General features: G+C 44.4%; 1 long non-coding RNA gene across 1 annotated transcript; it reads right to left on the bottom strand.

Annotated features, from left to right (window-relative positions):
* Positions 1-27,993: 27,993 nt before the first annotated feature.
* LOC146074773 (uncharacterized) lies at positions 27,994-66,448 on the bottom strand. The gene is made up of 4 exons (XR_014473454.1): positions 66,239-66,448; positions 64,823-64,914; positions 37,457-37,593; positions 27,994-31,429 (listed from the first exon to the last, which is right to left on the bottom strand). It is a non-coding gene; the product is annotated as an uncharacterized LOC146074773 (long non-coding RNA).
* Positions 66,449-72,089: the final 5,641 nt, after the last annotated feature.

Here is a 72,089-nt window from a genome sequence, read left to right as displayed (position 1 = left end):
CCTCCCAGTTATTGCACTGCTCAACCCAAACAGGGTCTAACCCCTTCCTGCTGGACTGATTCGCCTTCTCCCCCACTGGTAAGTAGCCACACATGTCCTTTTTCCGCTATGTGTGGTGCACTGTAGGACCAGCTGGTAGTTCCTGCATCCATTGTTGCTGAGCCTTGGGATGGCAAGTGACCTGAGGTTGTAGCATAGCATATGAAAGAGGGGGTGCAGAGTATGGAAGGTTGACCTGTATATAGGTGTATGGGAGATGTAGTATATGGTGGGTGGGGCTGTGTATATAGCGTTAGCCATATACATGTGTATATATATATATATATATATATATGTATATATATATATATATATATATATATATATATATACAGTATGATATAAATGTATAAGACATACATGGGAGTGTCTCAGCATCAGGTCTAGACATGCTTATGTGTAGTGTCTAATACAAGAGTAGTGAATTGAGCTGCAGTGAATCAAAAGTAGCTGACACTTTCTATCTGCATAGCTCAAGGCTGTTGAGAGCGAAAGATAGCAAAGGAGGAGCCCTGTGAATCAATGAAATATAATGGTATGCCATGAACAATGCTTTGTCATGTCTGCTAGTGATGTAAGTAGGGTAGAATTTGCCATTCCACCAGGGACAATGCAAATCTCTATTGTTCCATAGAAGGATGAACCAGTGTAGCACATTAATGAACACATTAAAGGCGTCTATGTTGTGCATTACTTTTAAGGTTTTCACTATATAAGTTTGTGCTCATTTACCAACCTCTGGAAATGCTCAAAATGATGTGCAAAGTACTTTTCTGTTAGAAACCAGATACCCGTAGGCAAAATACATTGTGGTGCTCTTTCCTTCATGTATAAATTGGCACCCACTGAGAGAAGGAACGAAGCGTGTTCCTGTGATGTCCTCAGTGACCTGCATGCATGGGCAGTCTGACCGTACATCCAGGGAGGATTCTGGGAGAACCCTCTGCTTGGCCATATGTTACAATAGGATACCATCATTTTTAGATGGCTGTAGCTGCTGAGACCAATATTCGGAATGTGAAATCTGCCAACATTTCATCCCCCACAGAACCTAAGGGGATGCGGCTGGTGGCAGAAATGGAGGGATCACAGCAATATCAGAACAGGGATACCGCTGTTGTCCTTCCCTCATACATGCGAAGGGTACTAAATATTTGTAGCTAACCCCAGAAAATGGGTGTTTTCGTGAATATAGCCACAAGTATACATTGATAAACAGTCCCCTACTGTATGTACTAAGCCTGGGACGCCAAGGCTTCAACATGAAGGCTAACACCAGCTTTTGCTGGCATTACACAATGGGAGCCCATGGGCTTCTTCATGCAGTCCTAGCTAAGAGGGATCCCTCCCAGTAACATACAAAAACCTAGAATTTGACGGCTGATAAGAACCATTCGGACCATTTTGCCTGATCCCTTTTTTAACCATATTGTTACCCTTAAACCCTATTTGATCTTTATTTATTTGTAAGTATATTCTTAGGTCTAACCCATGCATGTTTAAATTGTTCTACTGTCTTAGCCTTTACCACCTCTGATCAGAGGATATTCCACTTGTCCACTACCCTTTCTAAGAAGTAATTTTTCCTCAGATTTCCCCTGAACTTAACTCGCTCCATTTTCAGTGCATGTCCTTGTGTTCTACTAATTTCCTTCATTTGAAGGTTTCCCTTCTGGACCTTGTTAATACCCTTGATATATTTGAAAGTTTCTATTATGTGCCCCTGCTCTAAACTATACATGTTGAGATCTTTTATTATTTCTGGGTGAGTTTTGTGATGTAGGCCATGCACCATTTTAGTTGCCCTTCTTTGTACAGTCTCTAATGTATTTACAGTACTCTAGATGAGGTCGTACCAATGACCTATACAGTGGCATTATTACTTCTTTCTTTCTACTGCTGATACCTCTCCCTATCCAACCAAGCATCTGACTTGCCTTCCTCATTGATTACATGCCTATAAGTCACCTGAAAAAATGACTCCTACAGTAGATCCTTTTCCATCTTAGTAGTTTCCAATATAGTGCCATTAATACTATACACTATTTAGCCTTTGGATTTTTTTTAAAGCCTAACTGAATGATTTTGCATTTGTTGGCATTACACTGTATTTGTCATGCTCTTGACCATTCCTCTAATCTACAGAGATCATTCACCATTTGTTTGACCCCACCTGGTGTGTCTACCCTGTTGCATACCTTTGTGTCATCTTCAAAAATGCATATTTTCTTTCAATACCATTTTCAATGTCACCAATAAAGATATAAAAAAATGTTTGGTCCAAGTACAGTTCCCGATGGCACTCCACTCGTAAAATGTTGCTACTGTGAATGCACTCCATTTACTACAACTTCATTATCCTCCATGGATGCTGTGTCCTTATGTGTATGTGCAGCGGGGATCCTGGGTCATAAACCAGAAAGTCGAGGGCTGCTGGAGGGATTGGAGGGATACTTAATATTTACAGCTATGCCCCAAAAACAGGTGTTTGCTCTCTCTATATATGGAGGCGTGGCTTCAGGTGAAAGGAGCATGGCCACAGAATAGTACCAATTCACATTACACAGTACAGTAGTGTTGTTCATTCGCATTACAACACACAGTAGTGTATGTTATTCACATTACACCACACCACACAGTAGTGCTTCTTAGACACGGTACCCACAGTAAAGTCCCTTATGCAAATTATGCCATGGTAGAAGCAGTGATATAAGTTTCCTACCAAACTAATGTGAGAACATTTAGTAAAATGTTCCCACAAACTTGTTCTAGTGCAGTTTAGAATTTTTTTGCTATAATACCCACACATTATGCCACACTGCAGTATCTACATATGATGTCACATTGCAGTTCCTACACAAATAATGAATATTGAATCATTCAAATATAACTTTGCTAGTAAAATGAGACATTCAACACCTTTTTTATATAAACATTGTCATTATTTAGAAGAAATTAACCTTCTTATATACACAACAATAATCAATATTTTCACTTAATTAGCTGAAATTCCAGTCAACAGTATTCCCTTTTGGGGTTAATTTCCTCTCTGTGGATATACTTGTATCAGGGGAACTGTAACCATGCTTTTGAAATCGTTGGTATAATATTATGTAACACAGCAGCAGATCCAGTATAGGCAGTTCCATTATTAAGAAAGGAAATCTCTCTCTGCTTGGATGTTATATTTTAGTGGAAACAATAGCAGTCTCTCAGCAGTGTGGAGAGACTGAGGGCGAGATTCTCTATCACAGAAATGCGGTAAAAACCCCGTTATCTGGGTTTTTACCGCATTTCTGTATTCTCTAACCTCCCTCAGCAGTGTCACCGCTGGGGAGGGAATCGCCAGCAAAAGCTGGCGGTTCCCTGCAGAAGCCTATGGGCTTCTTACCGCAGCGGTGTGTGAGGGATCCGTCACGGATCCCTCCCAGCATGCCCTGCGGCCGGCGCGTCAGTCTGCGCATGCGCAGATGGACTCCCGGGTCATAGACCCGGAAGTCCAGCAACGGCGCCGCATCGCAAGGGACAGCTCTTATTGCAAGAGCTGTCCCTTGCGTTAATGACCGCATATTTTAGAGAATATGCGGTCATTAGAAATGCGATGCCGGGCGAAGAGGGCTGCGGATTTTAGAGAATCCCGCCCTTGGGGCGAGATTCTCTATCACAGAAATGCGGTAAAAACCCCGTTATCAGGGTTTTTACCGCATTTCTGTATTCTCTAACCTCCCTCCGCAGTGTCACCGCTGCGGAGGGAATCGCCAGCAAAAGCTGGCGGTTCCCTGCAGAAGCCTATGGGCTTCTTACCGCAGCGTTGTGTGAGTGATCCGTCACAGATCCCTCCCAGCATGCCCTGGGCCGGCGCGTCAGTCTGCGCATGCGCAGACGGACTCCCGGGTCATAGACCCGGAAGTCCAGCAATGGCACCGCATTGCAAGGGACAGCTCTTATCGCAAGAGCTGTCCCTTGCGTTAATGACCGCATATTTTAGAGAATATGCGGTCATTAGAAATGCGATGCCGGGCGAAGAGGGCTGCGGATTTTAGAGAATCCCGCCCTGTGTGTGCACAGCCTCACACACCTGTGGGAGCCAGACAGCTGCTCATAATAAATGCATATAGCACTAGATAAAGTCCCAAAATATACCTTTTTGGAAATAACCTCCAGGGGCAAACGCAGGATTTTCAGAAGGGGGTTTCCAGAGAGGGGCGGAGCAAAGCGCGAAGATGGACACTTAGGTGACCCAGTATATGCCGGGTTAAAGTATTACAGATAGACCAAATGTATATAAATAATAATAATAATATACACATATATATATATATATATATACACACACACACACACACACACTCACACACACACACACACACACACACACACACACACACACACACACCAGCAGTGTAGATCCCTGGGCATAACAATGTATTGGAGCCCTTACCTATCCTCCAGCGGTAAGGGTGGGGGGTGCTATGAGCGGAAGCTTTGATGTCCCGCGGGTGGTAGGGGGTATTATATCAACCGCTCAGTATGTAGGGCCTGGATCAGTAATTTCCACTAATTACCCCTTTACTGCACAGATGGTGGGAGATGAGGTGTGAGAAGGGGCATTGGGCTGATTGAAGGGGTCCTGATACATAACTTCCAGGGTGGTAGAGGATGTTTAATACGCAGAGGAGGAGTGCAGAGGGAGGACAGCTTGCTTGACTGCAGATATCTCCAGTTTCCGGAACTAGATTTCTTAGCTTTTAATGGAATTAAAAACTAGAGAATCCCACCTACCAAATAGCACTGGGGAGTTCAGGAGGCAGAGCAATCTGCCAATGAGCATATAAAACTACAAACCAGGTGTGTGGAGCTGGCGCAGTAACCAGCTGCTGGAAGGCTGATATCTCTGGTTCTGGGCACAGAGAAGACAAGCTTCTAGTGTCCCCCAAAGGGGGAGAGTCCCAGCTTTTGGAATATACCCTCAAAAAAACTCTAAGTTAGACAGAACCTGAAATATCTGACTGGGAAGAGCAATTAACAGGCTTGGATGGGGACCACTGCTTTGAAGTCAGATATCTCCGGTTCCCAAGGGCCGATTTTTAAAATTCTTGTACCCATGGAAATAGGGGACCCTAAGCTTTCAGCCTAGGGTCCTTAGACTCCTGGGGGGGGGTTTCTGGGTACTCAGAACCCCCCCCCCCCCCTGTGTGCGCTACTGGCCTCCGGACAGTCAATAGTCCCAGCTGACAGCCAACCGGCTGTAGCATGTCTCTCATGCAATAGCGGCTTTCTTGGAATCTCCGTTCTGCAGGCGCATGCGGTGCCGTTATACATGCTGTTTGTCTGTAAGGCTGTCGTCCCGGGCAGACTCTGATTTCAAGTGGTGAGCCAGGCAGACCGGAAGGTAGCACCTGCAGCTGCAAACAGCGGCTGGATCTCACATGGTTTCCCAACAGCTGGGGGTTGTAGCAGATCGGTGAGTGTTAAAATGTCTCACTGAATTAAAGAGTATCAGTCCACAAAATAACTTTTCTCTATATTGCACATAGCACTTTGCACCTTCAAATTCGTTCTGATGAAAAGGCTGTAAGGCCTTGAAACGGTACCTACCATGGATTTGTACACCTTGATTGTCTGAAACACAACTTCTTTGTATAAGACTGTTCAGAGTGCCACCTGATCTTTCCTGTGTCCGGTGGGGAGGGAAGCTCTCTCTCTCTCTCTCTCTCTCTCTCTCTCTCTCTCTCTCTCTCTCTCTATGGGGTTTATTCTAGTTCATTCTTTCTGACAAAATCCTTCTTAGATGGACAAAACCATTTGCACTGCAGGGGGGCAGATGTAACATGTGCAGAGAGAATTAGATTTGGGTGAGTTATTTTGTTTCTGTGCAGGGAGAATATTGACTGCATGATTTTACACTTCAATATCGATCTCACTTTGAAGAAAAACCCCACCCAAATCTAATTCTCTCTGCACAAGTTACATCTGCCCCACCTGCAGTGCACATGGTTTTGTCCATCTAAGAAGGATTTTGTCAAAAAGAATGGACTAGAATAACCCCCTATGTCTCTCTCTTTCTATTTTTTTTTCTAAAAAACTGTTGAAAATATGATGGCAAGTTTTGGACCAAGAGTACATTATAATTCCCCAAATAGAGGGTCATCAATCTATTTATTGCTTATTTTGCAGATATTTGTTCTATATTACCCAGACAAACTCTGGTAATCAGACCACAGTTCATTGTGGCTCAAACACACTGAGCACCACGATCATTGCACACAGAGCCGCAAGATCAATTTGTAGCTAACCCGAGAGATCTGAGTGCGGCTCTGTGTGCCCATGCTTATCTCCATGGGCAGAGAAGCATGTGAAAGGCGATTCCAATCAGAGCTCAGCACATTCTTCTCTGACCCTTTAGCACAGCCTCATGAGAGTAATTACCCAGTAGTGTATGTTAGGTCTATTTCCTAGTGGGAAAATTGCCCTTTTACGTGACAAGGCAGAACGGGATGGGGGGGGGGGGGCAAGGTCCTAAGAAGGGAGCCCTAATGGACCCTCAAGACTCACTGCGCTCAACACACTTCGGGCACGGTGGCTCTCTTTGGTTGCCAACTGGTTATTAAAGGCAACAGGTGGTGGTGTGGATAATGAAAAGTGTACAGGAAGGGTTACATCTGTACTAAGAATATATCAGGCATGTGGCAATTAAAATATATCATACATTTATTATAATTGAAGTAACATACATGTACACCAGTACTAGGGAGGTCTATATTGTTTCCTTGGACTAGGTGGAGTCCAGTGGGTAAAATATGGAGGGTCCTCTTGCACTTTGCTGTATAGTTGACCGGGTCTTTGAGGAGGTGGCGTGCCTCCAAGTTGGCACTTTGCCACAGTGAAGTGGATGGGACTTGTACCTTTAGGTGGATGGCAGTCCACCAATCTGAGTGGCGATTTGTAATCCTCTTCTGGGTGTTTTTTAAGTTATTTTGCTATGGCGGAAAAGGGTGTGCAATCCGAGTGAGTGTCTGTGCACCTGTAGGAACACCTACGCGTTTCAACGCTAAATGCAGCTTTTTCAAGAGTGACTTAATCTGAGCAAAGACAGGGTTTAAATAACCTCTAAATGAGCATGATGCCACACACCGATTAACATCTAATTATCATAGATATATATCAAAACATTGAAATAACAAATCAATTAAACAGATGGGAGACAGACTTGAAACATGTTTAGGTTTTATTATATTTTCGTTGGTTAACCTTTAAAATACTCATTTACAGTATGAGACGGTATATCAATCTCTGTTTCCAGAAGTGGATAATGACACTGCGAGGCCACTGGACATGCTCCTCCCCCTGGGTTTGAAAGATCCTTCAAGATGCCCATACACGTTACAATTATTGTATACAATATGGTATACAATATCGCATCTCATCGCAACTTGGTTTTGCGATGAGATGAGATCAAGTACAAAAAGTATGTGCTGCACATACTTTTTGTACTAGATCTCAACTCATCGCAAAACAGAGATGCGATGAGATGCGATATTGTATACAATAATTGTAACGTGTATGGGCACCTTAAGTCCAATAGGATTTACCAACTACCAGTGCATTGCCCCAGCCAGACCCCAATTCCTGCCTGCAGCTGCTGAAACTTGGGGTCCGGGATGGCTGTATCCTCACGTTCACAATTAAATAATTTAATTTGAATAAAAAGTGAGGTTACTGAGTTACTATAGAGAAAAAATATATACAGTAGTATTCACGCTAGGCTGATTTAGCCGGGTGTTGAGAAACCACTCTAATATCTCCACAGTTGCTAAGATTTCTGCATGCATCCGGTCTGGTCCGGCGTTCTGGGATCCTGACGTTCCTGGTTTTATCTACAGTACTCCCTCTTTTCAGAGCTTCAAGGGTCACTTTTTTCATAGCATGGGCCAGATACACTAAGCTTCAAAAGTGATTAAATGGAGAGTGATAAACACAGGGCCGTTTTAAGAATATAATGGGCCCCTGGGCAAAATAATTTGAGGGCCCCCCTCCCCTCACAACCCCCCTCCTTTCACAACCACCCTCCCCTCACAAACCCCCTCCCCTCACCTATGTGCAGCAGGTGTCGGGGATCCGGGCAGCGGTGGGTGGAAAGGTCCGTCCAGGAAGCGGCAACTCAGACCTTGATGTAGTGCTTTTTGCCGCCGTGCGGGAAGCGCTGCAGATTTTGGAAAGAATGGCTGGGCGCTGATTGGCTGAGCGTCCGGCCAATCAGCATATGGCCAGTCTTTTTAAAATCAGCACAGCAGCGCTTCCTGCCCGGCGGCAGACAGCACTACATCAAGGTCTCCGCTTCCTGGACGGACCCTGCCACACGCTGCTGCCCGGGTCCCCTGCACATGCTGCCCGCTGCTCGGGTCCCCTGCACACGCCGCCCGCTGCCCGGGTCCCCTGCACACTTCGCCCGCTGCCCGGGTCCCCTGCACACGCCGCCCGCTGCCCGGGTCCCCTGCACACGCCGCCCGCTGCCCAGGTCCCCTGCACACTTCGCCCGCTGCCTGGGTCCCCTCCACCCGCTGCTGCCAGGATCCCCGCTACACACCGCCTGCCGCCTTTCCCTAGGACAGTGCCATCTTCTCCATTGTGGTGGGCCCCTACTATCCTTGGGCCCCTGGGCAACTGCCCATTAAGCCCAATGGGAAAGACGGCCCTGGATAAACAGCCAGCCAATCAGCTCCTACCTGACATTTTTCAAACACAGTCCGTGACGTGGCATATAGGATCTGATTGGCTGGCTGTTTATCACTCTCCATTTTATCACTTTTGAAGCTTAGTGCATCTGGCCCCATATCTTAAAAAACTCCATCTGCTCCATATGTGCAGTATAATAAAAACAAGTAGTAAATCAGTGTTGCGCATTTTTATCTTGTATCACTCTAGTCTAACCTGATTGCAATCTCCCTGATACACAATTTCAGTGTTTGTGTTCCTGTGAGCTCTTCAATAGGATCGCATGGAAGAATTATGACGTGTCCAGTTAATAATCTATGAAACACATCCTTTATGTCTGTAACATTTTGTATGTGTATCTGTAAAGGTCACCAATATTTCTTACACTTAAAATTCCATTTCTAGAACTGTTTACAAAGCGGCAATAGAAGTCCTCATAATAGTTAATGAGCATTCACTGAAAATGTATGGAGTGACCAGAATTATACTTAATTATTGTGAGAATTCCAGATAAAAGAAGGCTTAACAGTACGTGTAGTTTTTAAACAGCTTCATTCAAAATACTTCCGCATTTGTTGTGAAGAAAGTGACCTCTTGTGGTGTACTTTAGGTTTGCATGTAGGAATTATTTTATAGGATGTCATTTTATAGTGCTACAGAGCCCCTGTGGAGAATGAAGATGTTACAGCTGAATGACTATATCAGTCTTAGGGCCTGATTCAGGTTGACTCGCAAAGATTTTGCTGCTTTGTGAGCCAAGTAACAATGCCGCCGGGCGTGCGAATGCCCGCCCCCCGCTGTACGCCGAATGTCATTGCAGGATGTTTTCTATAAACATCCATTTGCAGGCTTGCATGCGGGCCTGCAATCATTCGATGTTCGTAAATCATTGAATGATTTCTGAAGCACTCGCTAATCTAAGTCTCTCTTTGGTGCCTTAGATTAGCGGCGCCCTGTTCTGAGAACAGAGCGGGCAGCTGACATCCGGTGACATCAGCTGCCCACCCCCAGAAGACAGGTGGCCACCCCGGCTCGGATGGGGATGCCCAGTGCATTCCTTGGCCCAAGAAACACAGGGTTGAAATCAAAAATCATTCGATGGTAGGTGACCATCGAATGAATTCTCCAGCACTCGCAGAGCAGAGACACCTTTATGGTATCACTGATCTGCAAGCACACTGGAAAGCACCGGAAAGCAGGCGGGCAGCTGACACCCACTGATGTCAGCTGCCCGCCCCAACCGGGTGATTTGCATGGGAATGCCCAGCATTTCATGACAACGCCCATGAAACGCTGGGTGTTCCCATGGGCTATGCCCCCCCGCCACCGGACCCCGCACCCGCCTGCACTGCAAGCGGGATGGTGAACATGTAGTTTGCCATGCCCACTCGCACCCTGCATTTGCACATGCACAGAAATGCATCTACGCAAAACATTGGTCCCCCAATCTAATGCACGGGGGGGGGGGGGGAGACCAAAGACAATAGAATAACCCTCATTGGCTGTATTACCAGTTTACTATTTTTGTAATTACATTAGTTTTTTAGCTAATTAATGTGTTGATTGATACTGAGATGTACACCCAAACATCAACTAGATTCTTATCTGAGTAACTGAACAGTTGTTACATAAAATGTTATAAATGGCTTTTGAAGTTGTTAGAACCACAGCAGCTTTTATAAAAAAAAAAAATCAAAAGCAGCCATACAGAAACTGTTTTAATATATCTACAGTAATTCCCACAGTATGTTCCAAGCTTAAATAGGATAGTGGATCTAGTATTTTATTCAGTATTCTTTTATTAAAACTATTCTTTATCACTTCATATGTAGTGTTTTTATTTAGTATTTTGGTAATTACACAAAAAATCCATTAAATATCTTACACCAGGTCTAAAAAAACAGCAGGAGTGACTATCCAGCTATGCCTTGTGCAAGTCACTGTGGGTGAGATTTAACAGGATGAGAGATTCAAAAAGTGAGAGATTTGGTAAGAAATCTCCAGGTTTTTTTTAAATGGCAATCATTTGCACTGCAAAACCACACTGGTTTAGCAGTGTAAATGATTGCCATTTAAAAAAAACCTGGAGATTTCTTGCCAAATGTCTCACTTTCTGAATCTCTCATCCTATTAAATCTCACCCAATGAGTTTATCAAAATTTGGGAAATATTTTTTCCTAGTAACCATCTGTTAAAAAAAGGGCCTACTTCTGAGTTGGAAGTAAAGCAAATTATGCACGTGGGCAGAACCATGTTGCACTGCAGGTGGGACATATGTGATGTGTAGAGAGATTTAGATTTGGGTAGGGTGTGTCCAAATTGAAATCTAATTTCAGTGTCAAAAAAAGCAGTCTAACATTTGAGGGCTACATGCAAAAGCAGACAGTATTTACTCTGCACAGAAACAATATAAATGCATTTGCTCTCCTTGCATTGCAACATGTTTTTCCCCAGATACAAAGTTACTGTTTTATTTGCTTTGCCGCCATATCAGGCCCATAGTATACTGTGTTGAGGGTTTTTACAATCTGATTTCCAGTCTGGTACTGCACGAGGGATGAACTTTCTTTTCACATCCACGCATTTCTGCAACATACAAATCTTCAAACCTAACTGCAATACAGTTTATATAGTAGGATTGCGTTAAATCAGTTGCATTACTAGTGGGGTGCTGGCTGCACCTGGGTATCACCCACCGAGGGGTGACATTAAAGTGCTGCACTGTAATATTATGTGCAGCACCCTGCTCCTGTCATAGGGTAGAAGCTGACGCTGCATGCTGACTGGTCGCCAGTGGCAGCCCCAGGACCCTCAGAGTGATAATAATGGGGGACTGAGCTATCATGCCATGCCTCTACATATGAGGTCACACCCCCTGCATGCCTCACAGCGCTGAGGTCATGGGTTCGATACCCACCATGGCCACATTATTGTGTGGGTTTACTCTGGTTTTTCCCCACAATCCCCCCAAAAATATACTGGTAGGTTAATTGGCTCCCAACAAAATTAACTCTAGAATGTGTGTGTGTGTGTGTGTGCATGTGTTAGGGAATATAGATTGTGAATATAGATTGTAAGCTCCACTGGGGCAGGGACTGATGTGAATGTTCAATTATACTCTGTAAAGCGCTGCAGAATGTCACGACCACCATAGCAGCTACCCTCGCTCCCTGTGCTGTCTCCAACCTGCAGTGCCCTGGCGCTATGTCCTCTACCCTGGCGCTCACCTCAGCTTCTGGTGCTGGCACCGACCTGCTGTACTCTGTCGCTCTGTCGCCCAACATGGTCCATGTCCCTTCGCCGGGTGTCAGTTCTGGTGTGCAGTGTCTTGGCATTCTGGCTCCGGGCAGCGTGAGGTAGGATCCGCCATGATGGTGTCCGCGTCCTTCTAGGCCTCAGGTTAGGAAGCGCCGGCTGCAGCGCCTCCGCGTAGTATTCCTCGCCGGCTGGTTTGTGTCGCCACATGGGTGGCGGCCATCTTGTTGGTTCCCAGAGCCTATACTTCGCAGCTCCAGCCGTGATGTCAATCCTGCGGCCAATCACATTTTAGCTCAGCACTTAAATACTGACTAGCCGGGCCAGACCGGCAGTCAGTACAATGTTGTCCAATACATAGCATCTCACTGTCCATCATCAGCAATTCCTGCAGCTTCTCACAGATACAGCCTGACTCCCAGTCCTCCGGGTGAAGCCTTCCCATCCTCCCGCTCCTGCTGTTTGTCCACTGCTATTTACCAAGTACTACCACGGATTCTCCATTGCCGCCTATTGGGATTTTATGGACATTAGGGCTAACATCCTAAAAGGTGTGATCCTTTCTCCTTTCATCCCGACGGTTATCATCTGTGGCCCAGGACCCCTGGTCCTCCTGCAGCCACGACCTCATTCAGCAAATACTTTTCTTATTGGCTTCATCAACTTCAAGTTCTTCATTAATATCTTCAGTCATATTATTGTCTTCAAGTTCTTCATTAATAATATTATTGTCTTCAAGTTCTTCATCAATATCTTCAGTTATATTATCGTCTTCAAGTTCTTCATCAATATCTTCAGTTATATTATTGTCTTCAATTCCTTCATCAAATATCTACAGTCGTATCTTCATTGTCTTCATCATTATCGTTGCTCATATTGTCATTGTCATCAGTTCTTTCATTATTATCATCAGTAATAATTACTGTATCATCATCATTACTGCTGTATATCAAAATCCTTCATTAAAAGGTTAAATTTTACCCATTGGCCTCCTTCTGCTCAGTTATCCATGCAACAGCCCTACATCAAAGCACCCAGCCTTTGCTACACTCCGGCTGGTGCTTCACCAGGTTCACGAAACGTGACACAGAATATGTACACGCTATTTAAGAAACTGTTAATAAATACACCCTTTTACGCCAGCACATGCACCATTGGCACAAATATAGCAAGTCTCCTCCCACACTAATGATGCTTTCAGACCGCAAAACTGGCTTTGACCCTGTATTTGAAAACGTTTCCAAAAACGGGTATGCCAGGTAAAACCCCTTTCACACCTCTTCTCTTAAACGGTATATTACCGTTTAAGTGCGTTTTTTTGGACACTGGCAGACCCGTTTTTGGAAACTTTCCAAATACAGGGTCAAAGCCAGTCTTCAGCGTGCCCCCCCCGTGGGTTAACACACACAACCCCCCCGTTAACCCCTCCCCCCGCGTGTTAACACCCCCCAGGACTAACAACCCCCAATGTGTTAACCCCCCCTTTCCTCCCCCCGCGGGTTAACTCCGCCCCCTGTGCAGCCGGTACCTCCTGAGGATCCCTACAGTATGGACGGCTGGCTGCACTTATGAAAAAAAAGGGACTTTCGGAAAATGGCAGCCCATAGGAAAACTAGTTTAAAAAAACTGTCTTTCGTATGGGGGCAGCCATTTTCCGAAAGTCACTTTTCTTATAAGAAAAGTGACTTTCGGAAAATGGCTGCCCCCATACGAAAGACAGTTTTTTCAAACTAGTTTTCCTATGGGGCAGCCATTTTCCGAAAGTCCCTTTTTTTCATAAGCGCATCCGTCCATACAGTGCTGTGGCTGCCGGTATCTGCAAACTCAGGAAGTACCAGCTTCACGGAGAGGGGGGGGGGGTCCCTAGTGCAATGAATATTTAACGAGCTCATTAAATATTCACTGCGCTGAATTGGCTGGGTCCTAAATACCGTTTCAGACCCAATTTTGATGCCAAAAATACCGGTTCTGAAATGGGTAGGACCCTCCATTTTAACCGTTTTACAAAAACGACTTTGTAAAACGGTAAAGTGGTCCTGCACCTTTCAGACCGCACAGATTACCGTTTTAAAAACGGTAAAAAATCAGCAAAATTCTGGTTTTTAAGTGCGGTCTGAAAGGGGCATAAGTGACTTCTGAGATAGGGGTGCCACCTTATTCCTTTTAAATAGCCATAAATAGAGAAATATAAAAAATAATTTATATAAAAAATAAATTTTAAAAAATAGTGACTAAACCTAAAAAAAATCCATAAATAATGCCATCAAATGATTGTTGTCTCAGGATGCAACCAATTTAATGATCTTAACTGATAGATCCAATAGCTACATCTTACACTCGCTGTAAGCATTTCAGTGCTAACATATCTTTATATACTGTATGCCTCTAATTTCTAAGGTTGAGTCCTACTAAAAAATATTACTGATTGTTCCTAAAATGCCTGGATGGTAAGTTCTTTTTTAATTGGTTCAGGTGGAGAAAAGTTATCAAATGGTGACATCCTCATGTTCAGCCACTATACTACAGAATTATATGAAAGTCTACGATAGGTGATTTTACTGAGAGTACTCTAACCCCCTACACTGGCACCTGAAGACTGAGAATAGACATCTTCTTTTGCCAATTCCTTGGACTTATTGTGTGGTGATCATTAGAAAATAAAGTCTTACAGTATACAGCAGAAAGCATATACTGTTTAATATCCAGTTGTGGAGGACTTTTTCCCATTTTGTACAATTCTTCCCATTTTGCAATCATTGAAAAAATGAGTTGTTCCATTACTAGTAAAGCTGTGAGATATTTAATCAATAAGGTTTATTTATTAATACTCAGCAAAACCCCATATTCTCAACTGGGGAAAATAACTGACCAACTGGGTTCTACCATGCAGAACACTACTGTGTTTTCAAACTGGTAGCCAACCTGGCTTACCTAAACAAGCAATGCACCCTAAATCTATACACTAAATGTTTTTCTATTGTTTTTTTTTTTAATGCAATAATTTTTATTGTCAATTTTGTAAATTGAGATAAAGACAACAAAAAAACAAACATAACAATAAAGTAAAATAAAAAAAATAAAAAAAAAATAAAATAAAAATTATGATATATCAAACAGATGCTCAGACGCATTCAATTACAAATCATATTAATCTTGGAATGACATCGCAGTCAATTGTGGATGATGACTGTTAACGTGTATATATTCAGATTGCTGAATAAAGGGTATTGAAAGGGTGTAGCAAAAAGAGTGGTAGATCACATCAAATTATTAGTTACAAAGATGCGTAATAGAATAGGGCAGTGCTAGTAGTGGTCGGCGATGGGCCTCAGGGGGTGACCGGGCCACGGAGGCTTAGACCTCACAGATTGCGTATTGTGAGTCCAGCCACCTAGACCAAACAGTTTGAAACTTATGTCCGGCTTTCCTGGCTAGGTATGTAAATTTCTCGTGGGGAATGGTTTCATTAACTAGCCTAAGCCAAGTTTGTGTAGTAGGGAAATTCTTAGCGAGCCAGGTTCTGGCAATGCACACCTTGGCCAGGGTACATAGATTTATCACGTAGCGCCTGGTCGGGTAGTCCAAGGACTCCTCTTCCAGAGTGCCCAGTATACATACTGCTGGTGTGAGGACATCTCTCGGGATGCCTGTGATGCGGATAGCCTCGATAACTCCTGACCAGAAGGCCGCTACATGGGGACATGACCAGATCAGATGCCAAAAGGAGCCATCCAGTGCACCACACTTAGGGCACACCGGAGCCGGGATACTACCAAGATGGCACAGTCTGTCCGGGGTATAGTATATCCTGTGCAAGATAAAAAACTGGATCTGTTGGAACCTAACCGTTAAAGTTGAGATACAAGGACTAGAGAGTGCCAATTCCCAGGTCTCATCGTCTAAGGGACCCAAATCAGTTTCCCAGGTAGCTCGGAGCCGTGGCATGGTGTCTGAATGTATATGCAGCTGAAGTCCTGCATAAAAGTGAGAAACTAAGTGAGCATTGGTGGTGGTCATAACCATGGCCTTTACAGGGGAATCTAATAGGGTCAGGGGGGAGCTCTGAAATTGAGCAGAGAGGGCATGGCGTAGTTGAAGATACCTAAAAAAGTAAGAGTTTGGTACAGAGAATTCAGAGTGAAGGGTTTGGAAGGTCTTAAGTACATTGTCCACGTATAGATCACCTAATGTAGAGATACCCCATTTGGCCCAGACGGTGTGGACTTGTAGATGTGCTATTTCGCGGAGACGTAGGGGATTGTGTAATGAAGTTTGGGGGTCCCATCCCTGCCCACCCAGGAGGAGATGGACCTGCTTCCAAATTAAGATTGCCTGTCTAATTAAAGGGACCGTAGTGAAGTTGGTGTTGGTACTAAGTAGAAGCTGTAAAGGGGAGAGAGGGGGGTGAATCTGCGAGAGAAGTTGGGAGTGGAGGGCAGAGGGATCACAGTCATTCAGCCACTGCCAAATAAACAACAGTTGGGAAGCAAAGTAATACAGCCTAAATGCCGGGAGTCCCAAACCACCCCGTTCCCTAGGCCGCGTCAGGACAGTAAGTTTTATACGCGGACGTTTATGAGCCCAGACTAGCGAGGACAGTAGGCCGTTAATTGCATGGAAGAATTTCTGAGGAATATATACAGGGGATTGTTGGAGTACATATAGTAGTTTTGGCTGGTAAACCATTTTAATTAAATTTACCCTGCCAGTCAGGGTAAGAGGTAATTTAGTCCATGAGCTAACCTTAGAGCGGAGTAGCGTAATCAGTGGGTCTAGATTCAATGGTATAAATAAACGGTGATCGTTAGAGATGAAGATACCTAGGTATTTGAAGGAGTCAGACCACTGCAAGGGTAATGAAACCTCCGGGACGGACGGACACTTCCCAGTCAGTGGCATTATGCAGGATTTATCCCAGTTGATCAACAGTCCAGAATATTTCCCAAACTGGTTAATAAGTTCGAGGAGCGTAGGCATAGATTCTGCATAATTCTGTAGGAACAGCAGGACGTCATCTGCATACAAAGCAATTTTATCCTCTCTATTTCCTACAGACAGGCCACGTATAACAGGGGATTGTCTGATTAGACAAGCTAGGGGCTCTATTGCAATCGCGAATAGTGTAGGGGAGAGGGGACATCCCTGTCTAGTACCACGAGACAGGGGAAAAGAGGAGGAAACAAAACCATTGACAGAGATCCGTGCCACAGGACCCGAGTACATAAGTTTAACATATCTTATAAAGATTGGACCAATACCCATGGATCTCATCACCTCCCAGAGGAGATCCCACTCCACGGAGTCAAATGCCTTGGCAGCATCAAGAGAGACTATGACCGAGGAGTGGGAATCCCCACGAGGAGACTGGAGGTGGATGTAGAGCCGTCGTAAGTTGATAGAAGTGGATTTATGAGGCATGAACCCAGTCTGGTCCGGGTGTATAATATGTTCAATGACCCGGTTCAATCTTATGGCAAGGATCTTAGCAAGGATCTTAATATCCGTGGGGAGGAGGGAGATAGGGCGGTAGGATTCAGGTAAAGTGGGATCTTTACCCGGTTTAGGTATAAGAACAATCAGGGCCTCCGACATAGAGGGTGGAAGAGCATCCTCCTCTAACAGCTGGCGGAAAAGGGTAAGTAGCCGTGGAGCAAAGAAATCTAAGTGTTTTTTATAGAAATCCACTGGGATTCCATCGGTACCCGGAGCTTTTTTAGGAGGGAAGGATTTTACAGCAGTTACTACCTCTTCGAGGGTAAGAGGGGAGTCTAAGAGTCTAGAGGCTTCAACAGTAAGAGAAGGGAGAGGGATACTGCCAACATAAGATTTTAGTTCATCAGAACCACAAACCAGCCTGGTCTCATATAGCCTACTGTAGAAGGCGACAAAGGCATCTGCTATGTCAGGAGTATGTATAGCTCTGGATCCGTCAGGGTGTCGTATTTCCACCACGGTGCTATTCGCACGATCTCCTTTAGCTAAGTGGGCCAAGAAGCTACCTGGCCTGTCCGCAGTAGCGTAGGCCGAGTGGGACGAGAATAGAAGTTTATATTTGGCCTTATCCTCCAGATACGATATCCATTCCCTTTGGTTCTGTAACCACACTAATTTTAAGGCATCTGAGCGGTCTGCTAGATATGCGAGTTCCGCAGTAGTGCAAGCTAATTCTAAGTCCCCCTCCTGTTGTCTATATGAGGCCTTTAAATTAGAAATAGTACGAATGAGGGTGCCCCTAGCAAATGCCTTGAAAGTATCCCACAGGGTCATAGGGGAGACACCGGAAGAATTGTACAGAAAGAACTCTTCCCATGCAGCCTCAAGCTCCGTCACAGGACCCATGCGTTCAAGCCAGAAGGGATTAAGCTTCCAGATCCTCTGTCCAGCCTGGCAGCTGAAATCAAGGGATAATGTAATGGGGGAGTGGTCAGATACACCTCTACTTTCGTATTTAACATGACTAGTGCGTGGCAAGAGATCTCTTGTGAGAAGGGCAAGGTCGATCCTCGAAAAGGAGGAATGGGAGAGGGAGAAGCAGGAGTATTGCTTCAAATTTGGGTGCTTTTCACGCCAGGCATCAACCAAACCCATCTCAAGGAGTAACTTTGCGAACGACGTGGAGTGTATGTGAGATGAGGGGACAGAGGATGTTAGCCTATCAAGTTGTGGATTAAGGACATTATTAAAGTCACCGAGACATATTATTGGGGTGGAGGGGTATAGAGCCATAAAACTAGCTAATTTTTTGAGAAGGTCATGGGAATATGGCGGGGGAATATACATTGCTGCTAGAATAACTGAAACGGAGTTGAGTGTACATTTTAGGAACACATAGCGCCCATTCGGGTCTGTTTGCACCTTTTCCATGGAAAATGGCACAGTCCGATGAATCACAATGGACACCCCTCTGGAGGCGGAGGTATATGTGGAATGGTAAGCCCATCCCACCCAAGGTTTTTTGAGGGCTAAGACTTTTGTACCCGTTAAGTGTGTTTCACTCAGACAGACTATGTCAGGAGAATATTTCTTAATTTGGCCAAGCACTAGGGAGCGCTTAAGCTTGTCGTTCAATCCACGAACGTTCCAACTGAGAAAACTAAGTCTAGCCATAATCCGTGGGGAGTGGGGAATTTGTGAACACAAGGCCCAGCACCGACCAACTCACCCAAACACAATACCAGGGAGGGATTAGCGATGAAACAAATACATCAAGAGCATCATATAGCATTAAAGAAAACAAAAAAATTACAAAACCCGTAACCACCCAAACCCACCCCGCATACCCCACCCAACCCGAGGTACGCCTAATTCCCGAACGAAAGCTAAACATCCCAGAATTGGGAACAAAGATCAGCCAGTATAGGACTAGCTGCTAGTTACTATCTATAGAAAAAGAGAAGAAAAAAAAAAAAAAAAAACACCACAAAAACCCCATATGGGGGCCAGAAATGTAATGACAACTCAGCAATTGGAGCCCCTCCAAGGTGGTTTAGATTATATCGATCTCCACCCGGGGGGAGGGAACCAGCCCAATGTAGAGCCCCTGCATATTAGTATATATAATCAGCAAATAACAGATATATGTATTTAGGGGCAACGCGGAGGTGTTGCCTGAAGCCCGACAAAAGATCGTAAGGATCAATACCATCTATCCCACAAATCACATGCTGGATGACATACAGTAAGCATAATCCACATTAGCTAGAAACAGCATAACATTTGGTGAGTCAATAAGAGTATAAGAAACATGGCGAGGAGGATAGAGGTATACTCAACCTCAGAGGGCCGATGGGGATCAGTCATTGTCCAAAGCATGCCTAGCAGGTCTATGGCGGTCCAGCCAGACAGCCGCCTCCTTGGGGGTCTGAAAAAACTTTGTCACACCATCCGCCACAACTCTCAGTTTTGAAGGGAATAACATAGCATATGGGATTTGTAGCTCCCGCAGGCGCCGTTTGATTGGAAGAAACTGGGCCCTGTCTTTCTGGACTCCCATTGCAAAATCGGGAAATACAGAGATGTTGGAGCCTTTCCATGTAAGTGGCCCCTTTGTGCGTGCCAGGCGTAGAACTGCATCTCTATCTTGGTAATGGAGAAACCGTGCTATGAAGGTGCGAGGTGGAGCGCCAGGAGGTAGTGGGCGCATGGGGACACGGTGAGCACACTCCAAAGCAAAGTGAGAGGAGAACTCCTCTAGGCCAAATGACTCCACAAGCCATTTTTCGAGAAACCTTTCAGGGGAGGAGCCCTCCTCCCTCTCGGGGAGGCCGACAAGGCGGACATTATTGCGTCGCAGACGCCCCTCCATGTCTGTGAGTTTCTTTTGGACATCATCCATCTGCGATTCCAGAGTAGTCGTGCGGCGTTCAATAGGAGTAAGATTGTCCTCAATTGTGGAGACGCGGGTCTCAACCTCTCCAACCCTCTCGCGCACCCGCTGTAGGTCATGACGGAATGTGGAAAGGTCAAATTGAACTTGAGCAATCTTGTCGGTGAGTCTGGTTTCACTGGCTAATAGAGCATCTAGCACCTTTTGCATAGGATCCAATGGCGGGTCAGCTGTATCAGAAGTCGTGGGGGGCGGGAGAGAGGGGTCAGGGTCCGGTGCAGCCGACTCGGCGAGCGAGGGGTAGGAGGGTTCCTGGTATATTTCTCCAGTTTGGCAGCGGCATTGGATTTCCCCATGTTCATTCGATTAGTAAAAAGGAGCGTGAGGGAAGTGGGGGCACAGGTAGCTCAGCCTGGTGCAGGTGAACGTAGGGTGTAAGCTGCAGCACCAGTAATCAGATATGTCTGTTTTATAAGGTTATAGAAGGTCCTCTCCGCCGCAGCGTGGAGTGGTGGCAGAGAGATAAGCCAGCAGACCTGGATATGCAGCTCAGGGCAGAATGGACACAGCCCTGTATGATGGGGTATAAGCCTTAATAGTCCTGCTATAATGCTGGTGAGGAGGTGAAGCCCACCCCACACCTTTTACAGCGATCGTGGGCTGAGAGAAAGTATCTCTTATGAGGTCTGTGCAGTGGGAGGCTGGCAGCTCAGAGCGGGAAGATGGCGGCTTCAGGAGCAATGAAGGAGGGGGGTGTCCCCCGTCCCGCGCACCAGGATCTCAACAGGAGGGGAGAGAGCAGGCTCAGGGTACCTGGTGTGTGCGTCAGTTCAGAGTGCCCGTCCAGCACTGTCACGGGGAGCAGAGGCAAGCGCCGGCAGCGTCTCCGTCTCCCGTCGTCTCAGGCAGGCAGAACAGCGTGTTGCGCTGTGAGGTCACGGGGTCACAGCACGCGTTGGGAGATAGCGGCGCCCGGAGAGAATGAAGGCAGCCGGTACCGGAGGAGACAGCCCAGCAGCTCCAGTGGGTGATCCCCAGACAGCAAGGGTAGGTCCCAACCCCCGGGGGGAGAGCAGGAGGGGTAAATACAGGATTTCTTTGGAGGAGCACAGCGTCTAGCGTGTTACTCCATTGCCGCCGTGGCCACGCCCCCGTTTTTCTATTGTTACTAAATAACCCAACTACTGTATACAACTGGCCTCCTCTGGATATGTTATACAATTCCCTCTGTTTTAATCCAGAAGGAGAACTCTTTCCCTTTATCATGGTAGTCCCCCGAGTTGGGTCAGGTGTTGAGCATGCACGTGGGTCAAGTTCTTTGTGTTGAGACAGTCCATGTGCTCTTGCAATGAGAAATAACTCTCTCTGCACACTAAATCTGCCCCACCTGCAGTGCAGCACGGTTTGGCCATTTGCATTAAAAAGTGTTCCCAGCAATCAGGTCTGAATTAGGCCCTAAATGCTCCCATAGGGGAAACTGGGCTAAGATAATTTTCAGAGGCGTTAGCTTTCACGGTCATGTTTTGAAAACTGAAATGTCCCCATACACTGTATGGGGAGGAGACAGTGGTATGCTGCTATTTTGTGTAAGACGCTGGAGATTTCTGAGACATCTCCTGAATAAGAAACTTTTTAAATAGCCACTTTACTTAAACATACTCTACCTTAATCATCACTGTAGCAGTGGTCTTATTTATTGGGAGTGCCTGACCATAACAAATGTGGACGAGCATTTAGAAAGTCTTGCACATGTAAATACATTGTTACATTGTATTTGAGACACTTTTCATCATTGGTTCTACTTTTTCTGTCATTCAAGATTTTTCCAAAAATACCCTGTCCAGTGTACAAGATGTACTACAGGCAGAGGAGGATTTTTCACAAGGCCACGTGCCTACAGCCCAGCAGGTGCCAAGGGGCCCTATAAAGATATCCTGGCCATCCAAAACATTCACAGAGGAGCATTGTGCAATTTCCACATAATGGGCCTTATTTTGGTTCATTCTTTCTGACAAAATCCTTCATAGATGGACAAAACCATGTGCACTGCAGGTGGGGCAGATGTAACATGTGCAGAGAGAATTAGATTTGGGTGGGGTTTTACTTCAAAGTGAGATCTATATTGCAGTGTAAAAATAAAGCAGTCAGTATTTTCCCTGCACAGTAACAAAATTACTCACCCAAATCTAATTCTCTCTGCACATGTTACATCTGCCCCACCCGCAGTGCACGTGGTTTTGTCCATCTAAGAAGGATTTTGTCAGAAAGAATGAACCAAAATAAGGCCCAATGTCACACTGACCCACCTTCACTCCCAAAGTCCCTTTGATTTTCTTTGATAGGATAAAAATGTTTATACATACTCAATGGTCTCATCCCCTGCATGCAGGCAGTCAGTTTGCTTTAAATGTGACACAGGTATTAAGCCTACTTGCAAAAGACCTAGGGAGTGATTTAGATTTATATGCAATGCTGATGTTCACGCAGCTAAGTATCTATCTGTAGACTGTGCATGTGCCAAGGTACTCTGTTGATGCTGCCTGCAAACAGCTGCAGAAATATAGTACTATGTATTGTTTGAGGAGGGCCCAAAATCTTGCCTAGGGCCCCATTACATCTAAATTCACCTCTGAATACAGCCCATTTAACAGTCACAATATATCTCTACCCCAATTAAATTACCTGGTGCTGAGAGAGAACCGGGGAGACTGTATGCCAGTTGTCTTATGATAATGCTAAAGATTACAGGCTTGGGTAGGTACATACCCAGTGCCTGATTAACCAATAGGCTGATAAGGCTGCAGTGTAAGGTGCCAGGACTGGTGCCTTGCAGGTGACAGCTGAGGAAAAAATTAAGGCCTAATTTAATCCATGCTTTTTAGCTATCACCATCCCGATATACTGTGGGAGGTAAAGTTCTTAAGGTGACTGCCAGATGGCTGTGCTAATGTAACTTACTGATGGAACCATTACTTTATGTATGATGTGCTACAGTGCCAGCTGGGCAGCCTAAAGCCTCCTTCACAGGCCACAAGAATTACACCCTACATGCCAGTTGTATAACCTTTGTTACATGCACATGGGCAGTGTGACTGGTGAGTCCCTGAGTGCCCACACACACATGTGTTTAACAGCATTACAAGGGAGCTACATGTGTATTAGCCTAGGGCACCTGGAACCTTTATACAGGCCCTGTACATACCAGTGTTCAAACTATAGATCATCGTCTATCAGTGCCGAGAGGATTTCATATGATTTGACCATTAATTCCCTTGTATGTATAGCACTAAATAGTTTTCTAATATAGTTTTTCCACTTATGTGATTTGATTTTGGGCAGGATGCACTGACATCCGCTTACCGCCCCTCTTCGCCATCCACCACATTGATACTAATTGTATATGTTCCAACATATGCAATTAGTACCGCAAAGGGCAGCTCTTGCGATAACAGCTGTCCTTTGCGAAGCAGCCGACGAGGGGTGAGTGGGTCCCCACAGCTCTCTCCCTCTTTGTGTGCCAGCCAGACCCCTGCTCAGAGGGCTGCAGGGACTACCAGGCTCCGCCTCCTCCATGCATCCGGAAGGTACTAGGGAGGAGGAAGTCACTGGTCTGCGCAGCACAGCACAGCAGTAGGCTGCCCAGACATCAGATGAGGGTGGGAGGCATGGGACAGGTCATGCACGGCAGCGTGGGATGCAGTAAGAAGCCCATAGGCTTTTGCTTGTGCGTGCGTGTGGGTTTTCCGACATACTAAAATGAAGTAAAACCCCCGATAACAGGGTTTTTAGCACATTTTTCCTTTAGTGCATCCCACCCTTTGACTCTCTGTCAATTGTTGTCTGTCACCTCTGACTTTGGATAGCTTGGCAGAGAGGGCATTGAAATATGAAATACACAGCGAAATAATCACTCCCCTTCTTCTGATGGTTCTGTTACTTAGAGATGGTGTCCATGTTCTTTATCCTAGCAGAACTTGTGCCTGAAGTGCCAATAATCTCTAAGCATCCTGCCTTGTTTCTCTCTCAAACTGACATATATAAATAAATTATCTATATTGTCGGATTTCCAACAGAGCTATTAATTTAATGTGTCACAATATTGAAGGCTATGAGCCATTTGCAAAATATGCCATATTGAATGCAGAACTTGGACCAGGAAATCGGTAATACTCATGTATTGTTTCAATAGATGTAATGGCTTTTGTTCGCAATTGTAGACTGCTATGCACCTATTGTGTTTACTCTGATTATCCCTTCCTCAGCCAGGCCATGGGGAAATGCAATGGCTGCTGTCTTATATAGTTTATCTAAATGTCCTTGTCTGTCTGGGTCAATCTTTGTAGGAATTTCCACTCATATCAGCAATCTAATATTTTCTGCACTGCATTATTAGCAAGGGCAGTATGGACCAGCTGGTGAATGTCTCCTTCGGTTGGGTTATACCAATGTATTATCATAAAAGGCTGTGTTGTTCCTGTCTTACAATTGTGAAGCCCTTTTTACTGTACTTAAAATGATGTGGCTAACCTGAGGCTGGTCAGTCTCTATTATACTTCTGAGAAGAAAGTAATTTATGATTTGCGACTGGGTTATCCATTTGTTGGTTTTGCTATTTAATCAATAGTTGTTTGAACATCCTGTATTGGGCAAATCATCCTGTAATTCTGGTCATCCGGTCCTGTGGGGGCTTTGTCATTTTCAGTGTAATGCATTTTGAAGTCCTTAATAACTTTATTTTCCATTGATGCATAATGCCCCTTCTAAACACACTTTCCAGGCTTGTTTATGATGCTTGTCAGTGGAGAAAAAAGTTGGATAAGGTGAAACACAACTAGTAGAAGCACAAACTGAGCTGTCAGAAACAGGAGTACTGTATGTACAAAAGGTAAAATGGGGATGAGGTAAAAAGTACTTCTGCATCTAAGGTAGTAATTGCATCAACAGAAGGATTGCAGTTAAGAATTTGAAATATGATGTCTGTATTGGGTCTGACTGCCCTGATACAGTCAGCACCTATTGCCATTGGTGCTAAGTTTTTATTGTTTCGATTGTTCTTCCTTGATAGTCTTTCATGTCAACCATTTTAGATAATAAGGTATTTCTCTAGGTGTTGTGTTTGTCTGGATTGTAATAAACAATCACATTTATACTGTAGACTCTGCCTCTAGTCTTTGGATTGGGTACTTATGTAATATCTGGGCTCCCGGTTTTCTTATGAGACCGCGTGCGCTCGCCACGCTTTGGGCACAGTGGCTCGCTGCGTTCGCCACACTATATAAAATCAACTCCATGCGTAGTTGGATAGTAGGGGTATGAAAAAATGGGGTGCATTTAACATGGGAGCCCAGATAATACATAAGAACCTTGGATTGTTATTGGTATAATACTGCAATTTATCAACAAACAGGTGCAACTCATCCTATTGTTATAATACCAGACCATGGCAACCTTAGTTTAGTATACATTTTTGACCAATGATGGAAGTGAACACATAGAAACGTGTGAGTAATAAGGTTTGTACCCCATGCTGATAATACAGTTGTGTAGCTCTTGATTCATGTCAAAGATAAATAAAGTTTTATTTTTCAAAATAGAAGAATGGAAATCTAAAGCTGTGTACACAGGGTGTGATTCTGGCTGTCAGTTTTGACTATATATAGTCAAAATCAAATAAAAAGTTAGTCAGAATCACACAGTGTTCAGCCACATTCGATGCAGATGCGAAGCCGAAAGGTCACCCCCATTTAGTCTGTATCAAATAGAAAAATAGACTGCGCAGGCAAGACTATATTGATTATCTTGCCTGTGGAATGTATTTGGCCTAGGGCCAAATAGCAAGATAGTTTTAAGCCGCCCATACATGTGCGGCGCATGCTCCAGTGCATTGCAAATTGCATGGTACAAAATGTATGTGCTGCAGGTACTTTTTGAACTAGACTGTATCGCATCTAGTTCAAAACGCACAGTACGGATACCGGATAGCTAAAATCGGATAGTCAAAATTGGATAGTCAAAATCGGCCATGAGCCACAATCGCACAGTGTGTACAGATTAATATCGGACAATACAGACAGATTTACTCAAAATATTTTCCCATCTGCTTCATTTAATATAAACAGTATGATTTTCACAAATGGTACCAATTTGGGTTTCTTATCTCTTATGTGAAAATAGCCTTTTATATTGCAGTTTCTAGAACACAGGATCTCATAGTCGGTCCTCAGAACCCTACACAGTGCATGTTTTGCAGGTCCCCTCACCGAGTCAAGTAAAATAATTAGCTCCACCTTTTAAAATGTGCCAGTCAGTATGAGTACACCTGTCAGGTGACCTGGAAAACATGAACTGTGTGGGGTCCTGAGGACCTAGTTTGTGAACCAACCACTGATCTAAAATAAATATGGAAGTTCTAAATACATGAACAGTACCATCTTATCCTCCTGTGGTGAACAATTGGATTGTTATATATTTGGACTGTGCCAGATAAATCAGGAGTTTGATACTGTCAGCTGTCCTATTGATATGGTCCAGTAAAAACAGGACCAAGCAAGAAATAATTGCATGCATAGAAATGTCTTCTAGTGATCTGAGTCATTTTATTATTGTATTAGTAGTAGTAGTAGTAGTATTGTATCATTGTAATAAAATAATTGTAACAGTCAACCCGTTGTATGATATTTATTTGAACATCAATTGACTCTATAGAAAACCGGCTTTGTGACCAGATTCAAGCACATTGTATAAATAAGTAAATAAATGTTTTTTTTGTTGCAATACACACAGTCATCTTATCCATTTATATATGTGTACACATGTCATTTTACTCCTATATATATGGCAGGTATTAGTTATTACAATACTTAAAGCCAGATGTATCAAGCTTCAAAAAGTGATAAAATGGAGAGTGATAAACACCAGCCAATCAGCTCATACCTGTCATGTTACAGGCGGGGTTTGAAAAATAACAGGTATGAGCTGATTGGCTGGTTATCACTCTCCATTTTATCACTTTTGAAGTGTGATACATCTGGTCCTAAGTGTAGGTCTGCCCACCCTTTTGCATTCATATGTCTATGCATTGAGGGTGGCCCCCTCTCTGGAGACCAGCATCTTATAGACACACCAGTATCCCTGCAAAGTGAGCGCCACCCTGTCTTACGATAGAATTGTTATTTCACTATCTTTTTATGAACACTGTATAGTAATAAAAAGTAAGCAAAAGGTGTACACCTAAAAAGGCTTTTATATTCTGCGTGCTCTTCTGGGGAGACATCTTCCACACTTCAAAACAGCACTTCTTGAAATTGTAAAGAAATTGTAAAAGAAGCCTGCACTCACAAGGAACAAAGGTGGTTCTTGTGTGTGGGATTTAGTACTGGATGCATTTACGTTAAATGTATTGCCTCGGGCAGGGCCACCAACAGGGGGGTGCTGTGGGTAGAGCTGGCCCAGGCCCGACCTTTGGAAGGGTCCGGGCAGCTCATTTTGCCCACAGCAACCCTCCACTGAATGCTGCCTGCGCTGCGCTTGGTCCTCACTCAGCAGGTCCCAAAGCACAGGCTTCTTCAATGCAGGATGCTGGCAGGCAATTAACATGATGCACCAGCTTTTGAGCTAATTAGAGCTTGTGTACCTTTAGCCAATCAGAGCAGCTGCTGGTACACAAGCTCTGATTGGCTCACCAGCCGATGCTGCATTTTAAATGACCGCCAGCACCCTGCATTGAAGAAGCATGTGCTTCGGGACCTGCTGAGTCTGGCAGTAACTCAAGGGAGGGAGGTGGGGAGATGAGGGGAGTGGGAGCGCACTGACAGCAGCCAGGGGGGGGCGGACTGGAAATCAGCCACGAGCCCCAAAATTCCTAGTGGCAGCCCTGGCATCAGGTATGCACTCCATTTAGTATAGTAGTAGTAGTAGTAGCAGCAGTAATAGTAGTAGCATACCTCCCAACATGACCCTCTCCAGGAGGGACACATTGCTCTGTTTCTGGGCTTTCCTCTTAATTTAAATATTAGACAGCTCTATTTTTACACTACATTTTAAATGTCAATTTAAACACACCCCACCTAAATCTAACTATATCTGCACATTACACCTACAGTACAACATAGTTTTGCTGAGTTTTGCTGAGTTGCTTGCTTTTTTTACTTTGCTTTCAAACATGAATCAGACCCTAGTTTATATTGGTTACAACAGCTCTATGTGTTCCAGTCTGTCCAATGGCTGGCAGCTGAATATCAAGCACGGGGGAGCTTCTGTGATTGTGCCTTTAGACTCCAAGGACAAATATTGAGTGTGGATCAAGCAGCCAGAGAAAGCAGTGGAGTGCAGGTACACCATTGACATTAGAAGAATGCACAACAGCCTCTGTCTTATCTGACCACCAGCACACCATTGGACTTGGCTCCTGGTCTGTATTATGCAGTGCTCAGTGTTGAGGATTTATATGGAGGAGGCCTTGAAGGGCTTGATTAGGCAACTGAAGAGGGTAATTACCTTTTAGAGAACCTAAGACCATGGTTGTTGTGGTTCTGCCACCCAGTAGTGCCCTGTTACCAAACATATGCTCCAGTATGACATACTGTAGAGAGTACACCCAGAGTAATGACAATATAGCCACAGTTCCCATAGTCCTGATCAGTACTATTTTTCTGGAAAAATAGGTGCAGGAACTCCAGGTCTGGGGTTGGATCAATTAAATAAAAAATAATATATATAATAAAGAGAGGGAGGGAGAGATAGATGTGTATATTGCATTTAGAAACAAAGGCACTTACATGTGACTTTAAAATAAAACTTATCTTATGGAAAGTACATTTGTAGTTCCTGATGATGTCATATGTAATTAGAGGTTCAGGAACTGAGTTCCTGCTGGTTCCTGCTGAAAAATAGCACTGGTCCTGATGCTGCTGCGTGTTTCTTGTGAGATATTTATCACTACCAGGGAGGGCATAGGGGCAATGATCTGTAGCTGCATGTCCCCAACCTTAATAATGATACAGGGTGAAGAATTTTGTTACTATATACAAGCACCTACATGTTGGTGAAAAATAAATATCTCGCTGGCGGCCTGATGGTACCTCCCCACCCCCCAGTAACCCAAGTAAGTCCAGAAACAGGCCAAGCTAAAACCAGAGTGGTCAAGTCTTGGCCTAAGCTCTGGGCATCAGAAGAAAGAAGAATATTCAGGAAATAAGCCATCACACTCAGCTGGCTCTGTAAACATATATCTTAGAACAAAAAGAGAGGTTATTTAGCACAGGACAGTATACAATGTTATTATTAAGGAACAACAATCAAAAGAGATGTAAGCAATACTCAATTATTAAAACATATTGTTCTTGCACCATGGTGCTGAATAGCAGTACTCAAACGGTGATTCACAAGTGGTGGATTAAAATAGAACTCCTTGGTGGTGCACTATTATTATAAATGCAGATTATTATAAATGCAGATTATATTAAATGCAGATTAATGCAGACCTCTGCGTTAGGCTGCCCGCCGCCCCGCTGTACACTTGCCTCCCCCGCCTGAATCTGTTCACTAGCATGCAAGTGGATTTGTACGCTTACACATCTATTTGCATGCGGTTGCATGGAGGAAAAAAATCATCCGATGGTCGCGTTACTTTTATCCTGGAAAGGGGGGCGGGCGCTGACGTCAGCTGCACACCCCAAGCAGGCATCAACAGACTTGCCTCTGCAGGGGTACACTCAGTAGTTTTATAGGCACCACCATAAAACTCTGGACGTTCCCCTGATTCCTCCCTATGCCGACCCATTTCCCACCCACCCATTGAGCAAATGGCCCGGCGTGTGACTACTCTCAGTGCACTCATAGATATAATCAATTTCCTATGCACTAAAGGTACCCATACAGTTATACAATTTGGGCTGTTTTCACCCGATTATGGTGGATCGGGAATAAAAACGGATGAAAAGTGCTTATTTTAAATCTGTTCAATTTAGAATGTATGCAGCTTACTTTGTTTATAGTAATATTGTACATTGCTTTTGCATCTACTGTAACCCCATTTTCAAGTTGGAGGAAAATACGATGGGTAAAATGTAATAGGATGAGAGAATCAGAAAGTGAGATTTGGTAAGAAATCTCCAGTATTTTTAAAGTGGCAATCATTTGCACTGCAATACCAGTTTGTTTCTGCAGTGTAAAGGATTGTCGCTTTAAAAAAATGGAGATTTCTTACCAAATCTCTCACCCTATTACATTTCACCCATATACCTCATCTGTAACATTCGAATAGAGCATCACACTGTATTTTTTTTATCAGAACACTCAATTAACATCGTTAAGCAATTATAATAAAAAAAAAAGATGTCTTCTCAAAAAAATGGGGAACTCCATAAAAAAGATAAGGGTCAGGGACCAGATTTGGCAATAATTTTCAAGGTAAAACCATCGTTGTGGTGGATTGCCCCTTTAAAACAAACCTCAGAGTTCAGAGGATATTTCATCTGGTCCCAGGTCTTAATGAGCGCATGAGTGCATTTTCTTTATCTTCAATTTGTTGTAGATACAAGTTAAGGATGGCCACAGGTTGAGTAACCATCGATTGTCACAATCAATGATACCTTTGATGGTTAACATCGATGGTGTGAAACCATCTGCAAAGCAACCATTAATGGTTTCACCTACAGATAGTCACCGCTGCTTTACTGTGCACTGGGCTGTGGGTCAACCAGAGCCGGTTAGTGTGGCTTATCTGGTGCATCAGGGTGTCCTGGCACCTTGAAGAAAGTTAAAATTACGTTTTTGTGTCATTGATGGCAGGGAACCATCTGGTTCATTCCCATCGATGGTAAAAGTATTCAACAATGGGCATAGACCATGGATGATTTTGAATCATCAGTGGTTGATGACCATCCCTAGTTAGAACCAGATGAAACAACACTGTAATACTGTACCTGCCAATGTTGTCTGAATTGTAGAGAATTCTCCCTCGCAAATTCTTTTTGGGATAAGGGCTTCCTGGCTACTGTGATTAAGAACAGCAAGCCCAGACCGCAAAAAGCTTTGAAAGAGACAGAGACAAGCTGCCAGGTGCAAAGATGGCTGAGATTCCGATCCACACACCTGTAAAGAAAGTATTTCCACATGTGAGGATCTGGAGGAAATATTGTGTAGAGTTGTGTAGTTAAATAACTCACAAATTAATATGCTTCATAGTATATATATTAGAGATGTGCGGGTTCGGATTTACTCGGATTTACCCGGAACTCAAAACGGGATCTTATTGGCTATCGGCTGTCACATGATTTGGATTCAAAACGTGTGACAGCTGATAGCCAATACGATCCCGTTTTGAGTTCCGGGTAAATCCGAGTAAATCCGAACCTGCACATCTCTATATATGTATATATATATATATATATATATATATATATATATATATATATATATATATATATATATATAGAGAACAGACTCTTGTTTCGCGCCACTTATTTGTTTGATATTATACTCTGGCTGCCGTACTCACAAGAACCCCTGTTGGATGGGGGAAAGAAGAATATGGATAGCAGTTGTGAGTTGGCGCCCTTTTTTATGCCTTTAAGTACTGGGTCTCTATTAGCCTTTGATGAATAATAACGTGGATAAGAGTAAAGTCCAAAACTTTGAAAATATTTATTAAAAGGTCTTTAAAACCACTTAGTAGTGGTGAATATTCCAGATCATAAAAAGTTTTTCACATTAGCAAACAGATGTTCCCAACGCGTTTCGTCCCTGCAAGGGACTTCATCAGGGGTTTGCGAACTTATTAGAAACAATTTCCCCGAATCTCGTATGTGGGATAAAACACCAACCAGGAATGGATAGATACACTCTTATTGGAAAGCTCTCATCCAGTGGTCAATATTGGATCAAGAACTCGTAGTTTCTTGTAAAGGTTATATCGGTGAATTTGCAGCCTGGTAGCTTTAAGGGTTTGGGTGGTTGGAGAGTTCCTCCTATATGATTATCTCCAGTATGGAATTGGTTGAACAATAAAATCAATTATAACCCGCATACAAATTGCAGTTTTTTGTTCCGCAAATGGTTCTCACTGTCCTTTTGGAGGTGTGTACCGGTGAAAGGCCTTTCACCGGTACACACCTCCAAAAGGACAGTGAGAACCATTTGCGGAACAAAAAACTGCAATTTGTATGCGGGTTATAATTGATTTTATTGTTCAACCAATTCCATACTGGAGATAATCATATAGGAGGAACTCTCCAACCACCCAAACCCTTAAAGCTACCAGGCTGCAAATTCACCGATATAACCTTTACAAGAAACTACGAGTTCTTGATCCAATATTGACCACTGGATGAGAGCTTTCCAATAAGAGTGTATCTATCCATTCCTGGTTGGTGTTTTATCCCACATACGAGATTCGGGGAAATTGTTTCTAATAAGTTCGCAAACCCCTGATGAAGTCCCTTGCAGGGACGAAACGCGTTGGGAACATCTGTTTGCTAATGTGAAAAACTTTTTATGATCTGGAATATTCACCACTACTAAGTGGTTTTAAAGACCTTTTAATAAATATTTTCAAAGTTTTGGACTTTACTCTTATCCACGTTATTATTCATCAAAGGCTAATAGAGACCCAGTACTTAAAGGCATAAAAAAGGGCGCCAACTCACAACTGCTATCCATATATATATATATATAAATAAAAACACAACACTGTAATGTCATTGTTGCCCTACAGTTAATAAATCTAGAAGCTTGTCTTATATGTGTAATGTAATGTTTACTCTGTGTATTCTAGAATGTGAGTCACTTGTCAATGGGAATGTTAACATTCATATTCTCAGAATACCACCAGGGTGGATGAAACATTAGAAACATTAGAAACTGAAGATGTGCCTTTATAGTATACCTGGACTGTACCTACAATAGAGTTTAAAGCTGGGTCCCATTCAGCATATGTGAGCTGGCAGTGCCAGGTAACACATGCACACTGCACCTGTAAGTGTTGGGATTCCAGGGGAAGATTTGAAGAATAAAACATAATAAAACCAAAATGTTTGAACCTAAGGAAAATAAATAGAAAAAAAAAAATCTATTTTATTTGAAAAGTAAACCATTTTTATCTTGGTACCCTATCTCTTATCATGATTCTGAGATGGTAATAGCATAGGATGGTACTTCTACTACCACTGTCCTTGATAGATATGCCCTAACTAGTTTACCATGATTTGAGAGGGACAGCTATGGCATGAGAGCTCCGGGGATGGCCATTCGCTGGTGACAATGTACTATTCAGAAAATGATAAATACTGAGAACCTTTAAAAACAGAGAAAATTTGTAAAAAAATTGGTGTATTTGTATCCAGAAATACACTTATTTTTGACATTTACTATCCCGAAAATACGGCAATTCGAATTCGTATTGATGTGCTATCAATACGAATACGAATTGCCGTATTTTCGGGATAGTAAATGTCAAAAATAAGTGTATTTCTGGATACAAATACACCTATTTTGTACAAATTTCCTTTAGTAAATTTCCCCCATACTGTCCTTTAACTTAACAGCCACATGATTCAGTACATCTTTTTGATAGTATTATACACAGTGGTGGATATGCCATTAGGGATGTGTTTAGGGGCAATACACCTGGATGCTTGTGTTGGTTCTGTCAGCTGAAAATGTACCCAGTGACAAGATATTGGGCCTTATTCAGATCTGAGCTCAGTACAAATTTGTTCGGAAAATGGGCAAAACCATGTGCACTGCAGGTGGGGCAGATGTAACATGTATAGAGAGAGTTAGATTTGTGTGAGTTATTTTGTTTCTGTGCAGGGTAAATACTGGTTACATTATTTTTGCACTGCAACTTAGATTTCAGTTTCAGCACACCCCACCCAAATTTAACTCTCTATGCACAGGTTACATCTGCCCCACCTGCAGTGCACATGGTTTTGCCCATTTTCCAAACAAATTTGTACTGAGCTCAGATCTGAATAAGGCCCATTGTACTGTACCATATGCAATCTTGAAAGGAGACATGCACATACTGCCCCTGTTTAGTAAATATTTATACATATGGTAAAATAATAAAAATTTCTTAGTGCCTTTTTTATTATTGTATTAAATTGGCTATCATCAAATGAGGGCTTATGACAAATCAATGCACATGAAATAAAATTAGGCAATGGGGAGGAGGGGTGTGGCCATTACTGATGTGCCTAGGAGTGCCCTCACCCTTAAATCCACCCCGATTATACCAGAGTAATATCTGAAGAAGAGAATAGCCATGAAGATTCAAATATAATAAATTTGCATGGTTCTGGTTGATAGATCTAGGGGGAAATTTACTGAGGCAAATACGCCTAAAAAAATTGTATTTGTATAGTAAAATACAATTTTTTTAGGCGTATTCGTATTTTTGGCATTTACTATGCCAAAAATACACATATTCGTATTCGTATTTATGGCACATTCGGATTTGTATTTACAAATACTAATGTATACGCCATTGGAAAATACGAATAGGAATCACAGTGAAAAGAATGGTGATTCCTAATTTACTAAGCGGTCGCTAATTAGCAGTAAACGCCTGTACTTGCCGGCCAAATACGACAGGAAAATACACTTCATTTGACTGGGATATTTGGCAGAAGCCTGCACGGTCAGAAAAAAAAAATGGTGCCCCCCCCCACGGCTATAACAAGTACCAGGCTCAAAGAGCTGGGGCTGGTTTTAAAAAAATCAGGGGAAAATTGGCGTATTGTGTCTTAAAACAAGCCCCAGGCCCCAGAGCCGGGTCTGGTTCCCAAAATATGGGGGACAATATGAATAGGGGTCCCCCGTATTTTAAGAACCAGCCCCAGGCCCAACCAGCCAGCAGGGTAATGTCACAGCCAGGGGACACTTATTATATAAGGTCCCGCGGCCAAAACAATAATACCGACCAGTCAGCCTGGGCAGGGGTCCTGGGGGAGTGGGGACCCCCCCAACTAAGGGGATCCCCCCCCTCCAGAACTTACCTGCCCAGGCTGAAGCCTGGTGCTGTCCCCAGTACTCCTGGGCTGTGGGTACCAGGTTGATTAAAGTGTAAAAAATAGATAAACCCATTGGGTTTTGCTGTGGAACTATGAGTCCTAGCAAACCTGGAATGCATACTGGGACTTGGAGAACCACAAGTCCCAGCATGCGGCCCATTAATGGGCTTGCTGGGACTCTTAGCTCCACATGAAAACCAATAGTTAAATTAAAGCACACTGACACATAAGAAAAATAAAACTTTAATACACACAGAGCCCATACACACTGATACCTATCTTGAGCCCATAAGTAGGTCCCCGTTCATCGGTCCCCAGGTCCAATGTCTTGGGGTCTGGTGTCCTGGGGTCCGGATGCGTGTCCGAAGAAATCCATAGGGGACCTGTGGAAGGAAATTAATATCACGGGGCTCCTCCAGCGTAGATCATGTCCTCTTCTTTCCTGCAGTAGTCCACCGTACTTGGCAACTCAGTGGCTAGGAGGCTAATAGTGGCATTCGGAGTGAGAAGCGCTGAATGTAAACATTAATCGCTTGTCACTGTTCGCGATGGTGCTGGGAGTTCGTTTTTATTTTGCCAAGTACGATGGACTACTGCAGGCAAGAAGAAGACGTGATCTATGCCAGAGGAGCCCCGTGATTATAATTTTCTTCCACAGGTCCCCTATGCATTTCTTCGGACACTGGACCCAGCCCCACGACACCAGACCCAGGAACCGATGGACAGGGACCTACCTACGGGCTCAAGATAGGTAAGTATCATTATGTATAGGCTTTGTGTGTATTAAAGTTTTATTTTTCTTATGTGTCAGTGTGCTTTCATTTAACTATTGGTTTTGCTGTGGAACTAAGAGTCCCAGCAAGCCCATTAATGGGCTGCATGCTGGGACTTGTGGTTCTCCAAGTCCCAGTATGCCTTCCAGGCTTTCTGGGACTCATAGTTCCACAGCAAAACCCAATGGGTTTGTCTATTTTTTACACTTTAATCAGCCCGGTACCCACAGCCCAGGGGTACCGGGTACAGCACCAGGCTTCAGTCTGGGCAGGTTAGTTCGGAGGGGGGGGGGGGGGGGGGGGTGTTTGGAATCCTTTGTTGGGGGGGGGTCCTCACTCCCCCAGTACCCCTGCTCAGGCTGACTGGTTGATAGGGTTAATGTTTTGGCTGTGGGACCTTATATAATAAGTGTCCCCCGGCTGTGACATTACCGTGCTGGCTGGTTGGGCATGGGGCTGGATCTTAAAATACGGGGGACACCTATTAATTTTGTTCCCCATATTTTGGGAACCAGACCCAGCCCTAGGGACCCTGCACTGTTTTATTTATTTATTTTTCTTTTTTTTTTACACACTGCAGTCTGCACGGATCTGACTAATCCGTGCAGACTGCCTATACGAATTTGTATTAGCGGTCGTATATACGGCCACTAATACGAATGAATACGAATGAATACACCATCGGGGATTACAAAGCAGTTGTATTTGACTGCTTTGTAAATTCCCCTCAGGAATACGAATTTGCATACGACTAAAATAGCCGTATGCATTCCTATTCATTCTTTTTAAGAATGCGAATTTGAAAAATTGTATTCGTATTCTTAGTAAATTTCCCCCGTAGTGTCTAGATAGACAGTCAATAGGTCAATACCAAAAGGTCGACATACAAAAGGTTCACATGAAAAGGTCGACATGCAATACCTTGACATGGTCCAAATGTCGATATGGAAAAGGTAGAAACATGAATAGGTCAACATGAGAATTAAAAAAAAAAAATTCACTTTTTAATACTTTACCATTCACATGGAATACAACTGAGAGCGGTAAATTGTGCCGCGCAAAGCAAACCACCAGGCCCGAAGTATGCGGGGCACACATTACACTAATTGGGGGCTCATGTTGACAGATGTCGACATCAACATATTTTTTTAAAGTACATGTCTACATTTTAATGTGTTGGCCTTTTTCATGACAACCTTTTGACCCAGTCAACTTTTTGACTGTTGACCTATTGAATGTCGACCTTTGGTGTTGACCTATCTAGACACTGTCTATCTAATAATCCACACTCACATCTGCAGTACACATTTAAAATGATAGAAAGTAGAATTTACCTTATATAATATTTGTGAAGCAAAATGTCTGGGAAACCTCTGCTGCTCTGGCTGGTTCCATAACCACAGCAGACCACGGAACTGTCAGACTATGCTTGGTAGATACTGACAGGTTATGTTTTTCAGGAGGAAATTGGCTGTTTGATGGAGAGACAAAGCAGAAAGGATGACTAATGAAGGTAAGAAATGTACAGGTAAAAGGAAATCTTGAGAGTTACTAAATCTATACAGTGTGTGTGTGTGTGTGTATATATATATATATATATATATATATATATATATATATATATATATATATATATATATATACAGATGTGGCCAAGTACATCGTGGCTGCATTGCGCATAACGTGCGCTATGCAAATCGTGCATGAATCACGCCTGCTCCTTGCGCTATAGTCCCGTTATAGATCGCATTATAAATGTAACGTAATCTTGTAAATGTAACCTGCAATTACACTCATTGACCACCAGATGTCACTTTTCCCAAACAGTACAGCGCATGCGTAAAAAATCTCTTCTACAAAACAGTCAGGCTGCCACGACTTTACACTACAGATTTTGTCCTTACTTTACAGACAGAGTTCTTGTGTTTTATTCGCAGCAGCAGTTACGTACAGTTATTTATGTAATTGGTACAGAAGCCATGCTAACCTTTGCTATTGCTGGATGACTACTTAAAACATTATTTGAGGACTTACAGTATCATACGACTTTACACTACAGATTTTGTCCTTACTTTACGGACAGAGTTCTTGTATTTTATTCGCAGCCGCAGTTACGTATGGTTATTTATGTAATTGGTACAGAAGCCATGCTAACCTTTGCTATTGCTGGATGACTACTTAAAATATTATTTGAGGACCTACAGTATCATATGGAGCATGTCATACAGTACGTACTGTACTTTGCGGGTCATGTCTTGTATTGGACATTGCTGTATATCACACACCAATGGAGCGAAGAAAATCAAAGGTAACAGTGACCTAGCGGGTAGAGGAACAGCTACACTATGACAGTAACAGTGGTTCGATCCTCAGTTGGGTACAATATATTTTTATTTTTTAAACGTACTTTTTTTTTTAAATCAATAGTTACAGTATTTGGTGCTTTGCAAATTCCTTCTGACTTTTCCACAAACAAAAATTCACAATGGCAGGCTGCCATGTACACGATAGTTATTGCCCATACATACTGCGCTACAGAGAATGTTTTTTTTCGCAACAATAGATTTCGCTCTTCAGGTAAAAGTCCTTGCTTTGAGGACCGTGTTTCGGGATTAAATTTGCTTCTCCAGCTTTTCAAGGCTACACATGTCCCTGGTTCAGAGTGCTACTGTGAGAACCAGGGACATGTGTAGCAAGGACTTTTACCTGAAGAGCAAAATCTATTGTTGCGAAAAAAAACGTTCTCTGTAGCGCAGTATGTATGGGCAATAACTATCGTGTACATGACAGCCAGGTCCTCAAATAATGTTTTAAGTAGTCATCCAGCAATAGCAAAGTTTAGCATGGCTTCTGTACCAATTACATAAATAACCGTACGTAACTGCTGCTGCGAATAAAATACAAAAACTCTGTCCGTAAAGTAAGGACAAAATATATAGTGTAAAGTCGTGGCAGCTTGACTGTTTAGCAAAGGACAAAATCTGTGGTGTGAAGTTGCGTGACTGCGTTTTGTAGAAGATACTGTACAGTACTGTAAAAAAAAAATATTTTATAAAGGGAAGAATGTTGATTGGCCAGTTTCTCATACTCTCAATGTCAACTCCAATATCACTGTATTCGGCACCGTAGTCTTAACGTGGAACATTAGTCACCCAGTGGTTAAACTATGTATTACATGGCGTGGTACATAACGCAGGACATAACGCAATCTACAACTCGCGAGTCAGAGCCCTCAAAAGCGCGTTGTAAACCACGATGTACCTGGCCACATCTGTATATATATATATATATATATATATATATGGCATAGATGTAATCGCACAACACTTTTTCATGTATCTCTAGTGACTGTGCCAGGTCCAAATTCAAATATCAACACATCTCTGCAAGCACACAGGGAAGACCAGCACCAGTCCATATACATTTTCAAATATGCAATTTATTGTCCAAACAGGACATCTCAATGCTTCAGTAACCAATTCAGTATATGAAAGTGACACCCAACAGGCTATACTCATCACTACTTGCGTCTCCTCGACGGACGTTTTGGTGCACAGCACCTTTTTCAAGAGCAAGTTGACCCCTCTTGAAAAAGGTGCAGTGCACCGAAACGGCCGTCGAGGAGACGCAAGTAGTGATGAGTATAGCCTGTTGAGTGTCACTTTAATATGCTGAATTGGTTACTAAAGCATTGAGATGTCCTGTTTGGACAATAAATTGCATATTTGAAAATGTATATAGACTGGTGCTGGTCTTCCCTGTGTGCTTGCAGGGATGTGTTGATATATATATATATATATATATATATATATATATATATATATATATATATATATATATATAAATTTATAAAGAAGATGACCGGCACTCATGATAACCTATATTGCAGTGTTGCCCCAGTACACACACAAAGAAATATGGTAAGCGCAGATCACACAGTGTCCATGAATAAAGTAATTGTATCGGTTGATACCTGATGTGATACAACATGAACATTGCCTGATACATACTTGAAAAACCAGAGGTTCTGGCTTAGTAGAAGGCTGTGCTCTAATGCTGATATAGTAGTGTGCAGTGGATCACTGCTTAGGCATGTTAATAACTAGGAAGACATATCAAATGGGGGGAGGGGTTGCAGTACATACTTAGCCATCGAGATACAGTGCAGTCTTTAAAGGAAGGATAAGGGCAAAGTTCCAAAGAATGTACAGTTAGAAAACATTTTGCCCTAAACAATAAAATGGCACCAACCCTATTCCCATTACTATTCAATGACTATATGTTACCACCTATAAAGTGCACTAGTGATTTCCTACATAAAAATGTTTACAACCTCTAACCAATCCTGTTATGTTTGGGCAGTACGGATGGTGTAACGGTTAGCATTACTGCCTCATAGTGCTGAGGTCATGGGTTCAGTTCCCACCATGTCTCTAACTGTGCAGAGTTTGTATATTCTCCCCATACTTGCGTGGGTTTCCTCTGGGTACTCCGGTTTCCTCCCACAATCCAAAAATATACTGGTAGGCTAATTGGCTACCAACAAAAGTAACCCTAAAAAATGAATGTGTGTGCATGTACATGTGGTAGGGAATATAGATTGTAAGCTCTACTGGGGCAGGGACTGATGTGAATGTTCAAACATTCTCTGTAAAGCGCTGCGGAATATGTATGCGCTATATAAGAAACTGTTAATAAATTAATAATAAATTATGTTAAGGTACATCAACAATCAAAGTTTATTGTTTAACAGATTCTATGATTTTTTTCCCCCAGATGCATGCGTTTCCCCAATCTGTCTGACTTTAGAGATTTGTTTCAGTGATATGCAAATCATGAACGTGCCCATTCTTCACTTCAATTGATTGTTTTTACTTTAAAAAAAGTATAAATAACGGGTGGTACAACTACTGTAATACCCATATCACCCCTTTTACTCTTGAACTCAATAATAGTACTCCCCCACTACAATGAAAGATTTCATCACTAGTTAAAAATTAGAGGAAAAAAAATGTATAAACAGCACCAAACTCTTTAAACCAGCCCTGGGCGACAAAACACAGGAAACAGAGGGGAAGATGTATTAAGCCTGATGAAGTGGAGATATAGTGATAGCGCACCAGCCAATCAACTCCTAAGTGTCATTTTTCGTATATAGCTGGTGTGTTATTACCTTCTACTGGCTTGGGCTGTTGCTTAGGGTTATCCTCTGCATCACTGTGTGGTGGGTGCAAGGTTGATAGCTCAGATACATAATATTGTCCATTACAGGACCCTACAACATTGCCAGATCATATGTACAAATGTACCCCTCTCCATTTTACATTTAGGGCATGTATCACTCTTACTTTTGTCATATTGTTTAAGTCTGACCGGCGTCACATATAACCTGTGTATACCTAATTGAGACGGTAGCCCTACTTGGGTATGATAGTGCTTTACTCCACTCTACTTCTGTTACTTCCCCAATGACCAAGTCCCATTCCCTCCTATTCTTTTCCACCTGGGTATTTTCAATTTGATTTATCAGTATCTTATAGATCGTCGATACTCTCACATCTCCATCTTTAGCCAATAGTTGTTTTATTGGGAATTCCTTTATTATAACATCTCTACTTCCATATGTGGAGTTCAGGCCCTCTCTAAGTGGTAGGTATCGGAAATTTTTTTTTTCTCCACCTGGTATTCGCCCGCTATTTGTTCAAATGTTTTTATACTCCCTCCCTCATATACCTGCCCAATGTTCACTATACCGTATCTCTCCCAACACCTCTTGATCTCACTATTCCTTATCCCATTGTCTATTTTTCCCCCTTTTATTGCCCAAATTGGCACTTCTGGATCCACACCCTGGTGTTCCAATACCTTGTTTGCATATTCCCAGCACTTCTTTACTTGCTTAATAATTGGGGTCTTAATATTTCTTCCCGTATTTTCCAATAGGATCTGTTTTGGGGTGTATCCTTTTTTTTTCTTGTTCCACGTTTACATTTACCTCACATTCCTGTTTTATCCATCCCCTCAAGCAGAGCCGAATTTCCCATTAGGCACGTGAGGCACCGGCCTAGGGGCGGCACATGTTTGGGGGCGGCACTTGGATGCCTGTGATTGTACTGTCAGCCCAAAATGTACCAATAACTGCAAAATATCCACTGTACTGTACTATATTCCATCTTAATAGAGTGTAAATGGATAGGACATGCAGATACTGCCCCTATAAACTGTCCTACTTAGTAAACATTATTGTTGTGCCTAGGGGCGCCATCCTCCCTAAATCCGCCCCTGCCCTCAAGTGCTATATTTGGAAGACCGTATAGTATAATTTAAAGGACTCTTGTTTCTTGCTAGAGTTGCTATTCTAATTCTCACCCTCTTCTTACCCCATATAAAGGACGACGTGATACTGTCAATTGTTTTAAATAATTGATTCGGGATATATGTGGGGGATTGTAGCAGAATGTACAGGAACTTGGGGAGGACCACCATCTTTACTAGATTTACTCTTCCTGTTACTGTAAGGGGGAGTTTTACCCATGTTACTGTTTTACTTTGATACCATTTTATTAAAGGATCAACATTTTATTTAACAAACTCTTTTGGATTATTTGATATATACACCCTTAGTTATTTCATGTTTACCAGCAGTAACACTTTGTGGCGTTCCTATAGCTGTTCTGCTCATTCTTACCATGGTGGAGAGCAGAACCAGTTATGACATTGTCAGTACGTCCCAGGATGATACTCTCTGTTGCTAGACCTGTTGCTCTGGGGCCTGTCCCTACTTTTGGCTCAAATACCAGAGATGGGAGAAAGGTGGGCAGGCAGCATGGCCTGCTAAAATATTTGGACATAAAATAGAGGAAGAGTAGCTTGTTGCCAGAATTGAATAGACTGTTGAGGGGCCACTTGGTCACTTGACTTTTTTAAGTTTTCGTTTAATCTGACCTCTTAGATCTCAGCAACACATTCTCTGACACCCCCAGCACCAATGATTGAGGAAATAAAAATCTTCAATTCAAGTGATAGACAATTAAATCAGGAGAAAGAAAGAATACAAAAAAAGGGGCTTAAATTCACTCCGAGTAGCCAATTGGATCCTTTCGACCTATATATAGATATATAGAAATTTGTGATAAAATCACCATCAAAAAGATTTTTGCAAAAAAGGATGAAATAGAAGGTGATAGAGAAGAGAATGGAAATCCCACCAACTCCAATTTAAACCTACTGTAAACCATCTTTTTACCCAAGCCATACAAATGGAATTGTTTTAGTAAGATTGTTTGTGATCTGAGAAAGTCATTAAAAATATTAAGAAAAATCAAACTTGACTAAAAAAGAGTTTGCAGCGATAAAATCTTTGAAGGATGGTAGGAACATTATAATAAAACCAGCTGATTAATGTGGAAGGGGTGTGTGTGTGTGTGTGTGCGTGTGTGTGATTTTAAATAAAGAAGGTTATGTGAAGGAAATAAAGGATCAATTAACTAATGGATATACCTATAAAAAATTGAAGGGAGATCCTACCGATACAATCACTAAAGCACTACTTTATATTTTGACTGATCTTATAGATATCTCAAAATTGATCATTTATGTTCTGCCAAAAGTGCATTAAATCCCCCTACATCCCTAGACAGACCAATAGTAACAGGTAGTAACAGCATAACCTCAAACTTATCAGCCGTAGTTTACTTTCACCTCTAACCAATAGTTAAACCAACCAAAGCATACCTTAGAGATATGAAGGATGTTTTAAATAAGATCAACACTTAAGTAGGACAACAAATGCATATTAGTTAGTGCTTATATATCCACTTTGTATACAATTATTTAGCAAGATATATTGTAGGTGTAAATGTTGTCTCATTTTTTTTTTAATTAGATGGATATGGCAGAGGTTTTTAATGAGTTAATTTTGGAAAGTATAAAATTTATAGTAAATAATAATTACTTTTACTTTGACTGTATTTATTATAATTAACTGATTGGAACGGCCATGGACACCAGGCTTGCCCCCAGCTAAGCCAACCTCTTTATGTAATTTTGGGAAGAGGGGATGATATAGAAGGAAGAGCAGCTGGGGGCAGGCTTGGTGTCATGGCAACATTTTATTGATGATATATTGTTTGTTTGAAGATGATCATCGAAGAAACCTTGACATTTTTGTAACCTTTTAAATCAGAATGATTTTAACATTAAATTAACATTTAATATTAGCAAAATCAAAATAGTTATTTTTAGATCTGACTGTTTATATCAAGGATGGTAAAACAATCAATACAAAGACCCATAGGAAGTCTATTGATTTCAATAGCTGTATTGATAGCACAAGTCTGCATCATTGGAGATGGTTAGAGGGAATCCCATATGGGCAATTTATGAGATTAAAGTGCAATTGCACTGATAAAGAAGTTTGCAACACAAAGATTGTGGAAATGGCACAGCGGTTCAAACTAAAGGGATGCTCAGATACCATCATACTCAAGCCAAAGAAAAATAGAAAGTATAGATAGAGTTGAGTTATTAAAAGAGAAAGAAAACAATTCTGAGAAGAACATAAAATTAAAATCAATTGAATGGGCTTTTATGTGTAATTTAGTAAAAATAAATAAATCTGTTCCTAAGAAAATTGGAACATTTTAAAAAAGATCTGGGATGAAATGTGATAGAATGAGAGATACAGAAAGTGAGAGATTTGGTAAGAAACCTCAAGGTTTTTTAAAGCGGCAATCATTTACACTGCAAAAAGCAAACTGGTTTTGCAGTGTAAATGATTGCAGCTTAAAAAAAACCCCTGGAGATTTCTTACCAAATCTCTCACTTTCTGTATCTCTCATCCTATTACATTTCACCCCTGGTTTTAGAACATATTTTACCTGATAACCAAAGTTTTATAAACTGTAGAGCTCCATCATTTAAGGATAAACTAGAAAGTAGTAGCCTAGATGCCCTATGTGCAGGTCCATAAAGATAAGCAATAAATTAAAGGATTTTAGTGTGAAGGATAATACATATAAAATTAAAGATTTTTTAACATGTTATACTACAAACGTAATTTATGTATTAGAATGTGCCTGTGGACTCCTTTATGTAGGCAAGATGAGTAGACAACTAAAAATATGTCTTACTGAGAATATATATATATATATATAAAATATAAGAAAAACTCATAACGTCTCAGCACATTTTAAACAGAAGCATCAGTGTAAAGAATGTTTCATCGAATACTTTTTTGGGCAGTGCAACAAGTTAACTCTACTTGGAAAAATAGAGATACAGCTAAAAGATTATCCCAGTTTAAAGGTGCACATACATGATGCGATGATTCCACCCGTTATGGGCTAGATTGCATCACATGCGATTTGCTTGCGATGCGATCCGCGGGCAGTACAAAAAGTATGTGCAGCACAGTACTTTTTGTACTGTGTGATGCCCACGGGAGTAGGCATTGCATCGCACGGTGCTACCGCACCATGTATGGGCACCCTAAGATGAGGTGAATACATAAATTAAGTACATTAATGTCTCAGGGTCTCAATGGGGAATTTGAGATGAAATGATTTGTTTTGATTTGTTTTAGGTGATGCTTCTTGTGTTTTTATGTAATATATGTATTGTTATCCCTTTTTTATGTCTTTATCAGTGTGATGATAGACCTATTTATGAATTTGGACAAATGGACTTTGAATATTATGACTATCTAGTGACTCTATAATGAACCCGGTGACTTCGAGTCATTTGAAACGCAAGCTTTGTGGTCCAAAGGAACTTTTTGTTATCTGTGGAGAGTAGGATGAATTTCCGCTACAGAATGTCCTGTGCACACACACCTATGATGGTGGGGAATCCCTGGTCCACTACACAACCTGCACCCAGTATAATATGTTGAATATTCCAGGGTAAAAAATGTACAGTAAAATCAATTATGTTCTATTTATACTTGCCAGACAATACTTGCCAGTCAATCAATGCTTGGACATGTTGGCACTTAGGGAATCTAGTCCCTCAAGTAGTAAATTGAACTTTGAGAAAACATAACAGAACAACAGTACTTGCTTCCTAGCAGGGTCACAATGTGAATAAATACATGTATCTGCAGGCAGGGGCCACACTTTTTTGTGGGCCTGATTTCCTTGTGGGTTTTACTATTATTCTGACTGAACTAAAGCTGTTATAGTGACATACCTGGATACTGCTTAGCGTTGCCATGTTGCCTCCCTGATTTCCCATGGCACTGATGGTGATTTTAGGGGAACCTAGACTGTTATAGTTTAAATATACATGCTATTGCTGACACCATTATTAGGACATATATTTACAGCAGACCTTCAGGACTTGCTAATAATATGCCTTCAAAAATGAATATCGGAATATTGGCTGAATGTATCCTTTTACATTATGTGGCCATAGCAAGGACAGAACACCCGGAGACAATAGAGTCAGTTGGCGCTGGGCATCTAGTCCTGAAAGGGCATCCTCCTCCATTGTCTCCGTTCTCTACCATTGCTGCTGTAATAAAGTGACAGTGCTCTGGTGAGTGCTCTGGTTGTAGCTGAAGAGATGGCAGGGTGATAGTGCAGGGCAGGATGCAGGGATGAGGCAGAGCGGCTCCGGCCCTCCATACCTGCATTGAATGACCCACCGAGTCTGCCAATGCGCAAATAAGCAGATCCCCAAACACCAAAACCGGGCTGAATTCGCTCCATTCCGAGTGATAATGAATTATGCTCAATATATGCACTCTTTATGGGTGGGGGGAGGGGGGTATGTAGGGGTCTGCTGAGCTTTGACCACAGTGGCTGCTGATCACTCCTTTGCAGAACTCCTCTGCTGTCATTGCTCAGCAGCTTCTTATAGGATTCCCTGCTGGGCATCCACATATGTGAGGAGAGAGGATGTCAACTCCCAGTACCAGTTGCAGATTGCCTATTGAAGCTACCGGGAGGCCATCCACCCATGTGGCCACTGGAACCTCAGCCCAGATCCTTACATTTAAATAATTAAATAAAAAATCACAGGAGCCGGGCGGCGTGGAGCAGCGCCTCATTGGCTAAGAGTCTCTGTCCGCATACAGAGACCCTGCGCCACTCCAAAGATGACTGACACCTGGTTGGGGACAGACACTAGAGGTGCTCCTGCACCTCTAGTATCTGACAAATGAGTGCAGAGTGCCCAGCGATACCAGAAGTGTGGATACCAGAAGCGCTGGAATGCACTGTGCACCCCCAGACAATGAGCAGGTAACACCCCCTGGGCAATGAGCATGTAACTGCCCCTGGGCAATGAGCTTGTATCTCCACCAGGCAATGAGCATGTACCTCCCCCTGGACAATGAGTATGTAACCCCCACCCCCGCCCCCCCTGTGAAAGGAGTACAACTCCCACTGAGCAATGAATAAGTAATTCCCCTTGGGCAACAAGCATGTAACTTCCCCATGGCAAAAAGCATGTAACCCCCCCAGCAATGAACATGTAATTCCCACTGGTCATCAAGTGTGTCACTCCCCCTGGCAATGAGCATGTAATCTCCCCCGGCAACGAGCAATGAAACCCACTGCAAGGAGAATGTAACCCCGAGACAAAGAGATGAAACCCCTGGAAATGAGCATGTAACCCCTGTCATTGAGCAAGAAACCCCTGGCAGTAAGCATGTAACTACTGGCAACAAGCATCTAAATCCAGATGATGAGCTTGTATGTAAGTGGCAGTTATGTGGCATAAAATGTAAAAGGATTACAATGTGTTGTATAATATGCAATAAGGGTACTCTTTACCTAGAACGGCGCCCACGATGTCCATCGCGGTCATCGCGATTTCCCATAGGGATCAATGTTAAAAGTGTGATTGGACGCGATTTTAGTGTTCAATGCCTCAATGCCCGCGATTTTTCCATAGGAAACAATGTTAAATGGGCCACAGAGCCCTAATAGTCTGAAATGGCCCCCACAATTGTTAACGCCACCCCACGATCAACGTGAACCCGAAGCGTGGCGAGCGCAGCGAGCCCGCGAGGGGCGGCGGTACGCGTCCTCCGACCTTTTCATACCCCCACTATCCACGTCGGCGTGGAGTTGAGAATAGAATAGTGTGGCGAGCGCAGCGATCCACCGAGCCCGAAGCGTGGCGAGCGCAGCGAGCCCCGCGAGGGGACGCGGATACCTGTGAAGCCCGCGAAGGGACGCGTTTACCTGTGAAGGTATCCGCGTCCCCTCGCGGGGCTCGATGCGCTCGCCACGCTTCGGGCTCGGTGGCTCGCTGCGCTCGCCACACTATTCTATTCTCAACTCCACGCAGACGTGGATAGTGGGGGTATGAAAAGGTCGGAGGACGCGTACCGCCGCCCCTCGCGGGCTCGCTGCGCTCGCCACGCTTCGGGTTCACGTTGATCGTGGGGTGGCGTTAACGATTGTGGGGGCCATTTCAGACTTCAGGGGGACTATTTGGGCTCTGTGGCCCATTTAACATTGTTTCCTATGGAAAATGTCACGGCTAAAGGGCTGGATGGAGTCGTGTGGTGCACAGGAACCGGAGACGGACCAGGAGGAGTAGGATTGAAACGTGCAGGTTTAATAACGGATTTCATAAATGATAAACTTCACTCAAATACTTCTTTAAGTGACAGTTGGAATAAATTAAATAGAGTCCAGCACAATACTAATAACGGGCAGGGAAATCTGGAAACGTATACTTGGTGAGCCAGAGTACATAGATGAGGATCCGGAAGGAGGTTGATTTGATGACAGAAGAAATGGATCCGGATGACTGAAAGATGATGGAATGAATGAGTTGTATGAAGGAGGACAGCGGGAAGCTGTGCAGGGTAATTCTGGGACACAAGCAGGAACAAGCACTAGGTAGGACTTGCAGCATTGGTGTCAGGAGAAAACTTCCTTGTAGCAAGATGCAGGGAGCAAGGCACCAGAGTCAGGAGAGAAAGAGCCAGGATCCGGGAATCAGCTAGGAGTTGTGAATGACTCCAAAGACTCATTGCACTGACACTGAACAGCCTAGGCAGATCCCCTATATCCCCAGGGGATGGCTGCCATTGGCTGTCAGCACAGGATGAGGAGGGAACCTCCACTCTGGGCCAATCTGTCTCCTGCCCTCAACCAAGATGGCGACGCCGGCCTCCCGGCACCACTACTGCTGCCATCCCTACCCAGAGCTGCCGCTACCCGCACACCGCAGACCGGAGCCTGCACACGCTAGCCGGCGGCGGGCGCGGACGGGTGAGTACTGTACCCGCCGCGCTCCGTCGCGGCTACGTGTGACAGTACCCCCCCTTTTCAGGGTGACCCCAGGGCGCCTATGGGCCTTGTGCGGATTTCTCTGGAGAAATTGCTTTACCAGTTTTGGAGCGTGCAAATCAATGGAATCCACCCAAGAGTTCTCTTCGGGACCAAACCCAACCCATTCCACCAGATACTGGGTACGAGAATTGCGGCAACGAGAGTCTATAATGCGTCTTACCTCGAATTCAGCCCCACTTTCGGAGTTAATCTTGGGCGGTTTGGGAATCTTCTTTTGATAAGAGTTCAACCTTAAAGGCTTGAGGAGGGACACATGGAAGGAATTCGAAATCCTTAGGGAAGGAGGAAGTTGAAGTCTATAAGCGACAGGATTAATGACTTGGATGATAGGGTATGGCCCAATGAACCGGGGAGCCAGCTTCATAGAGGGCAGACGGAGGCGTATATGGCGGGTAGACAGCCATACCCGGTCTCCGACTTTCAATCTGGGCGCTGCCCTTCTTTTCCTGTCTGCCATCCTCTTGTATCGGGCGGAAGATTTAAGAAGAGCGGTGTGGACATCCGACCAGATTTTAGCAAAGCGTTGTAATGAAGTGGTTGCTGCAGGAACTTCGGAAGAGGATAATTCTGAGAAATCCGGAGATCGTGGATGTTTGCCGAATACTGTAAAGAAGGGGGTGGTTCCGGAGGAAGAGTGATAGGAGTTGTTATGCATATATTCTGCCCACGGGAGAAGATCCACCCAGTCATCTTGGGAAGACGAGACAAACAGTCGGATAAAGGCCTCCAAGTCTTGATTCACCCGTTCTGTCTGGCCGTTGGTCTGGGGATGAAAGGCAGTGGAAAACTTGAGTTTGACCTGTACCGCGGCACAGAGAGCTCTCCAGAACTTTGCAACGAACTGTACTCCGCGGTCGGATACAATCTCTTTGGGCAGTCCGTGAAGTTTAAAAATGGTTGAGATGAATAGCTGAGCCAGGACTGGAGCAGAGGGGAGACCTTTTAGTGGGAAAAAATGGACCATTTTCGAGAATCGGTCGACCACTACCCAGATTGCGGTATGACCTTTTGAGGGAGGTAGTTCGCAAATGAAGTCCATTGACAGATGGGTCCATGGTTCTGTGGGAATGGTTAGAGGGCGGAGAGGACCAGCGGGAGTTGTTCTGGGCACTTTATGCTGAGCACATCTTACACAAGAGGCAACGAAGTTGGTTACGTCGTGGCGGATGGTTGGCCACCAATAAGAACGTGACAGGAACATCAAGGTCTTTTGTGCTCCTGCGTGCCCTGCGAAGCGGGAAGAATGTGCCCATGACAATATTTTCTTGCGAAGTTCGGGGGGAACGAACGTTTTACCTGGAGGAGGAGATGGCTGTACGGTTACTTGGGCGAAGACCAGCGGATCGAGGATTGGACGAGGAGGTGTCTCTAGGTCAGAGGTCGTCTCAAAGGAGCGGGATAGAGCGTCTGCCTTAGTATTCGTGGTTCCAGGTCGGAATTTAATTTGGAAATCAAAGCGTTCAAAAAACATGGCCCAACGGGCTTGGCGGGCAGTAAGGCACTGAGCCTGTTTAAGAAAGGACAGATTTTTGTGGTCTGAATACACGGTGATCTTATGTCGTGCCCCCTCCAGAAGGTATCGCCACTCCTCTAACGCAGTTTTGACTGCAAGCAACTCCTGTTCCCCGATGGGGTAATTCTTCTCTGCTGGGAGGAATTTTTTGGAGAGGAAGGCACAAGGGTGTAATTCTTGATCCTCACCTTTTTGTGACAAGATGGCCCCGATCCCTTCCGAGGATGCGTCCACCTCGAGAATGAAGGGCCTGTCGAGGTCTGGTTGGAGGAGGATTGGTGCCGTCATGAATGCTCTCTTTAACTGCTGGAAGGCAGAGGATGCTTCTGGCGACCATCGGCTTGGATCAGCTCCCTTGCAAGTGAGAGCAGTGAGGGGAGCAGCGATAGTAGAGAAGTTCCGGATAAATCGCCGGTAATAGTTTGAGAACCCTAGGAATCTCTGAATTCCTTTGAGTGTTGTGGGGGCTGCCCAGTCTTGGATGGCTCTCACCTTCTCTGGGTCCATTTCTATCCCAGTGGCGGAGAGAATGTGACCCAAGAATGGAATGGACGTGACCTCAAAAACGCACTTCTCCAACTTGCAGAACAGTTGATTTTGGCGAAGACGTCGTAGGACTTCGGACACTGTCTGTCTGTGAAGTTGGAGATTTGGAGAGAAGATGAGTATATCGTCTAGATAGACTACGATGGAGTGGTACAGCAAGTCCCGAAAGATATCATTTACAAACTGTTGGAAGACAGCGGGGGCGTTACAAAGGCCGAAGGGCATCACCAGGTATTCATAGTGGCCGTCGCGCGTGTTAAAAGCCGTCTTCCACTCGTCACCTGGACGGATCCGGATCAAATTGTAGGCCCCTCGCAGGTCCAATTTAGTAAAGATTGCTGCCCCTCTGATCTTGTCGAATAGTTCTGCGATAAGGGGTAAGGGATAGCGGTTTTTAATGGTGATGTCGTTCAGGCCCCTATAGTCGATACATGGCCGAAGACCGCCATCTTTCTTTTTCACAAAGAAAAACCCGGCCCCGGCCGGAGAAGTAGATGGTCGAATGAAACCTTTGTTTAAGTTCTCTTGAATGTACGAGGACATGGCCTCAGTCTCAGGTAGCGACAGGGGATAGATGCGGCCACGAGGAGGGAATTTCCCGGCCACCAGCTCTATCGGGCAGTCCCAAGGACGGTGAGGAGGCAGGGTGTCGGCACCACCTTTACTGAATACATCTGTAAATGAACGATATGGTGCGGGTATCGACAAGGGTGGAGCTGAAGAGGATGAAGGACAGTTACCCTCACGTTGTGGATGGGTCTGGTAGACCGGAAGGATCTGAGGAATGCAAGTAGACTGGCAATCTGTTCCCCAGGCCTTGACCTCCATATTGGTCCAATCGATGTGTGGGTTATGTTTGGAGAGCCAGGGAAGGCCCAGGACCATTTGGTGTGAGGACTGTGGAAGAATGAAGAATTCGAGGGTCTCTTGATGTAGAGCTCCTATGAGCAGTGTCACCGGGGTGGTCTGATGGGTGATTTGTCCACTACGAATTCGACTCCCATCCACTGCAGTGAGGACCAGCGAGTGATCCAGGGGTTGCACAGGCAGGGCATGTTGGGTAACAAAAGAAGAAGAAAGGAAGTTTCCCGCTGCTCCAGAGTCCAATAGGGCCTGAACTCTTTTTCTCCCTTGGGGACACACAAGGGTAACCGGAATGGTGGAATCAGAAGAAGAGGGAGATGGAAGCAAGACTCCTAATCGGACCTCCCTCGGGGAGATTAGGAGCGGTCGTTTCCCGGCCGCAGCGGGCAGGAAGCCAATAAGTGAGCTGAGGAGCCACAGTACATGCATAGATTCTCTCGCCGTCTTCGGGACTTCTCTTCGAGAGAGAGACGGGAGCGGTTGATTTGCATGGGCTCATCTGTTGACACCGCAGGAGGCGGGGTTGGTTTGGAGGCTGGTGCGACATTGGAAGGAAATCGAGGGCGAAGGCGATCAGAGCGATTCCTCTCAAGTTGGCGTTCTTGGAGTCGCAGATCGACTTTGTTACATAATGAAATGAGTTCAGCCAGGGTGGAAGGAGAATCGCGAGTTGCTAACTCGTCCTTGATGCGCCCGGCTAGGCCGTTCCAGAAGGCAGAAACGAGAGCCTCTTCGTTCCATCTGAGTTCGGAAGCCAGGGTTTGAAATTGTACGACATATTGTCCCACTGGGCGACTGCCCTGACGAATCCTTAGGATCTCCGTGGCTGCGGAGGACACTCTGCCAGGCTCGTCGAAGATGCGACGGAAGGAGGCCACAAATTCTTCATAGTTATTGAGGATGGGATCCGCACGCTCCCAAAGGGGGGACACCCACTCCAGGGCTGGACCCGCCAGTAGGGACACGATGTAAGCCACCCGAGTCTTGGGAGAGGGGAAATTGGAAGGCTGGAGGGTAAAATGGACGTCACATTGATTCAGGAATCCTCGACACCCCCTCGGGGACCCGTCATATTTACTAGGGGTTGACAGGTGTAGCTGGTGAGGAGCAGCTGGCCCAGGGGGAGCAGCAGGGGCCGAAGCTCCGGAGGTTGGTGCTGCTGAAACTGAGGGAGCCGCCTGAGGTGATGACAGGGTCTGGAGAAATTGAGCCACTTGACGCTGGGTAGTCTCTACTTGTTCCAATCGAGCCATGATGCCTTGAAGAACATCCGTCATGGAGGCCTGTGCTTCACCCGATTCCATCGGGTCAGTGCAAACTGTCACGGCTAAAGGGCTGGATGGAGTCGTGTGGTGCACAGGAACCGGAGACGGACCAGGAGGAGTAGGATTGAAACGTGCAGGTTTAATAACGGATTTCATAAATGATAAACTTCACTCAAATACTTCTTTAAGTGACAGTTGGAATAAATTAAATAGAGTCCAGCACAATACTAATAACGGGCAGGGAAATCTGGAAACGTATACTTGGTGAGCCAGAGTACATAGATGAGGATCCGGAAGGAGGTTGATTTGATGACAGAAGAAATGGATCCGGATGACTGAAAGATGATGGAATGAATGAGTTGTATGAAGGAGGACAGCGGGAAGCTGTGCAGGGTAATTCTGGGACACAAGCAGGAACAAGCACTAGGTAGGACTTGCAGCATTGGTGTCAGGAGAAAACTTCCTTGTAGCAAGATGCAGGGAGCAAGGCACCAGAGTCAGGAGAGAAAGAGCCAGGATCCGGGAATCAGCTAGGAGTTGTGAATGACTCCAAAGACTCATTGCACTGACACTGAACAGCCTAGGCAGATCCCCTATATCCCCAGGGGATGGCTGCCATTGGCTGTCAGCACAGGATGAGGAGGGAACCTCCACTCTGGGCCAATCTGTCTCCTGCCCTCAACCAAGATGGCGACGCCGGCCTCCCGGCACCACTACTGCTGCCATCCCTACCCAGAGCTGCCGCTACCCGCACACCGCAGACCGGAGCCTGCACACGCTAGCCGGCGGCGGGCGCGGACGGGTGAGTACTGTACCCGCCGCGCTCCGTCGCGGCTACGTGTGACAGAAAAATCGCGGGCATTGAGGCATTGAACACTCAAATCGCGTCCAATCACACTTTTAACATTGTTCCCTATGGGAAATCGCGGGCATCGCGGGCATCGCGTCGCACCCGTTTTTTAGTGCATGCGATGGCCGCGATGTCCGCGATGGGCGCCGTGGTAGGTAAAGAGTACCGCAATAAGCATTATGGCATGTGGCATAATATGTAATAGGAATTATTATATGTTGCATAATATGTAATAGGCATTATGGTGTGTGGCATAATATGTAATAGGCATTATGGCTTGTGGCATAATATGTAATAGGCATTTTGATGTGTTGCATAATGTGTAAAAGGCATTACGTTGTGTGGCATAATATGTAATAGGCATTACGGTGTAGGGCATAATATGTAATAGGCATTACAGTGTGTTGTATAATATGTAATGGGTATCACGGTGTGGCACAATATGAAATGGGCATTGCGGTGTGCATAATCCTGTGTGTTGTGTAATGTGAATTGTTACTAATATGTGTTAACAACTCTTCCCCATGCCCTACATTTTGCCTACATACAGTATAGTCAAAATCCTAAGGAAAGTTAGCTAAATTGCACAGTGTTAAGGGGACTTGCGATACTGATGTGCTGCCCCACACCGTTGTTATTGCAAGTGTGTGCAGCACAGTCTATTTGTACCCCCACGCCCTCTCAGCTATGACCGTGGAAAGAAGACTATAGGCTTCCATAGTTTAATACCAGCAAAAGATTTGTGTTGAAGTCCTGGCATCCCAGGCTTAGTACATAGGGGATTATTTATCAACGTATATTTGTGGCTATATCCCTAAAAACACCAATTTTTGGGAGTTAGCTGCAAATATTAAGTACCACGCATGTATGATGGAGGGACCACAGCGTATTCCTGTTCAGATACTGCTGCATTCCTTTCATTGTTGCCACCAGCTGCAACCCCCATAGGTTTCTATGGGGGATGCAATGCTGGCTGATTTACCAGTATCGGAAATGTGAAGCACTACCAATCTAGACCTGCATCACTTGTACTGGTTATCGTTTGGAGGTTGGAGTGCTCTTTTTACTCCATATTTAATGCACTGATTTGGGTTTCCTTCCATTTCGAAAGAACATATCAGAGAACAGATTTCCACATCATAAAACAGTGTAGTCTCTCTAACACTGCTTATTGAAAATGTTATGCTCTGTAAACAAATGAGTAATAAATTATAGCGGTTCTAATGACAAATTTATCCTTAACAAATGAATAAACTTAGCTGAAAACTGCTATTCACTGAAACCCCTCACAAAGGATTTAAGAAGAAGTTTACATTTTTAATAAGGACAAGTTGCACCCAATTTCCTCTGCGCTCTCCTGGCGCTTGATGTGCCGCTTTTATCCCATGTCAATTCCCGGGGAGCTGTGGATGCAGGAGAGTAATAAATAAAAAAAAACCCTGGCCAGCGGCGGGGTCCATGCTGTGCTGAGCTGAGTGCCCGGGGGACATGGGTGCAGCCCCAAGGCGGGCAGTTCGCAGTGGCTGCTGAGCGGACCTGTGGCAGCAGAATGAATTTTTTTTTCAAAAGACAGGCCGGCCGCTGATTGGCTGAGGGTGCTGAAAAGCACCTGCGATGTGCCGCTGATGGGTCCGATCGTACAGATTGAACCTGCAGCAGGTTGATCTGTAGGGTCCGACCCGATGCACATTGGGTCCTGTGGGATGTCAAATACATTCGATTTGGGCCGATTTCTTGGCCCGATCCGTCGGGATCTGGCAAAATCAGCCCAAATCGGATAAGTGTATGGGCACCTTTAGGCTGAATTTGGCAAAGTCAAAACACAGTGATAAATTAGAATGAAAACCAAAACACAGGGGTTTGCGCACATCTCTAGTACCATCTGGCATAAGGACATATTCATTTTCTGCCTCTTTCCCATCACCCTATATCACCATGGCACAGCAACCTTAGTACATCCTATTGGGCTATGATGTGCCCATATGCATCAAGCTCTTAAAAATTTTACTTTCCTAATGGCTCTGGCCAATGTCTGTTGAACTACATTAGGGCCCTTATTCAGATCTGACCGCAGTACAAATTTGTTCTCAAAATGGGCAAAACCATGTGCACTGCAGGTGGGGCAGATGTAACATGTGCAGAGAGAGTTACATTTGGTTGGGGTGTGTTGAAACTAAAATCTAAATTGCAGTGTAAAATAATGCAGCCAGTATTTACCCTGCATAGAAACAAAATGACTCACACAAATCTAACTCTCTCTATACGCTGCAGTGCACATGGTTTTGCCCATTTTGAGAAAAAATTTGTACTGTGATCAGATCTGAATAAGGGCCCAGGACTCCTTGGATATACACTCAGTCAGTTCTCCCCTAGGAAAACCTGTATCAGGAGAGATGTCAAGTATTTCTGCATAACAGAGTTAAAAAATACTGGAACTCATGCAAATAGGGGCAGGATTTTATTGCAATGTACTATGATCATGGTGTATTCAAATAATATGCAGTACATAATGGATTCTGAAGATAAACCTTGATATCAACGTTGACTCCACTGGCACTTGGTGTGACTTCACTATTTAAATGTTGGACTGTGCAGCAGCTCCACATCTGTTACCACCACATATTGGTATAATTGGTATAATTACGTAGCTCAGACAGTGTAATGGTTAGTATTACTGCACCCGGGGTACTCGGGTAGGTTATTGGCTCCAAAGAAAATAAACCCTAACGTGAATGCTGGTGGGGAATATAGATTGTAAGCCCCACTGGGGAAGGGACTTATGTAATTCTCTGTATAGCACTGCAGAATATGTATGAGCTACTGTATATAAATAACTGGTTAAAAAACAATACTTAAAGTATTAAAGTATTAAATAATGTATTCTGTAAACCAGTGGTTACTAATTTTGGTAATTTGGACTATAAAGGGATACAAATGATATCCCAGCGCTCAGGATGCCGGCAGTCAATAGACTGACTCCTGCATCAAGATACGGTAAATCGCGAGAGGGGCTCCATGAGAAAGGTAACCTTCTCCCCCTACCCAGCTCACCCTAAACTTCCCAGCCTAACCCTAACCCTTCCTCCCCTTGCCCTAACCCTGCCCACTAGTCCCTAACCTAACCCCCGTATCCCCAGGCCTGCAGTGTAACCCTAACCCCCTCCTAAGTGCCTAAACCTAACCCCCCCTCGCCGCATCTAGATAACCGTCTACTCCTTGCAGCCTAAACTTAAGTCATCCCATTAGTGCCTAAACCTAAATCCACCTTCCCCTGTGTTCTGCTGGCAGTAGGGATGCCTTTGTCGGTCTGTTAAATGGCATCTTGGCTGCTGTGATGCTGACCGCATCCCACCAAAACAATCATGTTTTGCAGGTCACTTGGTGGACGTTATATTGTAGCAGTTGGTGGTAACACTTTTGAAACTTTCTATGTGGTTTGGGAAATATAAACTGTTAGGGGTGCTGAGAACTGAGAAAGGCTGTTGTAAACACTATTTAAATGCAGTGGCGTCACTAGGGTTGGTGTCACCCGGTGTAGGAACTCATGGTGTCACCCCCCCTCCCCCCCCCTTCCGCCAACTTTTTCTGGAAGACGGAGAGCGGAAGCTTGTGAGCGGCGGAGGCGCGCCGACAATTGGGGGTGTGGTCTATCAGAAGGGGGCATGGTCTGTACCATGATTGTATTGTGTACCTGCAGATTGCACATTTTAGCGAACTATACCCATTGCACATGACGTAATGCCAATTACACATAATGCCGCACACGTGATGCCAGTTACACGCCCCACACCGCAATGCTAATTACACGATACACCACACTCTGTGATGTCCATTAAACATATGCCCCCACAGTGCCAGATACACATATGCCCCCACAGTGCCAAATACACATATGCCCCCACAGTTCCAGATATGCCCCCACAGTGCCAGAAACACATATGCCCCACAGTGCCAGAATTTCCCACCAGCAACCCACCATTGTTGCTGTCTCCATCTGCTGCTGCTGCTGCTGCTGCTGGGTAGGGGGGGGGGGTACATGCTCCTCCTGCCCACACCCCAGTCCGGTGTCCCCCTGGCCTGCTGTCCTGTCTCCTGCAGCCGCCACGCCGCTTCAGAGGGGAGGGGAGCGCTCAGCGCAGGGCGCATATCTCCTTCCCCCTCACTGTGTCTATGAGTCTTTCCCTGTCAGCCAATATCTTGCGGGCTGGCTCTTGATTGGCTTCCGGCCCGCAAGCTCTGATTGGCTGATGGCCCAGACAGAGACAGACTCATAGACATAATGAATGGGAAGGACTAGGAAATATGCGCCCCGTGCTGAGCGCTCTTCTCCCCTCCCCTCTGAAGCGGCGAATAGTGAGGGGAAGGAGAGATGCCATAGGCGTGCGCAGGCCATCTTATTTGAGGGTGCACAATTTGAGGGGCGTGTTTATTGCTGCCTACTGGGCATGTATATCACTGGCCACTTATGTATGCATTTTAAATATTTTATATATATATATATATATATATATATGTTTGTGGAGGGGGCAGCAACATTCATCTTTCCTCCGGGGCCCCCCCTGGCCCTCTCTCCCCTAACATGCTGCCTGCAGCAGACACTCAGTTACTGCTGCAGCAGCTCCTGCCCACCGGCCACCACTGTAAAGTTAAGTGACAGACATTTTAACTTAGGAATACCTTGTGACCACTCAGTTGATTGCAGCCCGCAGACACAGACAGTGAGTGACCACAGTGAGAAGTCACAGCTGTGAGGTACGGTCACTCTGAGCGAAGGGGGCGGGCGCGCCGTGTGCTGCGCAGGGATGTGACGATAGAGGTGAGGGAAGAAAGGGCAGCAAAGGATCCTTTGCTGCCCTTTCTTCCCTCACCTCTATCGTCACATCCCTGCGCAGCACACGGCGCGCCCGCCCCCTTCGCTGCAGCACCCTGTACAGACCCAGCCGCGATGGCGCTGTATGATGGGCTGGAGGCGGCAGGCAAGCACTGGCCAGAAAGGGCACTGTGGATGAATTTAGCAGCGTGCGAGTGTGAGGGAGGTGCCAGATCATTAGAAGGTGCCTGTGTACACCCGGCACCCCCCGTGCGCACGCCTATGAGAGATGCCTCTTCATGGAAGCGGGTGCGGCAGCACGGCTGATGTTGGTGTCACCCCACTAACTGGTGACACCCGGTGCGGGCCGCACCCCCCCGCACCTGACTAGTGATGCCACTGTTTAAATGTGCTATTTTCGTCCCTTAAACCGGCCCTGTACGTATGTATGTGTTTATGTATTGGTATGAATATGTATATATGTACAGTATGTATGTATGTACAGTATGTTGTTATATATGTACTGTCACATATGTTGTATGTGTGTGTGTGTGTGTGTATATAGAACTCACCTCCAAATGTTTGCCCCTTTCTTGAGTCACTCATAAATGCAAAAATCACATTTCAAGTTTTCGATTTGACAAATGAAATAGGAATTTTCTTTCCTGAAACAGCCCAGATGAAAATGTCTATTCAGTTACTGTATGTGAATGGCAGTGATGGCTCCAACCTTCTTGTAAGGAGTATGGGTCATAGGGTTGACAGAACTTAGATCGACAGTTGTTAGGTCAACAAATGAAATAGGTCAACATCCATTAGGTGGACATGGTCATTATGTCGACACAAGCATTATGTCGACATGGAAAGGTCAACATAAAAAAGGTGGACATGAGTTTCATGGTTTTTTTGAGTCTGTTGATTTCAATCGAAATAGACAACTTATACGTGTGCGGTGTCCCATTGCTTCGGCACAATCATGGCCACTTTGCCTTGCTACACTCGGCTCACTATTGTATTCTCAATCTCTGCCCACTTGGATAGTAAAGAATGAATAACCACCTTCTTTTGAAAAAAAAAAAAAGAATTACTCATGCCTTTTTATGTCAACCTTTTCCATGTTGACCTAATGCATGCCGACCTATTTCATGTGTCAACCTAGTTACTGCGACCTAATGACTGTCAACCTAATTTTTGTAGACCTAATGACCGTATCCCCTTGTAGGAGGAGGCTGCTAGTACCCTTCTACATAGAAGCCGGATAGGCCTGTCAGAATGGTAGGGAGTGGCTTCTCCTGGAAGCACACTCTATGCTATTCACAGCCAAGCCTTGCAGTTTGAGGGGGATGAAACACCTTTAAATAGGACTGCCTGGCCTCCAGGTGACTGACAGATAGTATTTCCAATGGGAAGTCACTCCTAATCATAGTGAAGCCAGTGCTGTCACAGAATGAAAATGGCTCACTGCACGATTATTTAAGTCTGATGGATAATAAAGTCAGTCAATTTGAATCCTCTATGATGACATCATCCTCAATGCATTAGTCATTCAGCAACTGCAAACGAAACACCCACTGCAAAAAATATCTGTAAATGGGTCCATGTCTAATTGTGTGGCAATAACATGGACACACACACTTACAATGCTCAGCAGAAATGTACACACCTCGGCCTGCTTTTGTTACTCTTCCTCAGAGTGTGGATCTTTTGGTCGACAAGTATTGGGTCAACACCATTAAGTTGACAGACAGCATGGTCGACATGGATTAAGGTCAACATGGGTCAAGGTTGACATGGGTCAAGGTCAACATGGGACTAGGTCAACAGGACATTAGGTTGACACAAGCATTAGGTTGACATGGGCAAGATCGACAGTCAAAAGGTCGACATGGGGGATTTCACTTTTTTTACCCGAATGTTGACAGAGTCGACATGGACACAGTTTGAAGTGCACCACATCCCTGGGCACACTATTTTATTCTCCCACCACGCCCTAGTGGATGGTAGGGCATGAAATACCGCCTGTCGGCACATGTCGGCTCACAAAACAGTGGAAAACCCCAGGTTGACCTTTTGACTGTCGACCTTGCCCATGTCGACCTAATGCTTGTGTCAATGACCTAATGACCGGATCCCACAGATCAATGGTACACAAGAGTGTGTTTACAGATTTCTCTAGTATTCCTGCTCATGTAGGAAATGTGTTTTTTTTTGTGTGCAAAAATAAATAAATAATTTATTTTTCTAATTCTACCCCTAAATGAGCCCTAAGACATTTCCTGTAACAGTTTATACCATACAGATGATACATTACCACAAATTGAACGGAAATAATAACACACGCAAGTAACCAGGTGCTAATTAGTAAATTAACCTCAAATTTCCAGCAGCGAACTAAAGAAGTATATGAAATCATCACCTTGAAAAAGCTGTTTAGCGAAACGCGTTGGTGGAGGAGAGGAAGGACACCCGAATATCCAGATGCCTCACTGTTCATCCCCTGCGACCGACCCAGCCTCCAGAATTTATTTCCACAGCCAGAAATCAAGGGACAGTACTACTACGCATACCAGGTAGAGCACCTCACAACAACAGGCGCTCCCTGGGTTGGAGATCAGCACCTCTCCCAAAACAAGTTTCCCCTGTCATTGGCATTCACAAATGGGACAATAATCCGGAGGCACCATAGTTCCTCCACACAGGACACTACACGGCTGAACTGTGGGTGACTATCCCTGCTCTCATTTTATACTTTTGTGGTACCTTCAACTTTTATGGATATATGATTTATCTTATTATTTTAACTATACCTATTTTTTAATAAATCTTTAATCATTATATTTACACATGTTGCATGTTCTTAGCGAGCGCGGTTTCACATCCCCTTTTCTTATATTGTATTTTTTGGGCTTGACTTACCAATTTTAGAAACCGCAGTTCTGGCAAGACAACTCCTCCCTGGCGCCCCTCTAGGGCACTTCGGTGACCTATCCCCTTTCTACTGTAAACGATAACACTTGCATGTTAATTGTGAATGATTGTGCTCTCATCAAACCAGTACAGATAACTATAATAAACCCTACAATGGAATTGCGATAATGTGTGTAAATGAATGTAAGGATCTGGCAAAAAAACAAATGTCACAAGACTTTTTTTTTTAACAAATTAATATAAATGTAATCTAAATGTTACATTTAAACATATGCATTTGATACCATATAGTATATATATAAAATTATTGAATGTAAAACTGATGCTCAACTAGGCACATAGTACTCCAACATTACATCTCCCTTACTGAAATGTAATAAATGCATACTGTACATTTGCATCTAGAATAGGGAACATCAATTAATTTATAAGAAAATGTGTCCTGGCATATTTTTTTCTGTTATATCATTACAATTATTTATACATATTAGCTCACTGAAGGGTTTATTAAATTGAAATAATATTCGGTACTTGTGAGTTAACTGGGCGCCCGATTTCTAAATCGGGTCGGATCGGGCACATCGCATCGCATCGCATGCGACCATCGGATGCGATGCGATGCGATGACCCGATTTTTCCATAGGAATCAATGTTAAAATGGACTGAGTCCATTTTAACATGGAATTCAATGGGAAAAGGGGTCCTTTTCATACCCCTACTATCCAAGTGGGCATGGAGTTGGATATAAACCTGTGGCGAGCGTAGCGAGCCACCGAGCCCGAAGCGTGGCGAGCGTAGCGAGCCCCGCGAGGGGACACAGAATACCGGCCCCTCGCGGGGCTCGCTTCGCTCGCCACGCTTCGGGCTCGGTGGCTCGCTACGCTCGCCACAGGTTTATATCCAACTCCATGCCCACTTGGATAGTAGGGGTATGAAAAGGACCCCTTTTCCCATTGAATTCCATGTTAAAATGGACTCAGTCCATTTTAACATTGATTCCTATGGAAAAATCGGGTCATCGCATCCGATGGTCGCATGCGATGCGATGCGATGCGATGCGATATCGGGCGCCCAGATAACTCATAAGTACCTAATATTCTACTGTAGCTTTTCTCAATTTGAGTAGGTTGTAAAGTAGCTTAGTCCGGAATGGTAGCATCCACATAATCATGGCAGCACTGATGGTGTAATGGTTAGCATTACTGCCTCACAACAATAAGGTCATGGGTGGGTTTACTGTGGGTAGGTCCAAATATACTGGTAGGTTAATTGTCCCTCCCCCCATTAAAAAATAAAATACTGACCCTAGTGTGTAAGTGTTTGTTTACATGCGCAGACTAGATGGGCTAAGTGGCTCTTTTCTGAGTATTCCATTAATATATCCTATTATGATTCAAGTATGTTCTGTAGTGGATGGGACGGGATGTTAGCAGTCAAAATACTGATGGAATCCCAAACAGACGTACAGTAGGTGGAGTGGGCTAGAGTTAGCCGGGGGTGGGGTGGAGTGTTAGGGTTAGGTTTACCCACTAGAGGGGACCAAGGGTTAGATTGTGGGAGGTTAGGATTAGGCTGTGAGAAGGAAGGGTTAGGCACTTAGAAGGGTTAGGCTGCAGGGGTAAGGAGGGTAAGGTTAGGCACAAGAGGGTAGGGTTAGGCTGCAGGAAGAGAGGGTTAGGATTAGGGGGGAGGGGGCACAGGGAAGGTAAGTATATTTACCTGACCCCTGTTGGGATTCCCTCCATTGGGATACTGGTTGCAGGATTTTGACCGCCTGCATCCCTGCCATGGTCATCCTTACAACAGTACGTACCTTCTGGCGATGTATTTTGTAAGCATTTTGTGTGAAACACCTACTACAGTACTCTTGCCAGGCCAATCTGCATGTTTATATGTACTCATTAAACAGGTACCTATGACAGTGCAGGACAAATGAGAAGAGGTCACATTGACTCTGCCCAAGAACTACATGAACATGTGCCTACAGGTCATAACAACTTACATAGCAGGAAACAATGTTTTTCTTCTTCTCAAAAAATGCTTTACGTTTTTGTGTAAGGTTAACTTTTTAGACCCACTTATAATATCGAGCATGAAAATATCAAATATCCCAGCTGAAAAACGTATTTAAAAGCTCCGGATACATGTTGATGTCCCGGTCTGCACCTTTATTTGGCCAAATCAGGAAAGCATGCACATTGTGTGGTGATAATATGTGGCTGCTGCATCAGATGAAAGATGTTACCCATCAATATACAGTACTCCTGTAAGGCTGCGTCAGATATTATTGGCTCCTGATTATATTAAGGATACCTGAATTTAAATACACAATACTGTTCACGTGCTCCTTTTCTCAAACACATTTCAACCAGAAATGTGAGGATGACTGTCCCTCAGGTACCACCTTTTCCCACATCTCATGACAGGTGTCTCAATTAGCTAAAAGAGGATAATATATTTCAATAGAATCAAGTAATATTATGGGTTTGGCTACAATTCTACTGTGTATCTTTAACCTAGATGCAGTATGCCGCTAGCCTTTCATCAAGACCCCAAAACATCTACAGTATGTATTATATTGAGAAATTCAATGCAGTTCTATGTACTGTACCTGCGATGACATTAAGGCTTGGGTTGGAAATACACATCCTACCCAGTAACTTGGTTCAGGTAGCGGGTATAAAGGAGTCATGAATTCCGGCACTGCAATAAAATATGAACAAAATGAGTCTGAAATTACTGATGATTCCATGTTTGAGAATATGCCTTATGGTTACGTTGAATTTCTCTATGACTAATTGCTCCAACAATACAACATATGACCCAGGCAAGTAAACATTGTGGAAATAATTTGAATTACAACCAACAGGCTATGAAGCAAATTAGCTTTGCACAACACAGCTTAGAAGACTGGGCTTTTTTTTTTTTTTTTACACGTAACATGAATAATTTTCCATCAGGGTGATAACTATGTCATGGTTTATCCCAAGCACAAGATAAATAGCTCAGAGAACTGTCCAAGGTTTACTGATCTAGGCACTCAGCTGTCCATCCAACAGACAAACCAAAGAATCTATTTCTAAATATCAAATTTGTAGGTTTTTCATTTATTTTCACTATGCCATACGACATGAACACGAAGACAACCATATACTGTGTAGATGGTACAATACTATTCTAAGGCATTACCAAATTAGCAGGGAGGATACACACATCCTCCGAATTTATGTTGCAGTGATAGAAATGTTTTATTATTCTGTCACGTTATATGTCTCCTGTTTTATTTATTTGTAGCTATCTTTGGATAATGCATGATGAAGCACAGATAGAGGTCACTTACTTTTATGCCCCCCCCCCCCCCCCCTCTTATTTTCTTAGTCAATAAATCTGAAGCAAAAACATTTGAGGTTTAGCAGATGCTTTTCTGAATCAGTAAACTGTGCTTATTGTATACTGTATGTTTTGATTATTTACTGTATGTTTTCTCATTATGGCCCCTAGCAGATTTGTCACATTTGATGGGGGTTTCTTTGAACCTCTCGCAGAACAGCTCTGTATTTATCAAAGAGAAAAGTCCCTTTGGAAACAATCTGTACAGAATCACAGGAGACAGGTTAAAAGCCTTTGTGATGTTTTCTTTTATTTGATAAGGCTGTTTATGTTGATTTTAAACCAGAATGGCAACTGGTGGGAAACTGGAGTATACAAACCAACAGGTAACATCACAGAGAAAGAAAAGCAATATTTTCATGACAAAAAATATTGTGTCTGCACCTTTCACCGAATTGTTTAAATAACAAAGTGCTGATATTGGAATTACATTTGATGACAGAACTGTCATTTACGCCAGCATCTTCACGGTCTATATATACATGTCAAGTTAGGAAAGGACTGTGAAGGACCAGATCACAGAATCCTTTTATGTGCTAACAGCAGAAGGTGCCAGACACATTGTACAATAATTTATATACAGTACCCAGAGTATTGTGACAACAAATGCTTTAAAAAAAATGCAATATGGACATACCTTTCTTCACATGATCCTTCCAGTCTATAAGATCAGGATGACATTAATGAGTGTAGAAGATGTGGCATTTTTTTTTTCTTTTTCATTTTCAGGATCTTGTATCCATATAGATGTATGTATGATTAATCTGAGGATAGTTGGAGTGAGTATGGGTAAAGCTGGACGCTGCTGCAAGGCATTGCATAACAGCTGCTTGTTTCTAGGTGTACAGGCAGTGATTCCCTCCCTGTACCTTCCCATCCTGCTAATATTCTGCAGCCAGATGCATGCAACTGACTTCCACCAGTCTGGAGCTGACCTGCAGTGACGTCATTGCATCATTAAGTTTCCCCCTAGGAACACTAGTCTTCTATATATAGCAGCACATTAATTCTGCCAGTGAAGGATCTATCTGAAGCTCAGCATTAAACTGAATTTAACGCCCCCTTCTTCCACTTCCCTGCCAACTGATTTATCTTCACTGTGCACACTATTCTCATAACAAGGCTACACCTAAATTAAAATAAATACTCTATCTATCTATCTATCTATCTATCTATCTATCTATCTATCTATCTATCTATCTATCTATCTATCTATACATGCATATGTGTGTGCTTTTTATGTAACATGCACATATATTCGATTCTGGCTTCCCTTGCTGCAGACGGTAGTCTAACACTGTATAGGAACAGCGCTATAGAGCTATAAATAGAAAATGCTTAGCAGTCAGCTGTCAGAAATAAAGGCAAAGAAATGAGGAGATGCTCTGTCTATATAAAGTTAGCAAGGAAGGAATTTCCCCAATTCAGAATTTTTTATTTATACAGCATATTAATAGGTGTGCCCCTGTCATGGAAGATGAAGAGTCGGCAGTAATTTAATGTTTAATAGTATAATCATTGTATTATTTAAAATGATTGTCTGGAGCATTTTTGTAATAATAAAATCCATATATAACCTTCATTCATTAGGAACAGTTATTTATTCTGTTGTGAATGGGTGCGTTTTTGCATGGGTGGTATGTACAATAATACTGTACTGTATGTGTATTTAGTATATTAGCAAAACAGTACACATGCACACACAAGCACTTATTGTCCCCCTCCCAGGATCTGCCCCTGGATGAGGGGTGTACACTGCCTCCTAGTAATGTTTCCATGATTAGTTCACCCACCCCCTGCAATACCAAAGCACAGAGAATATATCTATGGCCCTGGTGTCTGGTGCACAATATACATCTCCAAGCAGGCATTCAGGGCCGCCGATAGGGGGGGTGCTGTGGGTACAGCTGTCCTGGCCCCTGGAAGGGCCTGGGCAGCTCATTTTGCCCACTGCAACCCCCCCACCCAACTGCCTCCGCTGTGCTCCTGTGCTGCGCTCGGTGCAGTTCCCAAGGCACAGGCATCTTCAATGCAGGGCACCGACAGCCAATTAAAATGCTGCACTGGCTTTTGAGCCAATCAGAGTTTGTGTACCGTTTGCCAATCAGATCAGCTGCCAGTACACGAGCGTTGATTTAAAAAATTTCAGCAGGAAAGAGAGGAAGACTCCTCCCTTTCCTGCCCCAATGTTCAGCTAACTCTGCCATTCCCAAGCACCTTATTGGATCTCCGAGTCACATGCTCCCCAAGGGTCACACACACAGCCTGGGATGTTTAACCCATTCCATGCCTAGTGCTGGCATTACATTAATCTAAACATCCTAGCACCTCATGTGTGTGTACCTCTAGCATGTTAAACCTTTAACTTAACTTATCTTAGCATTAAACCTGAAATAAAGACTCAGAGACATAGGTTTGGCATAAATTGTTAGCTGATTTATTATTTGAAATATTCAAGCTAGTTTTGATTTGATTAAACTAATTTAAATAAATGGTGGCCAAGAAAGAACGGCTACTAAACTAAACTCCACCCCCAAACCCAGCATACGTAATCAAACTACCCTACCAAGCGGTATCCACTCGACCTACTACATTGACTACCACCCAACCAGGTGGTCTCGCTGCCCCCGAGCGGGTGATCAAGCGAAAGGCCTAAGTCAATGAATAGGCGAGCGCACCGAAAACAATCTATATACGTTGCATAAACAGGTAATGAAGGCTAAAAACTATTAACCTGCCATTCTTTCCCACCAAGGCAGGAACCCTGGTCCCAGGGTACAGCCCCGCCACCAGCCTAAAACACCCTAGCAACAACCAGAAGCAGATCCTCCGGAAACATAAACAGCCCCTCAGGTACTAAATGAACCCCATCAGGCCTAAACAGGTGACGGTACTTAAACCTAATCCGTGCATGAGGTATAACAGCACCGCCGGCCGCTAAAAACCCACCTTGCAACTGCCGAATTAAGCTTCTGTCTGGCCTCAACAACCGCCTTAGCATCTCTAGCCCCTGTCCAACTGATACGAGGAACAATAAATGACCACACTGTGGCCAGGCTGCACAAATGGCCTCCAAATCACTCAAGATACGGGCCCGCAATCTCAATTGGGACATTTTTCCAAGGTCGTTGCCACCGATATGAAGCACCAGGACTTCGGGCACACCGAACCTGCGAACATGCACCATAAGGAAAGACTTCAAGGCGCTCAAAGTCATTCCCCGAACACCCAACCACCTAATGGATCGAGAGCAAGGAAAATCAGGCCCCTCCCCAGAGGCAACCAACCTAGCAGCCCAATAGATAAAGGAGTGACACACTACCCACACATTTAACCTATCGTATCCCACACCTATAAAAGGGAGAAGAAAAGAGAAGCCATTAGTAAGGTTGGATTGATATGAAGGGACATGGTATTGGACTAGAGGATCTGCCAAAAAATAAAATTTTTGGTAAGATTCTGATTGTGGCACGTATTGGTGCCAGAGACATGCTTCAATCACGATTGAAGCCATACCAGGACACAAGAGGGAAGAGTCACAAACATTTGAGGGTATCAGGACGTGGAAGGGGATGCGGAATGAAAGGTGTACTCGGCCGGAGAAAAAATGACTGGACCTGCTGAGGGACTCTTAATTCAGACTATAGCCGAATTAAAAGGTCAATTCAGTCCGTCAGGTCAGGCAAAAAGCGAGAAAACTCCGGACGCTGGCCCAACAGCAGAGCGTAGCTAATCCCCGAGTAGGAAGGACAAGGGTAGGGGTAACAAAGGATCATTCAGCATCCAAACAAAACAAACAAGACAGTACAGCGCACTCAGGGCAGGATGTGAGGCCTAATATATTTCTTATAACTAGCAGAGAGCCACCTTCCTAAAGCCTTAATGTCCCCAATTGATCGCCCGGCCACAGCAGCAGATGTGGCCGCCCCAATGCGAAAGGAATGGGTCCCGAACTCCCGAGGGGAGAGACCTATCCCTGCCAAACAGTGACACAACATCCAGCGAAACTGATAAAGAGTCACCGGAGACTCGTCATAATGCAAGAGCCAAGAGCCCTCGCGGGGCGGCCGCACCAACTCATACTGCGAGGCAAGAGCCACCGGGCAGACCCCAGCCGGACTCACTGCCGCTAATGCTACCCATTTACCCCTAGCCGCCTGATCAGTCTTGGACCACCTAAGCCGAACCCATAGTGCCCCAGAATCTACTCGCATATCGGACAACAGAAGGACTGCTTCTCTGGACTTAGCCGGCGCTACAATTTCAGATACCCGGAAAGCCCTGTGGAATGCCAAAGAAAAAGCCAGGTGGAATAAGAGGGTCTCATACTCTGAGTCAGTGCAGCGACCCACCCCATCCATCAGAGCCGGGAGCATGGAAACATCTATAGGACGCCGGGCATCCGGGGGAACCGAGGAAACATGGGACCAACCCTTCATTGCTCTAGAAACCAAGAAACTTTTTGTGTAGTCAGGATAGCCCTTAAGTCTACAAAATAACGTGAAGCCACTGCCCTGGACCTGCCGGCGCTGTACTAATGCCACAAGAAGTACCACTGCCTACCTGCACGCACGGCCCCTCCAGGGAACTCCTCCCACTCCGTCCAGGCCTGCCGATATGTCCTAAGGGTAGCAGGCACCAGGGAGGACTCAGCTAACCCCTCCAGTCCGGCCCGATCACCTGCCAAACAGAAGAGGGGCAGGGTACCCCCACAGAGTCAGCATCAGGGGCCAGTTCCCTAAATCGCTGCCACTGGAAATGAGAAAGGGCATCAGCCACTTCATTCTCGACCCCCGGCACATGTCGCGCCCTGAACAATATGTTGAAGCGCAAACATTGGAGAAACAGGTGACTCAACACGCGCAACACAACAAGCGATTTGGCCCTCTGGTTGTTGATGGCGTGAACCGCCCCTAAATTATCACACCAGAAAAGCAGACTCCTGTTCGCCAGGCGAGGCCCCCAGATCTCCATGGAAACCATGATGGGGAACAACTCCAACAGCAGCAAGTCTTGCGTCAGGCCTGACTCAAACCAACCAGGGGGCCAAGGAGCAACGCACCAACTACCAGCTAAAAAGCAACCAAAACCAGTGGAACCTGCGGCATCAGTGAACAACTGCAACTGAAGATTGTCCACTACAGGGGCCAACCAGATCCGCACACCGTTAAAATGCTGGAGGAATGCAGCCCAAACCTCCAGGTCTCGCCTGATCTCACTCAACAGGCGGACTAGGTGATGCGCCCTGGCCACCCCTGCAGTGGCACGTTCCAACTTTCTACAAAATAACCGACCCATAGGGATAATTTGCAAGCGAAATTCAGTTGCCCCAGCAAAGACTGAGCTTGACGTAATGGGACTTTCCTGGCTTGGCGACAAACGTCTATGGCCTCCCCGAGTTTTGTGACCTTATCCCGCGGCAGGGAGCATAGCCCCTGTACGGAGTCAATCTGGATCCCCAGAAAGGAAAGACACGTAACAGGGCCCTCCGTCTTTTTTTCAGCAATTGGGACCCCGAAGTGACGGAAAAGAGAACGGATACTATTCAGGATGTTCGCACAACGGGTGGACCCGGCCGGCCCGACACACAGAAAGTCGTCAAGGTAATGAGCGATCCCGCTCTCCCCTGACGACTGCTCCACATACCCATGCAAAAAGGTACTGAATCTCTCGAAAAAGGCACAGGATACCGAACACCCCATCGGCAAACATTTGTCGATGAAATGCTCCTCTCCTATGCGAAAGCCCATTAACCTGAAAGCATTGGGGTGTAATGGAAGCAGCCGGAATGGGGATTCAACATCGATCTTAGCCATAAGGGCCCCTGTACCGTACGACTGAACCATAGCCAGAGCATCGTCAAATGACTGATAAGCCACTGAACAGCACGCTTCCGGGATGGTGTCATTGACAGAGAAACCCGCAGGGTAAGACAGATGTTGAATTAGGCGGAATTTGCCAGGAACCTTCTTAGGCACGACTCCCACCGGGGAGATAACCAGGCCATCTACTGGGGGCTGATCAAAAGGGGATGCGGTTAATTTCCCGGCGGTCGGGATCCCGGCGGTCGGAATCCCGACACTGGAATCCCGACCGCCGAAATCCCGAAACTTTCTCCCTCCGTGGGTGTCCACGACACCCATAGAGGGAGAATATAATAGCGTGCCGAGCGTAGCGAGGCACCGGGCCCGCTGCGTGGCGAGCGCAGCGAGCCCGCAAGGGGGGGCGATCCATGTTCCCCCCTTGTCGGGATTTCGGCGGTCGGGATTCCAGTGTCGGGATTCCGACCGCCGGGATCCCGACCGCCGGGATATCATATCGGATCCATCAAAAGGGCCGGCCATACGCCCTAACTGTAACTCTTTGTCCACTTTTTCCCTGAACACTTCGGGGAGTGAACGAGCAGACTGCAGGTTTCTGAAGGAGCCCCCTCTAACTACGCCCTGAACTAGCAACTGGAACCCCTGACTAAAACCTTGAAACAGAAA

This window comes from Crinia signifera, chromosome 4 (genome assembly GCF_055691185.1).
Source record: "Crinia signifera chromosome 4, ASM5569118v1, whole genome shotgun sequence".
Lineage (NCBI taxonomy): Eukaryota > Metazoa > Chordata > Amphibia > Anura > Myobatrachidae > Crinia > Crinia signifera.
Note: the sequence above shows the minus strand (reverse complement) of the source record. Positions and strands in the feature narration are given on the sequence as shown.